Here is a 72089-nt window from a genome sequence, read left to right on the forward strand (position 1 = left end):
CTTAAATGAATTTGAAATGAAAATGTCCACTCAAGTATTTTTAAGGTATAATGAGATCCATGTACCCTGAAACTAGTAAAATACTCTCTGCTTGATCTCATATTGTTGGACAATGCAGTGTATCAAAATAGCAAACTTTCCAGCTAATAAAAGTTTAAGCAAGCGTTTCAGCAAAAAACATTTAAAAATGGATAATTCTTTTGATTATTTTTACAGCATATTTTATAATGATTTTCTATCTTCAAAAGAGAACAATAACCTTAATTTAAGATTTTATGATGACTTGAATTCATATGAAAACCGAAATACAGTCTAAGTATCATCATTGAGGTTTTTACTGATGATTGATATTCTAAAGCTAGAGTCAGACTTCTATGCTTCCTGAATTTTTTCTGCTTATTTTAAACATTTAGTCTTCTGTTTGTTTCAGCTGCTAACTGGAAATTTCTTTCTGTTTTTTGTCTGCCTTCTTAGTCTGTTTCTTCAGAAATATTGAGGTACTGGTAATCGACTTATTAAAATTTTCTATGCATTTAAAACATAAAATTCCCATGACTGTGAAATTGTCAAGCATGATAAACTTGTGACAACTGGGCTTTTAGAACATGGAAAGCTCAAATGATAAGATAAATCATAGAGAAAACTGTATTACTAAGTTCATTGAAGTAATACATGCTTCTACCTATCTTTGGATTTGGTATGACATACATTACCTTTATCAGAAGCAAAAACTAAAATGAAAACAGGTATGTACCCACTTCAATATGCCTGCTTTAACAATTTTAAAAATATGAGTTTTTGTGTGTGTCTTATCAAGTAGATTTCATAATTCTAGTGATGAACTGTTGATTGAAGCATAGTTTCCAAAATTTGCTTTTTCCTTTTCAAAGAATACTTTTCATCATGTCTCTAGTAGTTATACAGTTGAGAATGATTTCTTTAGCATAGCACTTACTTAAATGCAATGATTACAAGTGTTCCACTTAAATTCTTGCCTGACTTTCAGTTGCTCCCATTGTGAGTCCAAAATCTTTAGAACTCCCTGTTATTGCTGCTACTGCTGCTGCTAAGTCACTGCAGTCGTGTCCGACTCTGCGTGACCCCGTAGACGCAGTCCACCAGGCTCCCCCATCCCTGGGATTCTCAAGGCAAGAACACTGGAGTGGGTTGTCATTTCCTTCTCCAATGCATGAAAGTGAAAAGTGAAAGGGAAGTCGCTCAGTCGTGTCCGACTCTTCACGACCCCATGGACTATAGCCTACCAGGCTCCTCCGTCCATGGGATTTTCCAGGCAAGAGTACTGGAGTGGGGTGCCATTGCCTTCTCCGTCCCTGTTATTAGCACTGTTCAAACATTTTAGGGTCCCATATTTAGTAAATATCTACTGCAATCCACAGTTTTTCCTTAACCATTTGAAGTTGCATTTATAACACTTAAAATTGCAAAGTTTAGTTAATAGAAAATGATGAAGTCACAAAATTGCAACTATAAATGTATAGCTAAATTTGTAAAATAAATTCATGGTATTCTTTTAAAAATTATGAACAACACAACTCAAAGGCTAACACAAGTTATGCAAATGCTACAATATCCTTTTGAAAACAACATGAGCAAGTTCTTGTAAAACAGGAAAAAAATAAAAGTTTAGTTGTATCTTATATCTTAACTCAACTTCCGTTCTGTTTTTCCCAGAGATTGCTATCCTAGTATAATATTATCTTAATACTTACTAGTCTTATACTAATCGGCTGAAAAAAGTCTGTATACAGATAAAAAAGAAAGTTTCACTGAATAATTTCTCATGACCATTTCATTAGAAATGTATCTCAACATGAAATTGTGAGTTTGTGATTCTCAGTCATTCAGTGGATTATTATTTCATTCTTTTAGTGTCAAAAAGTGTTATATTTTATTAAGATTTAAGCAGTGTGAAATATTATTGTATTAATAAGAATGTGCAAAGTCACTCAGTTCTTTGTACTCATTTTGAGTTACATGCCAAATATCAAATAATCAGTTTGAAAAATTATCCCAGGCTTGGACATAAGGCAAGAAGGTTGGGGACACACTTTTTGAGTGTCTTTTGGGGCAAAATCTTCACAAAGATTATTAGTGTAAGGTACATAGCTTCTCACGGGGATTCCCAGGTGGCACTAGAGATAAAGAACCTTCATGCCAAGGTAGGAGATGTAAGAGATGCGGGTTAGATCCCTGGGTGGGGAAGATCCTTTGGGGGAGGACGTGGCAACCTACTCCAGTAATTTTGCCTTGAGTTTCCCATGGACAGATGATCCTGGTGGGCTATAGTTCATAGGGTCCCAAAGAGTCAAACATGCCTGAAGCGACTGGGCCAGATGCACCAAGTTTCTCTCACAGTTACTGTTAAATAAATGATTCGGATTGAGTGAAGCTATGACACTTGGTTAATTTGATGAACTTTTCACTAATAATGTAAATAATTTATGCCCAATTGTACAAATAACCCAAAGTTAATGACTCTATAGGGAATTTGTCAGTTTTATATCTAATCAGGAATAATTATTCTAACTTGCTTTTTATGTGACTTATAAATATATATATATATATATATTTTTTTCTCCATATATATATATGGAGAAGGAAATGGAAACCCACTCCAGTACTCTTGCCTGGAAAATCCCATGGATGGAGGAGCCTGGTGTCCATGGGGTCGCAGAGTCAGACACGACTGAGTGACTTCACTTTCACTTCCTCAGTTCCTCTTGGAGTTGGTCATAGTATCTTAACAGCTTTCTCTTTAATAATGAGTTAAATAAATGATTTTTTACAAATTCACTTCATATTTGTCTGATGGTTTAAGAATTTACATTTTGGAAATAATGCTTTAACATTACTGATAGCAAAAGTAGGTTTTGTCATCTATTAGCTGAAACCTCAGTTAAGCTTTCCTTCTCATTTAAACCAAAATTGCAAAGAATTTATTACGTAGTCATTAGGATTAGTTCACTGTCTTGATTTCTCAGGGGTGTATCAATGAGGATTTACTGACAGAAAATGACTTCTATTATGTTTTTTACTCTTTTTATTAATTTAATTTATAGAACCAAAGTCATATGAATATTGAGTAAAAATAAATCTCATGGAATTTGACATTTTGTGTTTTAGGATATTATCAATTGGCTGTGAACAAGATTTACAAATATTTGGGAAATATGTACAAAGAGGTACATATCCACATTTAATAGTTGAAAATAATTGATAGTTTAATTATGCATCTTAGTGGATTAGTAAAACAGAGCAACATCAAAGTCAGCAGAATTAATCCTAACTAAATGCAACTGACTTTTTGAAGTTCAAGACATTAAACTCAAGGTTGCATTTTGCTCTTCACACTTACATAAATACTCCCTCCTCAAGACTGAAGTATGAAATCTTTGTGGAAAATAACATCCACTGCATCAATAGAGAGAAGCATTTAAGGAACACTGGAAAATATAGGGCTTTAGAAAACTATATTAATGATTCTGTTACTGCACTTTTTTCACAGAAACTACAACTTCCAGGTTTATTAATATATGCTAAGTAAATTCCATTAATGAAGAAACAAGTAGAAATGTGGTTTGCTACCAACAATTGTCAACATTGCAGCAATAAAATACTATATTGATTGCATTGTTAAGTTGCTAAGTTGTGTCTGACTCTTGCAACTCTATGGATAGTAGCCCACCAGGCTCCTCTGTCCACAGAATTCCCCAGGCAAGAATACTGGAGTGGGTTGCCATTCCCTTCTCTGGGGGATCTTCCTGACCCAGGGATTGAACCTGCATCCTCCTGCTTAGCAATTGGATTCCTTACCACTGAGCCACTTGAGATTTCTGCATATTGATTACCAGTGTATAAATATCTTTAGATATAAATATCTAAGGAAAATTTTAACAAAACTATTTTTAAGGGGCTGATTTATTGTTTAAGAAAATATAAAGCAAATTTTTCAATATATATTTATTCAAAATATAAGTTTGATTTGTCAAAATTAAACAGGACACTTTCACCCTCTTCTTCCTTGCAATTATGCAAAATACACAACTAAGACATGGAATGTAATAAGGATGAATTAGATTAGTAAGCCCTTTGTAAAATACTGACAAAGAGGAAAATTCAGAGAGCATACTCTTCATATCCCATTAATATCTCCCAGCATGCTTTTTCTTTACAAGGTTTAAGTATTTCAATTTTAATTTAGACAGAGAGAGAGAGATAAGAGAGAAATAGATATATAAGAACATCAAGCCTTGCTATGGGTTTGTGAATTAGAAAAAATATTTATTTGTGGCTTTTCCATATTTCTGCCTATCAATATTTTTGTTTTATCTCAGGAGACACTCCATGTAAACAATGAATAATTTGATGATATTTAAGAATAAAAATGTGATTTCCTTAAATAAAAATTATCCACAGTTATGAGTCCAAAAGCATTAATACATCTGAATTCACAACATGGCAACATGTCTTGAAATATCCAATTTGTAACATGACTCTTCACTCTTAATTTATTTTCAGGGAAAGATATAAACTTCATCATAGGTTCTTGGTCCCTTGGTTTAAAACAAGGTTTAGTAACACCAAGAATGGATTGCCCTTCGTTTGGAACAAAAGAATTTTTTTTTTTACTGTTACATTTCATTCATATGGAAATGCACTTTGTGCTTAATAGGAGTTTAACATATATATGCGGAGGAATCACAAATGTGAAAAATCTGTAGCTCATTTCTCTGGTTTAGAATTTCCCTTTGGGTTCTTTCATCTGAGTTCTGCCAATTGATAGTGAGCAATAATTTCAGATCACATGTATATTTCTCTGTTCTGACCAAGGCCCTAAAAGCTTCAAAATCCAAATGCCGAGTTCCTTACTTGCTTGTATAAAATCGATTATAACCTAGGTCATCTAAAGTATCATCCCTGTCTTTTTCTATAAAGCAGCTTCCCATCCTTAGACTTTCTTATTCTTATTCCTACTTCCTGCTATCTGTTCCCCAGTGACTCAGTTAGCGACAATTGCTTTTGCTTGAGAGCACAGACTTTTAGAATATCGGTGGATCACACCTTCTTGCAGAGGGTTGGAGGTATTGAATTAGTATCAAACATTGTTTTGGCCACTATAGTTGAGAGGAATTGAAGACAGTTCTCCTCTCTCTGTTTCTTAATGCCTTATAACTTTTCAGCCATAGTGAGTCAATTTTCAAAACATACACTAGTCTGTAAAGCAAGTGTCAACTCCAATACTTCCTACAGAATGAATTATTATGCAATAAACTGAGGCACTTTAAACCAATGTTACTTCAATAAAAAATAAATTTTAAAATGTAAACTAAGGCATATTAATTTTTTCAAGAGTATATTTGAGAAAATATTAATTCAAATCAGGCACCCCCAAATTGGAAGTATTTAAGGGTGCTCCACAGTCAGGAGCTCTGGGAGAGATTTTTATAGAGAAAAGGAGGAAGCAAAGTAAGACAATTATTGAGTGGCTATAAGCTTAAGGGCTTCCCTCAAAGCTCAGTCGGTAAAGAATTTGCCTGAAATGCAGGAGACTGGAGTTTGATTCCTGGGTTGGAAAGTCCTTCCCCTGGAGAAGGAAATGGCAACTCACTCCAGTGTTGCCTGGAGAATCTCATGGACAGAGAAGCCTGGCAGGCTACAGTCCATGGGGTCCATAAGAGTCAGACATGACTTAGTGACTAAACCAAAAAACAAAAAAGCTTAAGCCTAGTTGGCTATAAATGTTTCTCTGATTATCATTAGGTTTCAATTTCTTACACTTGAGGGATTTACAGGCTTAAATTTTTGTTCCCTTATATAATCTGTCATGGCATTAGGGCTTCCATTGTTTAATGCCTTCTTTTTTAAACAGTATTTATATTAAGCAAACCTGGAAGAATTGTTCTCACAAGGCATATAAATCACAGGAGAGAAGATGCTGAACATCAAGTTGTTTTTACCTTAGAAAGAAATTTAAAGTTTGAAATGTATTTGACAGTTTGAAGAATTCAAAGTTATAGAAGTAAAATGAGGATAGAATTTATAGAGTAGATTGCTTTTGTGTATTAAAGATCAAATTGCCATCATTTAATATGATATCAAATTTCAGGATAATTATGAGTCAACCTGATTTTCTGGAAATTTTATCTTCAGAGAAATGGAATGATATGGTGCTATTTCATTGTTAGACATTAGGATGATTTGATTGTAGAGACTTTTTTTAGTATTTCCAAAGTATGCATAATAGTATCTTTTGGAAGACTTGAGTTACTCATACTATATAGTATTACCAATTGTTTTCATAATGGGAAACAATTTTTTTAAGTTTTAAAAAAATTCCCTTGAAAATGTTTATAATAACATAATCATCACAATTTTTAAATACTTCTCTATGGCATCTATTTATGATTATTAAAATTAGTGAGTAACATGTTTTATTTCTGTAATGTAATGTCTGTACCTAATTAATAGACATTAATCAAGACAGTTTTTTATCTCTTGATTATATATCCTGCTGCTAGGAAAGACAGGCTGTTACTGCAATGATTCATTATTTACAGAGGCAGACTTGATTTTAGACCACTTCACAATTTACTTTGAAGTTTATCACCAAGGTTTGTATTTAGTCTTTTTGACAACTGGCATACATTGGTGATTGTTTTATGTAACCAATTTAGCCATACCTTTATATGAAATTTAGCATTTTTTTTAGACATTTGCTTACATGAACATAGCCAGGGAAATCATTGAATTTTGATTTGGCAATGCATTTATTTTCCTTAATAAGAAAATAGATATTACAAACCTCTTTTTAGACCTCCTTTACAGAGGTTTTATTTTGAAATACAAGGTTGAAAACATGGTGAGAGATTAAGAAATATTTTGAGTGCCATTTGCTAATAAAACCTACAATAAAACAGGTGGGGCTTGTTTGACTTTCATTTTATAAATGCTTTTTGTCTTCTTCTTTTGTTTGTTTGCTATTCTCTAGCCTATAATTCACCTTTTCTGTTTCATAATAAGAACTCATAATAATGGAATGTTACAAAAAGGAAAACTGTACTAAGTAAATCTTAAGTAATTTGAGATGTCATACAGGCTTTGACTTCCAAAGAAAGCAGGTCTTCTTGACTTCCAAAGAAAGATTATCATGTTAACATAATAAAAAGGCATTGTCGTCACTTCACAAGTATTGGTATTATATTCAAGGGGCCTGAGGTCAAAGGAAAATAAAAGTTCTTAATTTGATCTTTGGTTACATGTTCTTTATTTCACTAATTAAGATTTAAGAAATGAAGTGGTTGAGGAGCTATTCTATCATTATAAACTCAGAAGCAAAATAGAAATTAGAAGTAATAACAATCTTTTAGAATATGCACAGTATGCACAATGGTAATACAATTCCTGGGATATGTATAGGGTTTGCATAAGGTTGGATGTGGATTTAGAATTTTGATACAGGAATACATTTGAAATAAGTAGAAATCTGGATAGTAATTAAAAACATTCAGTCAATAAGTTCAATAAATAGCTATTTAACTATGTATCAAGAACTTATTTAAATATTTGATTCAAGGATATTGGGCTTCCCTGGTGGCTCAGATGGTAAAGAATTTGCCTGACAACGCAGAAAATGTGGGTTCGATCCCTGGGACAGGAAGACTGCCTGGAGGAGGGAATGGCTACCAACTTCAGTGTTCTTGCATGGAGAATTCCATGGACAGAGGAGCCTGGCAGCAGAATACAGCCCATGGGGTAGCAAAGAGTTGGACATGACTGAGCAACTAACACATACACACACACACACACACACATCAAGGATACTAGAAGGCATGACTCATTTCTGGTTTTCATTTTTATTAACTCTGATTACAAAAAGAGAATGGCCCTGGGCTCTCAAGATTGCTCTTCACCAAAAGCTCTTGAAAGTCTCAATATATGTGGACAATTTCTTAAACAAAAAGCTTAACCTGCTTGATGTCATGACTGTAAGAAAAAAAAAATATTCAGTTTCACCACATGCAGCCCATTACATGCATTTTGTTTATATTTTATTGAATACTACTATGTTCAAATATTCTTTTTAATTCACGTTGCTCTTCAATAAAAGGGTAGAATTTTATGTATTATAATTTAGTATCATGCAGGAATGAATTACACTATTACATTATTTATCAGGGCTAGAGAAAAAACAGATGATGTAAGTATTGATAGAGTGAGAAGAGAAAAAGATTATTTGGAAGCATGGGCAAGAGTGTGATCTTTGGGCCCAGGCAGATTTGAATTTGAACACTTTTCATTTCTAGGCTAAGTTACTCTTGATTAACTACTCTTAACTCTTATTAAGTTACTTTTGTTGGCTTCAATTCCATCATGTAAAAGAGGAATTAATTGTTATTAGTGATTTTAGCATCTTGACACTGAATAGACTTGAAAATTAGATTTTTTAAATTCTTATGGGAATACTATTGAAAAATTAAAACAATATAGACAATTTTGAAGGAAAATAAAAGAAGAAATAAGAAAGTAAGTATTTCCAGAAGTTTGGATTAGAAGAGAGCTTGGAAGAGGAAAAATTGTAAAAACCATCAGGGGACTCTTACTACAACATCATTTCTTTTGACATGTATTACGCTGCTTATAAAGCAAACAAACAAAAACCAAAATTGTTCATGATCCAAATAACATCATAGTCTTCTCTTTTAGGCTCAGTGGTAAAAAATCTGCCTGTGGTGCAGAAGATGCAGGAGACTGGGGTTCGATCCCTGGGTGGGAAAGATCCTCTGGAAGAGAGCTGGGCAACCCACTCCAGTATTCTTGCCTGGAGAATTCCAAGGACAGTGAAGCCTGGTGGGCTACAGTGCATAAGAGTCAAACATGACTAAGGCGACTTAGCACATATGCTTCTCTTTTAATATGTGCAATGGTATGCTCTGTGATCTCCCAAAACCTCTGACAGGACTCTTGTGAAGCTAATTTCATTGCTAAAATATGGTCTTCTACCATCTGAATTCTCTTCTTTGTCCTTTCGTTTTCCTGCAAGTGATAAAAAGCCTAACAGAAGAGCAGAGTAAGACAGGTTTGTCTCCTATTTTGGAACACTTGCACTGTTAATCTGTTGGTTTTGTGCTTCAAGTCATCCTCTGGGTTCATCTACAGCTGTGACAGTTTCACCTGAATCCTGCAAAACACAGAGATTTCCTAATGAGGTGCAGTGCAGATTTTGTTTCTGGGCAAGGGTGAAAACTGTTTTTAGTGTTATGTAGACAAGGATTTCAGAATGACCATAATTATTTGTTCTTTCAAATGTTTAGTCAAATAAATCCATTAATAAACATTGGAACCTTTTGAAACATTTATGTTTTTCTTTATTTCATTTTATTTTGCCAAATTGACATTCATCTCTTTGATGTGGTATTTGTAAATTTGAGTTCTATAAGCACACACTTTTATGTCTTTCTTTTTGCTTTTCATAGAGTTTACCTTCTCCCATTTCATCTGTCTTTGTTATTTCCCAGGTGATATTCTGAAGATTGCATTATGTTTATTACTTTAAAGTTTGTATGTCTTACCTAAATTAATGTGATATTTTGAAGTTTTGATCTGCAGTCAATTTGGTTCCTGCTCTAAATCTTTCTCTGAATATTTTATCTTTGTTCTGTAATGCACAGGTGCTAGGTTATTTTCTTCTTAAGGATGATAGAATTAAATACATTAATTCAGGGACTTGTATACATTAGAGTTAGAACAGATGTTCTTCTGTCACCACACCCTCCCAATAATGTTATTAACCCATAATTGGATAAAACTCCACTTCTTATGTAATATCTTTTATTTTCTTTTTTCTATTCTAGGCAACAGATCTCAAAAGAAAGTCTAGTGTTTTCACACAGTATTAAAATATTTTAACAATTTAATAAATTCCCACAATATTTATCTTTAATATGACTACAGATAATTGATAAATTTAAAGTGATAAACATACCTATACTCCATAAAATGTCTGTATTCTTAGAAGTATAATCCTTTTTTCAAGCTTACATAGAAAGACTTACAGAACTTTAATATCTCCATGGTTCTATACATTACAATTTTCTTCTAACTAAAAATATTTTGGGAATGGAGGAAACAAAAAATATTAGGATAAATTATGAAATCAAACCTTCTTTGTAATTATTATTCAGGAGTTCAATTTGTAAAGACTAGGGGTTGTTACTAGAAAAAAATTGTTTATGGGAGACCTAATTACTCCTTTTCATTCTCTTCATTCTCTTCATTATCAAAAATTTGAGAGGATTTAATTAGGAAATGAAGGAAGACATGTTTACTCAGTAATGATCATTAATATGACATTTCAGGATGAATTAGCAACTTCATGATCTTTAGGGAAGGGTAGAATGATTGTAACTTCAACAGATCTTGAGACACTTGTTAGAACCGACTGAAACATACATCCAGTAATACCTATTTAGGTGTTTTGTCCTCTGTGTCAAGTCCTGGGTTGGCTATTAGGAGTGAATGATTATATAATCTTACTGAACATAAACTTTATAATAAATATACATGCAAACACATATATAATAAATATAATTATAAATTTGATTTTATCAATATGGTTTTCAGAATGTCCAGCTTTTAGTCTAACCAATTAACTATTTATTCATGGAAACAGTAGACTCCTCCTGCTTTGTATCTTTTTATATCTTGCTGTGAAAAATGTGGACCCATATCGCACAGAGAGCGCCATGTGTCTCCGGAGGTCATCACATCCTGGAGATCTTAGCGCTACTTTCTCACACCTGGGAATTTAACACCAGGTGTGTTGTAAGCATGTGTGCAAGGACTTTTGCACAAAAAGTTCACCGGAAAGCCTTTGCATCCGTGAGCTCTGGATGTAATCTCTGATATCCACAGCTGAGTGAGAGGAACAAGGAAGTCCAAAGGTGATATTGAACAGGCTTGGAGTTGGAGGATCGGCTGGCATCCTCTGATGATTTCTGAGAACTGTAAATTCTTGCAGCTCTGTTAGCTTATTTCAGGATATCAGGATGAAGTTGCCCTTCCGGCGGCAGCCAAAGTGATAGAAACCACATTTCCCTAAGGGAATGGGCAGTGGCATGAGCTTTGGATTAGATCCCCAGATTATCGGTTTCTGCTGTTTCTTTTCTGGAGCCTACATCTCTTGGTGATCACACGCATTCTTCTGATAAGCCTCTGATAGTATGGACTGAGGCTCTGAGGGAAAGAAATGTAAACTGATAGATAAGGCATCAATCCTGAAGGATGGACTGCTCTCCTGAAGGGGAGTTGGCTTTACTCCAATGGGGTCGATTTACAACTAAATGTCTCGTTGGTCTTTTTGAATATTAATGACATCTGCTGTTGATGTGGTGGAGAGATATCACATACAGAGGCAGCAGAACATAGACTACCCAAATATACTCCCTGCAGTGAGTGATCTGAGAGGAGTATTTTCATGGCAACTGAAGTGGTGTCAGCGTTCACTAGCAATCTCCTTGTACGTGGAGACGCAAGGTTTCCCAATTATGATGACTCCAGAGTTCCCTCTTTCAAATCGTGTAATATTATGCCCCAGGGAAGATTTAATAACGTATAATGTGCAAAGAGTGTTTGGAAAAAGTTTATAGGACAGGTCTCTTTCATTACCATAAGTCTGGGGCACTTTATTCTAGATATTAACAAGGGGCAGCTTTTGCGGTCCAAGGCTTCCTCCCACCCTCCCAATAGGAGATAAAATGGCGGTAGTTGTTCAGTTGCTAAATCATGATCAGTCAGTTCAGTTCAGTTCACTCGCTCAGACATGTCTGACTTTTTGCATCCCCATGAATCGCAGCACGCCAGGCCTCCCTGTCCATCACCAAATCCCGGAGCTTACTCAAACCCATGTCCATCGAGTCGGTGATGCCATCCAGCCATCTCATCCTCTGTCATCCCCTTCTCCTCCTGCCCTCAATCCCTGCCAGCATCAGGGTCTTTTCCAATGAGTCAACTCTTCGCATGAGGTGGCCAAAGTACTGGAGTTTCAGCTTCAGCATCAGTCCTTCCAATGAACACCCTGGACTGATCTCCTTGCAGTTCAAGGGCCTCTAAAGGTAGGCAAATAGCACCAGGGCAGGGACGGGAGATTGAAGTAAAGGCTGCTTGTTTGGCAGGAAGCTCAGGAGATTGTTTTGACTGAAAATAGCAGTGAGTTCCGGAGAAGGCAATGGCACCCCACTCCAGTCCTCTTGCCTGGAAAATCCCATGGGCAGAGGAGCCTGGTAGACTGCAGTCCATGGGGTCACGAAGAGTCGGACAGGACTGAGCGACTTCACTTTCACTTTTCACTTTCATGCATTGGAGAAGGAAATGGCAACCCACTCCAGTGTTCTTGCCTGGAGAATCCCAGGGACAGTGGAGCCTGGTGGGCTGCTGTCTATGGGGTCGCACAGAGTCGGACATGACTGAAGCGATTTAGCAGAGCAGCAGCAGCAGTGAGTTCAGAGTCTCGAAGTTCAGGTAGGACAGCATGGAGGATGCTGAGACCTCTTGGTTCTGATAGAGAATCCAGCTGGCCAATTACTAGGATATCCTGGGAAATCAAGAATGCCGTCGAGGAGGATTCTGGGAAGCGGATGTTGAACTTCCTGAAGGCGCATGCGCGAGGGTTGCTGCTGCCAGGCTGGGAACCAGCGCCATTTTGGCTGTGCGGCCCATGTATGCCTATCGCGGAGTTCCAGCCTAGGCGGTCCAGGCGCTGCTTTTACAGGGCATTTGTTCTGCAATTCTGCATTATTAGTTCTCCGCTTCCTCCTGGAGGAGACTCAGGTAATAGAGGGTAGAGGTGAGAAGAAGAGCTAGAACTCTTGCTGGTGGATAAGGGTGGAGGGTTTCTTCTTCCTGTTTGAGTTTCTGTTTTGCTTGTTGGAGGAACAGACCTTAAATACTAACGACAGCCAGGATTGTTGGGACCTGGCGCCAGAGAGCTTGAGAAATGCTGGCGCTTTGGGCAGGATTCCGGGATGGCCCTGAGGGCCAGCCTATGCAGGGTGTTGTTTAGTCGTTAAGTCCATTCAGAATGTTTTGCGACCCTTACAAGGGACGAAAACTCTTTGCTGGACCAAACTTACTCGCCTCTGAACCTCTTCTTAGGCTAGCTGTGTGTTTCTTTGTAAAACCTGGTTTCCACAAGGACTCTGCTAGGTTATTTTAGCAAGATCAACTGCCCCCAACATCTACCTGAGAGCAGTTTCCTCATCCTCCACCGTTCCCCAGGTGGTGTCTCATTATGCTGGCTTACCTTCAGCAAGAATCCTATTTAGGTCCTTTTAGCCAGCATCCCCCTTAGCACTGCTATTTCTATAGTAATTTTTTGATCCATTGACCCCCAACTTAGTCCTTGGTTGTAAATTCCTACTTAGTTGTGCAGTACTAGGAATTGAGTACAGTCTCACAACCACCGAAATACAACTATTCCCTTGGTTTGTTGTTGTTTGTTTGCTTTTAAGCCTCTTCGCTTTTAGGAGAGACTTCCAGCAATACCAGTGTTCATTAACAGAAAGAAATTTGAAACAAAGTTTTCGTTTTATGAAAAAAGCAGAGTCGTTGTCTTCCAGCCAATCATTTTTATAGCATGCACCCCTAGCAGCCATTTTAGCTCACCCAAGTTTTTACAGGTACGCTGTGTTTTCTGAAACGAAAACTTGTATTCCACCGGAGTGGTCCTCGATTCCTATCAAGTGGTCTTGATAACTCACCAACTTGAATAATGGCTTACTTACCATGATTTAGGAAAATCCTTAAACTTTTTATCCCTTTTAACAGTGGCCATACATTTAAATGAGATTAGATGGCAGGATTTTATTTTCACTTGTTGACTGCTCACTTGAGTGCAAGCCGGTTGCTCTCTGCTGAGAAGCAGCAAGTGGAGATTGATTTTTTTTTTTTTTTTAATTTGTTGCATTGTAGTTGATTCACAATGTTTTGTTGATTTTAGGTGTACTTCAAAGTGATTCAGTTATACATATATTCATTCTTTTTCAGATTCGTTTTTCATAGAGGCTATCACAGAGTGTTGAGTAGAGTTCCCTGTATGATGTTGTAAGTTGTTGTATATTTGTATATATACAAATAGTGGTGTGTGTATATTAATCCCTATACACTCAATAAATTATAGTTTATCATTTAGTTTTATATATGAGGCTTGGTTGTGTTCTTTCAGATGAAAATGACATCTTTTAAGCAGTTATATGTGTCTACTGCAGTGTGGTTCAGAGTTTTCATACTTTTGTAAAGAGTTAAAATGATAAAAAATAATGTCAGTTAAAGCAGAATTTAAGGCAATAGTTTAAAATCACATTGAATTAAAAAAAATAACAAAATTCTAATGAAGGATAAAACCTTGTCTCTGGAAGACAATGTGTAAATAATTAGCCCAGAATCTCTCATATTTCTGAAGAAAAATTGATAGCTTTTGCTGTCTTCTATTTTTGTAATAAAATCCTACCAATGTAATTATACTGTTTTAGTATTCAGACTAATAAAAATGTGTTTTTTGAATAGATTAATGGAATGTTTGTTGGAGCAGTTTCAGGTTTACAGAAAAATTGAGCAGCAAGTGCAAATTCCCACACGACTCCTCCACTTTCTCCACATTGTTTCTACTATTATTTACATCTTGCATTAGTGTGGTACATTTGTGACGGGTGATGCACCAGTATTAATGCTTGACTTAAGTTCATAGTTGATATCAGGATTTATCTTGTTGTAATGTTTTGGTTTGGCCAATTCATTCCATGATGCACCTACTATTATGGTATGATACAGAATAATTTTACTATTCTTTAAAAAAAAAAAGCTTTATTCTCCACTGACTTACCTTTCCTCTTCAACTGAACCACTGGTGATCAGTTAGGGTTAGGGTGATCACTGATGCTTTTTACTGTCACTATAGTCTTGCTTTTTCCAGAATGTCATGTAGTTGAAATTACATTGTATGTAGCCTTTTTGAATTGCTTTCTTTCACTTACAAATATGGGCTTAAAGTTCCTTCATGGCTTTTTGTGACTTGATAATTTATTTCTCTTTATTGCTGAATAACATTTGATGGGAAACAGAGCAGGCCACCTCCCAAATATGCTAAACTGGCATATTCATTATCTTAAGTGAAAATTACTTGGGAAACAACTTATGCAGGAAGGACCCTGTGACCCTCCTCTCTGATCCCTGAAAACTGATAATAAATCTCTCTCGTGTGCCAAATAACTTCCCTGTACTAGGAGGTAGAGAGTCTTCATTATGGCCAAAAAGAAGGAATTTGGGGCCAAGAAGTCTGTGTAAACAAATTAGTTTCTTGACAAGCCCCAAGCCTAAATTTCTTTGTCTTGTTATTTGAAAATTTATTGTTTGTGCAGAACATATATAAAAACCTGCTTTTATCACTTCTTGGGTTCCTTACCTATGGGCCCTTTGTATGTACAAAGTTAGATTTGTTTGTTTTCTCCTGTTAAGTTGCCTTTGCCCATTTATTAGAGCAACCAAAAGAATTAAGAGAAGTAGGGGGTAGTCCACATACCTCAACATACTCCATTGTAAGCAGGTACCAACACAGTGTGTTTATGCCCTTACAAGGACATCTTGGTTTCTTCTGATTTTTGTCAGTTCAGCAATGAGAGAATTGGTTCTTCCTGCTTTATATCTCTTGCAAAGAAAAATACAAATATATGGTCAATATATTATTGTTTATATTTTAAGTCTTTTATCTGTTGTTTTGGTTATGGTCTTTCAGATGGAAGAGATACTGATTTTTTTTTTGAAGCTGTGTGTATGTTGTGGATAAAGCTTCTATAAAAATTCAGATGCTGGCTTATGTGTGGACATAAATTGTCACCTCACTTTAGTAAATATCAAGGAGCATTATTTCTGAATTGTATAGTAAATCTGTGTTTAGCTTTCTATGAAACTGACAAACTGTCTTACAAAGTAGCTGGACCATTCTGCCTTCCCTTCTGCAATGAATGAGAATACCAGGATTTGAGCTTATCAGTGTTTGAGACTTTGGCTATTCTAATAGGTTTATAATAGTGTCTCCATGTTGTTTTAGTTTGTAAATCCATGATAATATATGATGGTAAATACTTTTTCGTGTGCTTATTGCCATCTGTATATCTTCTTTGTTGAATGTTCTGAACTTTGCCCATTTTAATTAATTTTTAAATTTACTTTTAAGAGTTACTTGAATAACATTGTTAATCAGATATGTGTTTTTCAAAGATTGTCTCCCTTTCTTTGGCTTCTCCATTTTTTTTAACAGTGTCCTGTGGAGCATTTATTTATTTAATTTAAATGAAGTCTAATCTGAAGTATCTATTTTTTTCTGGCATGGATTGAGCTTTTTAGGTATTATCTCTCTAAAAAATCATGACCAAAGCACGCTTACTGAGATGTGCTTTTATCTTATTTTCTAGAAGTTTTGTAGTTTTGCTTTTTTACATTTATGTCTATGATCTATTTTGAATTCACTTTTGTGAAAGGTGTAAGGAGTCATTTTATATTTAGTGTCTAGTTGTTCTAGAACTGTTTGTTAAACAGATTATTCTTCCTTTATAAAATGTCCTTTACTCATCTATCAAAAATCAATTGACTTTATTTGTGTGAGTGTGTTTCTGGCATCATTATTACCTTTAATTTATATGTCCATTCTGACCAATACCACACTATTTTAATTATAGTAGCATTATATCAAGTTTTGAAGTTAGGTGTTGTCTACTCTTTTTTTTTTTCTCTTTAGTATTTTGGATATTTTTTATTTTCTCTGTATTTTAGAATCAGTTGATAATTCACAAGATAACCTGCTGGAATTTTGATTTAAGATTGCATTGGATCTATAGATCAGATATGGAAAAAATTGCCATGTTAATATTGTCTTTTATGTGTGAACCTGTTACAGCTGTGCATTTATTTAGATCATCTTTGATTTTTCTCATCAGAGCTTTCTGTTTGCCTCATATAGACCTTACACATATTTTATTAAATTTATACCTAAGTTTTTCTTCCTTTCCACCCTTCCTTTCCTTCTTTCCTTCCTTTTTTGAATTTTTTAATTGGTGGAAAATTGCTTTACAATATCGTGTTGGTTTCCACTTTTTCTCCCTTCCCCACATTTCACTTTATGCTAATGTAAATGATGTTGTGTTTTTTAAATTGTAAATTCCTATTGTTTATTGCTTGTGTATATCTTTATACAGAAGTATTAGCTTCTGTATGTTTATAACCTGAAACCTTGCAATAATTGGTTTTGTTTGGTGTTTGTTTTCTATTATTTAAGATTTTCTAAATAGATAATCATGTAGTCTGTGAAAAAGACAGTTTTACTTATTCCTTCTTCTAGTTGTTCACCATTTAGTATGAGGTTAATTATAGATTTTTTAGTTGTTTTTAAAATCAAGGTGAGGAAGTTGTCCCTTTGCATAATTTTCTGACTTTGTTTATCATGAATGGAATTTGTATTTTTTCAGATGATTCTTTTACATCTAATCCCATGACCATATGTTTTCTTCTTTAGCCAGTTGATGTGATGGATTACCTTAATTGGTTTCTGAACGTTTAACCAGCTGTACATAGCTGAAAAAAATCCCACTTGTAAAGATTGTTTTTATAAAATAATAAATACTGTTATCATTATTTCTCTATTTTACTATTAACTTGTTGTTTTTAATATTTAAAATGTCTCAATTTTCAGTCACCAGATAAATGTGTGCACGTGTGTGTACCCTCTCAACAAGTTTCTGACACTCTAAAATGAAAGAGAAGTAGCTAGAAGTTAATTTGTAGTATGTTAAGTGGAAGGGCAAAGCTTTCATGCTTCCTCTTTTTGAACAGTTATTTTTTAATGTTGAAAACACTTTGAAGAATTACATATGTAGCAGCTCTTTAAAAATGAAAGTTGAAAGTGGTAGAGTTGCTATATCACTGTCTTATGAGAATACTTCTATTTCCTTATGTAAAGAAGTTATTACAAACGTAAAATCTGGGAGTTCTGGGACGTGATGATGTTACATGCTTCCTCTCACATTAGGTATTTGTCAGTCATTTACTTTGTTCTTTGCTCTCTTGAAATTGTGTTCCCTCTGTTTGTGCGCTTCTTGTAATCACAGAGGACCTGCCATCTAAGTGAATAAATAGCCCTTTCTTCCAGTTGATTAATGGAAAGCCAGAAATCCTGTTAGCTGCTGATGAATAGTAACAGATGCTTAGCATCTTGTGGCATCAAGACATTAGAGTAGACCACTAGCTCAAAGAAACTGGACCATTTAACAAATAGGCCTGCACTCAGAAGCATGCACTGTAATATTTATGGATCCTAAAGGAGATGCCTAACTTTGATATTATGCCTATATACTGTTATTCTGCAAAAGTTCTGTATTGATGAAATACCGCCCTGAACACGCCTGATCACGTCTGAAGAAAATTGCACAGATAAAGTCAATAAGAATACATGAATTGTTCACTGTTGTCATATTCAGGCTGTTTCATAGGAAGAAATTAAATGAATTTGAATTTTGGTTTTCTGAAATATCGAGGAAAAAAATAGCAAGAATCTAGCTAGCTAGACTGCTTGGGAGCTGGCAGTCTCGTTCACTGTTCTCCTTCTCCTGCACTTTTAGGATGTTGCTGCTCTGCAGTCGCTAAGTCCTATTGACTCTTTGAGACCCCATGGACTGTAGCCTGCCAGGCTCCTCTGTCCTCCACTATCACCCAGATTTTGCTCAAAGTCATGTCCATTGAGTCAATAATGCTATAACAACTTGCAGGATAGTTATTTATAAATTAATTAGGGTAAAATATGTTCTTAATGGAAGATATTAATCTACCTTTAGATTCAGCTGGTAATCAGCCTGAGTAACTTAGGAAGGGTTACATGTAACTCTCTACAGGCATCTTGTGAACATACTGAGTTTTATGTAATACAAAGAATAGATCCCCTTAACTACCTTACATTATCAAATTCAGTTATAGAGATGACAGTTGATAATACATGGTTAATCCATTTGAGAGTGACAAGCTCTTGAATGCATTTTCGTTTTTACAAAAAGGAAGTGAAAATTGTTATTTTACAATTTTGAAGATAATTCTCAGTGGATTGTGGAATGGGATGTTGATAAGACTATCAAATATGAACACAAACACATCATTAATCCTACTGTTTATGTTAAAATAACCCATAGAATCTTATAAATCAATTTTGATAGAATGCAATTCAAAGTCTCCAAAATTATGTCACTGTTTGCATTTGGCTTAACTGTATTTGCTAAGTGATCCAAGATGATGGCCACTCCCATTGATTACTTCAGATTATTGACACAGTTTTCTGGGTTTTCCTCCCATAGTACCTAGGGCTGACTTATGAAACTGCAAGGATATTGAGGAAATAGCAGTGTGCAGTTTCCAAGGTGAGGTTATAGTAGACATTGCGGTGTACACTTTTCCCTTTTATATCACTTGTTTGGAGGAAGCCAGCTGCCATGGCAGGAGGACCCCTCAGTAACACCATGGAGAAGGCCACATTGCAAAAATCAATGTATTCTGCCAACGTCAACAGGAACAAACTTTGTAGGAAGCAGACCCTCCAGGCACAGACCCTTACAGGACAGCACCCCAGTCAGTATCTTGATGTCACAATGAGGCACACGGAGCCAAAACTGCTTCTGATTTCCTCACCCACAGAAATAGTGAACAATAAGTATCTATTGCTTTAAGCTTCGATTTTAGGGAAAAACTTGTTGAGCAGTAATAGAAACTAATAGCAGTCTGTTAGTGAATAGTTCCATAAGGGTGATAGTAAACTGGGACTTCACTCTGTATTTCATGTGAACTAGCTAATTATTCATTTGTTAAATTTTGTTGACATTTTTCTAAACTGTGTATGCTGACCACGTTCTATGATAATGCGAGGAGCATTTAGTCCATGCTTAGTGCTTTGTCATAGGTGTACTAAGCCTAAAAATGGCCTAAAGACACTGGGGCTCAATCCACTTAACAATATTGCTTTTTCAGTTGCTCATAGTTTACTGAGATACCCTTATTTTCTTACTGTGTGAAGCATTTTGTTTGGTACGTTTCAATACCTGAACAATACTGTTTTACTCTTTTAGAGGAAGCCATATGTGTTATTTATTCATTGTATTCTTTGCTGACTCTCCATGATTAATAGATATATTCTTCTTTCCCTAGAAATGAAGTTATGTGTATTTTACAGTCCCATTCCTATTTATTCATTAAATTGTAACTTCCTTATTAAAGTCAAAAGCAGGCAATCATTATTATCCATGTAACATAGTAGCCAGCCTGTATTGACATTTGATAAGCATTGTGATAATGTTAATAGGTTAACATTATCTATGCAGCAGACATGATGTTTACATTCATTGCTCATGTAACACTCATAGTAGCCTCCTATTCAGCACTGGGTGTGTTTTTTATTCCACTTTTAGAGATAAGGACGCTTGAGTTTCTACCTAGTAACACATTGACCAGAATTTCTTGACCAGTACAGAGGAGACAGGAGTTCCTCTTAGCCATAAATTATGTTCCAGAGCTCTTTTTTCAGAAATGTGAAAACTGGGGATATTAAAAATTCTTTATTTTAAAATTTAGACATCATTTTTTTTGCCAGGTTTCTATGCCTATTGGAATCTGCTTTCTGAAAAATTTTCATTTGTTCCATCATTCTTTACATGTTCATCCAGTGCCTATTATATGGCATATTTTGCATTGGCTTCTGGAAATAGCAAGGAAAGAGATGATCTGACTTTGTGGAGCTCATAGTTTATTAGAGAAGAGATTTTAATCAAGAAAATACACAAGTATAGAAGTGTAATTAAGTATTTTAGTGCTTAAAAAGGGATGTGTAGTCTTAAGTGAGTGTATATACCCAGGAGTTTTGTCCAAGATGGAACATCAGACAAGGATGAACTTAGAATTAATCAATGAGTTAGTGTTGTCCGTTCAAAGGGAAGATGGAAGTATTTTCTGGCAGAGAGAACATTGAGTGTAAAAAGTCTGAAGATCAGATCTGATCAGACTGGGGAAGAAGGGGGGAGCTTTGTTTATTTTGATTTATTAAATCTTGCCAAAAAAAGAAAAAAAAAAACACATCCTTGGAACCACAGTCCTCCAAGGATATTTTTCTGAAGTTCATTATAAATATTGTGCATAACAATAGTGATGTACATAGAGTAGTGGGAAGGCCAGTTTCATAGTACAGGGGAAAAAGAAAAAAAGCTGAGAATAGAGAACACCAGAAATTATACCTTTTGAAAAAAAAAATCTAACTCCAGAAATCTCTCCTGGAGAATGTTTAACAGATTGTGGCCAACTACTAAAGATGTCTTATTTTTAAAGAATTATTGTGTTCAAAAATAAAAGGGAAATGCATTTAATGAAGAACATGTTATATTTTTATACTTAACATCTAAAAACAATTTTTAGGCAAATATATTTAAAAGACATGAAAAGGTATAGATTTTAGAGTTTTAACTGAGAAATTAAAATTTTTACTAGCTCGAAACATCCAGTTAGAGCCAAAATAACTTGGAAATGTCACGTATTGCGTTTAATAGTTTTGTTAACTGCCGCCAGCATCTCAGGTATATTTGACCTATTTAAATCATAAGTGATCACTCATGAATGGTGCCACTAGCAGGTACTAGTAGGGCTAGATGTGAATTGTCAGTTAGCAAGAAAACTAGAAAATATAAAAAGCCAAGCAAATGAAATATAAATCAAACTAAAATTAAGTCAAATAAATCTTGAAAATAGATCCCCTACAAGAAGAAAACAGTTTACAGACAAGGAACTGCTGCTATGAAAATTTAATTTAAAAACCAGAAGATAGCTCTGCTTCTCTTTAGAGCCATTATCACCCATCAGGAGTGTTAATGATATCCTGATATCCATGTGTCAGCATGGATCATAAGCATAACTTATGATGATATGATGAATACAAGGACCATTTCAACCTATAATATCAAGAGTGTTCAGCAGATATGGTGCTTTTACTATGGGATATTTGCTTAAAGAGGGAAATTGAAACAGCTTTAATAGGAAACAAATCAATTGCAGAAAGAGAGGCATCATGCTCAATGAATCCAAAATAATGATCATAATATTTATTCAGTACAATCATTTTTAGCATCTTTCTAGATTCACTGACTGACACGTTTGAAAGGTACAGTCTTTCAATTATGTATTTTAATCCAGGTGACTTTATCAAGTTTTTGTATTTTCTTTCTGAAAACATATCACATTATTTATGATGCTTCTGTAAATAAAAAATCAAATGATTACTAAAAAACTTAAGAACAATCAAACAAAATCAATTGCATTGTGTTCTGCAAAAAATTGAATGAAGATATGTCTTAAGTGCCTATTATAATTTGTCACTTAGAAATATGCAGAATATTTGAACCCAGCTAGAAAATTAAAATAGTAAATGTATTCTAAAGCAAATCAATCCAAAATAACCTTGAAGACATTACACATTAAGAAGACAAACTATAACAAATTTAAGAGATAAATGAAAATATTCTCCAGTCATAGTTTTTAGAACTTTAATGTCAAGTGCAGAATAACTAAATAAAAAGAAGAAACAAAGACATTTATATTGCAATGATTTTTTTATTTAATAGCAAGCAAATTTAATATAGTATTAATATTTTTATAATATCAATTTTTAAGATACAGTGAATTACTTTTGCTTTACATGTATGGCTTAACTATTGTGACTGAAAATTATTAGATTTTCTGTTTACTGCTTGTAGATCACTTGAAAAAATACCTTTCCTACATTTTCTCCAGTCTCTTCCAATTTTTTTTTCTCAGTTTTGTCTCCATAAATTTTGTCAGTAATTGTATGACCTCTCACTAACTCTGATCTTAGCACACTGGTGAATAGTAACTTTAATAGTAACTTTAATAATTTCTGGGATATTTTTCTTTATTTTAAATGTTTTACATCTTTCCATGGAGGGCAGGTGTGCCATCAGAAATATAGAATGCTGAATTAAAGCATCAGTTCAGTTCAGTCGCTCAGTTGTGTCCAACTCTTTGCGACCCCACGAAAAATCGCAGCATGCCAGGCCTCCCTGTCCATCACAAAATCCCAGAATTTACTCAGACTCATGCCGATCGAGTCGGTGATGTCATCCAGCCATCTCATCCTCTGTCATCCCCTTCTCCTCCTGCCCCCAATCCCTCCCAGCATCAGGGTCTTTTCCAACGAGTCAACTCTTCGCATGAGGTGGCCAAAGTATTGGAGTTGATCTGCTTAAACTGCATTTTTCCATTGACTTCTTTGTTCAATTTGGCAAATCCAAATCAAACATTTAACAAGAACTTCAATTAAACTACTTTCCCAACATTTTCTTACTTTGTATCTTTAGATTATTTTGTAGTTTCTACAAAACTAGTTTATAAATAAAACAATCCTGGATGTGATTGCTATCTTCAGAAACACTTTCTATGATCTTTAGCAAGCTCTCATAATAATTTGAAGCTGGTATGCTAATAAATCAAAGCCCTTAATGTTTTTAACATGGGAAGATAAATGCTATAATATGGCCAGAATATAATAGAATAAATTTGATTTCTCAACTTTTTAATAACAAATGTATCACTATTTTTAATCAATTTACCAAATAGACAATTCTATTCTAAAATCTAGACAGTAAGTCACCATCCTCACACAACACAAGAATTTTATGGAAAGGAGTAAAATTATAGGTAATTTTGTTTTCTGGTGTCTTGTGTGTATGTGTATGCTAAGTCACTTCAGTCATGCCCGAGTCTTTGCAAACGTATGGACTGTAGCCCAACAGGCTCCTCTGTCCATGGGATTCTCTGGGCAAGAATACTGGAGTAAGTTGCCATGCCCTCCTCTTGGGGATCTTCCCAACTTAGGAATCAAACCCGTGTCTCTTACATCTCCTATATTGGCAGGTGGGTTCTTTACCATCAGTACCACCTGTTGTCTTCAAGTCAGTCTCTCAGTCGTGCCTGACTCTTTGCGACCCCATGGACTGCACAAATTTAACAGATACAAATTGGTGTATATGTTTGTATCACCAACTCCCAGAGCTTGCTCAAACTCATGTCCATTGATTCGGTGATGCCATCCAACCATCTCATCCTCTGTTGTCCCCTTGTCCTCCTGCCTTCAATCTTTCCCAGCATCAAGGTCTTTTTCAGTGAGTCAGTTCTTCTCATCAGGTAGTCTTAAATCACCATAATCAAGGTACTATAGTTTTTAGGTAAGGTAGCTTAGTTTTCTGTAAATGGCTTTATCATTGTAAATGTCCATCAGTAATGATATGTTTGAATTTCTCAGTGTTTTCACCAACTCTTGTAACCTTTGCTATTTTTTTCTTGTTGATGATTGCCATTCAGACAAGTTTGAGCCGATAGCTCATAGTGGTTTGTAGTTTGCATTTCCTTGCTGATCTGTGATTTTGAGCACACTTTCCTGTATGGGTTGGCCATTTGTACATCTTCTTTGGAGAAATGTGTATCCAAGTCCTTAGCCTATTTTTAAATCAAGTTCTTTCCTTATATAGTTTTGAAATTAACCCCTTATCAGATGTATGATTTGCAACTATTTTCTCCCATTCCATGGGTTGTCTTTGCATTTGTTTCCTTTGCTTGCAGAAGCTTTCTAGTTTGATTAAAAAGGAACTTGTCTATTTTTGCTTTTGTTCCCTGTGTTTTTGGCATTAATACTATGAAATCATTGCAAATACCAATGCATATAGCTTTTATACTACATATTCTTCTAAGAGTCCTACAGTCCCAGGACTTACCTTAATGTTTTTAATTTGTTACACATTGATTTCCTTGTATGACGTAAGATAAAGTGTTCAATTTACATATATATATATATATTTTGAATCTGGATATATAGTATTCCTACCACTAATATACAAGTTTATCAAAAACTAAACATGGAGCTCCCATATATTTCAGAAATCCCACTTTTGGAAGTTTATCCAGAAGTATTGAAATCAGGATTTTGGAAAAAATATTAGTGCCTCCATATTCATTGAAGCACTGTTCATAATGGTCAAGATGTGGAAGCAGCCTAACTGTCCATGACACAAGAAAGGGCAGAAGGAAACACGATACACACGCACAATGGAATATTCTTCAGTTTTTAAAAAAGTAAATCATGCAATGTGCTACAACATGGATGAATCATGAGTATATTATGATAAGTGAAATAAACCAGTCACAGAAAGACAAATGCTCCATGATTACATTTATATGAGGTTTCTGAAACAGTCAAACTAACAGAAACAAAGCAGAGAGCGGAATGGTGGTTGCTAGGGGGTGGAGGGAGGGAAATTGGGAGATGCTAATCAAGAGGTATAGTGTTTTAGTTAAAGAAGATAGATAAGTCCTAGAGATCTGTCATACAATATTTTACTTATAGTTAACAGTATTGTATAATACTTAAAAAATAATCTGTGAAGAGGGTAAATTTCATGTTAAGTGTTCTCTCTATAATAATTTTTAATGAACTAATTAAACATTCCCAGAGAATATTGACAATTGTCCAATAATTAGGTTTTGAAATATAGAATATACATGGTAACAGGAGCAAATTTCTATTCCTATCACTCTTTGCAAAGTGTCAGTGGTAGTATCAAATTAATATTTCCTAGTAAATTAGGAAACGTGGACTCAGTGAATAAAGAATATTTAGATTATAGATTTTCAACAGTGATGATGTTCCAAAGAAAAAAGTTTTCTTAAACAGTTGATGAAGTTTGACAAAGAACAAAAATTACCTAATTATGAATATATATTTGAGTTCCTACCATGTATATACTCCTCTATTAAATGTGGGAACATTGAGAAGTGTAAAATACACCTCTCGACATCAAAGACTTTGCAATCTAGACACACAGACGTTGGATAATGACAAGAAAGATAAACAACTATATAAGGTAATGTATTTTAATGGTGTCTAATGAAGATTATTGAGGGTACTGAGAAGTTAGGTCGTGGGCTGAGAGTTTTAGAAACAGAAGGAATTATATGAACCAAAGATATAATATTAGAATCTGCACCAAATGTTCAGTAAAATTTCTATAGTCCATTTCGGCTAAACAAAAAATGGCAGAGTGGGAGTAATCAGAATATTGAAATTTGAGGGGAATTACCTTCTGAGTTTCTTATAATTTAATGTTATTCATTAATCTGTTTAAATTATTAATTTAAATTTTGAGAAATGTGGAAAAGATTGGATTGACTGCTTAAACATATATATTCTAATTTTCAATCTTCTATTAATGATCAAAAAGTGATTAGGAAGTTTTGGAATCCTGACGTTTTGAAAGACAATAAAGACTAATTGCTCGTGTAAAATTGATCATAGCTAGTTATATATTTTGGATGGTGTACTAAGTCTTTTTTATAAAATGAAATGCTGTTGGAAGAATAAACCTTGTTGTATTGTAAACATTTTATACCTGCTAATGCCTCAACCTATAATTTGCACTCAGTAAAGTGAATAGGACTTGTTGAACTAGTATACTTAAATTACGCTTTTAAATCAGACTGCCATACTCTTGGATATACTTCAATGTCGGTAAATGCCTGTATAAAAATAAATTCTGTTTCATTAAATACTCTTTTGATTTCCAGAATTTTTTTAACTAAGCATATTCTATGATCAACTGGCCTTACTGCTGTGTAAAGACATGTTCCATTTGAAACACTGTTGCATTGCATTTATTATCTCAGTTCAGTCATGATCTGAAGATATATTAGAAGGATCCTAGGTTCTTAATAGAACCCAGATGATTCTAGGTTAAAAGGAATTACTTGAATGTAAGTTGATGTTGAAATCCAGGTCAGGAAGCCCAACTCTTGCTGGGATGATGACTTGGCCATCATTAAGTCTTCCCAGCAGCCTTGCCCAGGCTTTCTTTTCACTCACATTGGATGCATAGAGTTCCAGGTGCCCAGGAGAGAATAGCTTCAATATTATATGTGAGGAATATCTCAAGAAGTGAATAAATGCACAGTCATCCACTTAAATGTTATTACCAGTAGTGGTGCTATAACCATTTGATACCATCCCAAGTACACATTCTAAAGTGCTCAATACCTCAGTCACTGTTGATCAAACAGCATCTTTAATAGTGAAACAGAAATGAAAAATCTTGTCTAGACAAGTATAATAGCAATCTAATAGTGAGTGAGGAAAGTGTCACTTAAGTGAAATGTGAGATAAATTAGTTTGCACTAAATGTATATGTTACTTGAGTTTTGCTTTGATTTCAAAATTAAATAAAGATGTTTTAAATCTTGTTTTTGTTTTTCTTTTCAGGAGATGGTGAGTTTTATTTTGTATTGTCTGGATAGAGGTTTGATTTGCTCTCGAATGTTCCAAGGTGGAGAGAGACTAGGAGAAAGCACAGAATGCAGAGGTCTATTTGGTGTAATCTCCCTCATTTTCATTTTCACCATCAGTGGGGAGAGCAGCATGCTTGCTTGCAGAACTGAACTTTGAGGCTGGATTTTTCTTCAGCTTTCTTTGGCTCAGGTGCAGATCTGGAGTCATGATCCCTTTTGCCATCTTTTCTGTCTGACTCCTTCCAGTGGTGTTTGTTTCCTCCATGTTCCGGACCACGGCTGGAGTTCCCACTTTGGCCTTTTAGGGCACTCACCCTATCTACTTTATTTTCATCTTTCCTTGCTGATCCCTTCTCAGATGGTTGAGCTGGAACTGCTTTCCTTCCACCACTTGTAGGGACTCCTGCTCTGTGTCTGAGCTCTGAGATCAGGCAGGAGGGTTAGAACTTTGCTTCACCCAAGCATTCTCCTTTGGTGGAGGGGCTGGCATTACCTTTAGAGACTGTTCAGGTTTGGGGGGCTTAGAAGTTGGAGACTGATAGTCTTCCTCTTTATTGGGTGTTTCATTTTCTAGAGACTTCTCTCACTCTCTCTTCTTCCTACATCCTGGTCAGACTTATTTCTGCCAGATGTGGCTGAGGTCCCAGTCTGTGATCACTCACTTCCTGTCCTCGATCATTCCCTTTCCTGAGTTTCTTCACTTTGCCAGCTTGGGTGTTTCTCCCAAGGCCGTCGTTCTAGTTTTGCTCATCCAGCTGACGCTGCAGTTTCTGTTGTTCCTTCTGTAGCCTCTCTACTATTTCTCGTTCTCTAGCAGCTTTGCCCCTCCCAAAATAGAGGCTGCAGGACTGGACTGGGAGGTGCTACAGAAGGAATCATCTTCGTTAGGAATACTCCGAGGCTTTAGGTTCAGTTTGGGTCTTTGGGGGGGACCTCTATCATCCCGCCTATAATTATCCTGAGAGTAATCATCTCTGGAGCTCCAGGACGGGTCATCTCATCTGTCGTATCTGTCTTCGTAGCGGTCCCCGCCTCTTCTTTAGTCGTCATCCCTACTGTACCGCTACCGAACGCTCTTCTGCCACTGCCTACCCTGAAATCGTAGCCCCTGTCATAGTCTCTGCCACCTGGGTCATCATAGCGTATCGATCCATGTCCCAGCATGGGCCATCACAGTAATTGTCCCGATAGCCATCACAACATCGGTCTGAATCGTAACGATCTCGATTCTTGTCTCCAAAGCTATCATCACCGCTTCTAGGCAGGTAGTCATCAAAGCTGTCTGCAGCAGGGCGGGCCCTCCAGTTTATATCTGTTTTGTCAGAATCCTGATGTCTATCTCTGCCTGATGAACGATCATCCCAGTATTTAGCCTGTGCTTGATCAGCAACGTCCACTCAAATTCTCCTGTTATCTAGAGACTCTTCGTTGAGGCTCAGGGCACTGAGCAAGGAATCCAGGTCCTCAAACTCAGCATAACCAAAACCTTTTAACCTCTCAGGATTGCTGGGTTCACACGGTAGATGCACGGCACTGATATTTAATCCTCTAAAGAATTCCTTAATGGAGTCTTCTGTCACATCGTAGGGCAGGTTCCCTAGAAAAGCAGTGTAGGGTGGAGATTTGCGAAGACGGCTCCAGTCAATATTGGGTTCCAGAGCAGCCCGTGGAGCAGTGGGCAGGATGGAACGGTCAATTGGAGGTGCTCGATAATCATTATCATTACTATGCCAAGTGGTTGAAACATCCCCTTCCAGATTGTTTCATAAGCCCAGCTGACTGGTTTGGGGCCATAGGTGCTGCCTCCATCAGTCCCTCCATCCTCAGCTAGACAGTCTGTTAAGGAGATAGTCTTCCCCTTCTTATTCTTCTTTTTTGCTGAGGACGCCATGTTGGGAGAGGGAGAGAGAACGCAAAGGCTAAATTTTGTGTTTCTAATCACAGCAGTGGTTATAGTCAAAATGGCAGTTTCTTTATAAGGTATAATTATGAGGTATAATTTTAATATTTTTTAATATTAGATTAGAATGTTCTTTGCTATTTTATGAAAATTTATAATACTATTTTCAGTATAAATTTTATAGGGATACAGTGATTTCTTGTACAAGAAATGTGTTTCTTTGTTTTATAAATATTAATTGTCCTTGGATAAATATACAATTTGCCTTTTACCACTCAGTATTTCTAGATACAGTTTTCTTAAACTAACCAAATATCTTGACAAAACTATTTAGAAAAAGTACGATTCATTTGAAAATCTTCACTGGCTAATTATCTCTATGTTTATACTTTCTTTCTTGCCAACCTTCTTTTATCTTTATTGCATATTCGACTCTGGATAAGAGAAGATCAAACATAACAGTCAATGACAGTTTTATTAGCAGCTAAGTTTTTGTCTTTGTTTAGAAAACTGATGCTGTGCACTAAAATTAAGTTTGAGGAAATAAATTCACTAATGCAAAAATGTTATTTCTTGTCAAAATAATGAAAAATTGATAATTCCTTTTATTCTACTGATCACTTACTATCAATTGTTAGCCTCCTTATATTATACAATTTAAACATCCAGTGAATTACAGTTTTGTTCCAAATAATGATTTTTTGAAAAGATAATTTAAAAATCTCTAGAATTCCATAAAATTGACTGCAAATAATCCTCTCATCATTTTTCCTGAGGCTTTCTGTATAATATAAACAATAAACTGTTGTCTTTTTATTTTATATTTTTAATTTTGTCATCTTTAATTAGTATTGTCATAACAGACAAATGACGTATCATTCAGAATCTGCAGCCTCTTTGAATTACATACATAAGTTTCTTCTCAGCTAAAACTCACACTGTATCCATCTAATCTTTCTAAACAATAATTGTTCTTCAAACAAGAGCTGTACATATCTTCACATATCAGTTAATAACCTCTCTTCTTGTAATTGAGTCACAAAAAGTTGAGTCTTTTACAATTTTTGAGAGCTCGAACAATTAAATGCTTTTATTTTTATTCTGTTTGATGTTTTATTGCTGTAACTATGTGTGACTCATGCACTAGAGGAAAGGGTAACATGCTTTTGAAAGGACTAAATACCCCATAGTGAAACACTGGTCCTATATCAATTCATCTTTCCTTTGACTTTAATACTAATTACACAATTATGTGTCATTGCATCATTATTTTACTAAAGGCCAAAGCAAAAAGACTGATAATCAGAGAAGTTAATTTTCAAGTGAAAAGGTCGAGGTCATTTGTAATTATTTTCCTTTAGAATTCTGTTCCTCTAGGGTTAAAAAAAAAATGTATTACAGAGGAAAAAAATCAGCTAAAGAAACTCAGATATAATGCACCCCTTTAAATCTGGAATTTTGCAGAGAAGAGTAGGAGCAGTAGAGAAAAGACAGTATTAATTTTGACAAAGGCAACAGGAAATGGTTTGGTGAACTGTGACCCTGTAGTAAAACTGAAGTCTAATCACATCCAGATATGTTATGAGATATGGATTTGAACATTACCTCATCCTGACTCCTTTAGGCACCCATGGTAATCTGTTTTTGGATCTGTGAACTGCATAAATAAAATTTTGAAAATTTATTATTTTATATTTTACTTGTCTTTTAACACTTGTAGACCTCCCTTGTAGCTCAGTTGGGAAAGAATCTGCCTGCTATGCAGGAGACCCAGTTTCAATTCCTGGGTCGGGAAGATCCCCTGGAGAAGGAAATGGCAACCCACTCCAGTATTCTTGCTTGGATAATCTCATGGACAGAGTAGCCTGGCGGGCTACAGTCCTTGGGGTCGAAAGAATCGGACATGACTCAGCAACTAAACCACCACCACCATACGTTAATACATACATGCATGTGCATTATTGCTAGTTGCTTCATTTTGTAATAATTCTTTCCTAGAAGTGCTGAAACTTAACATTTTACCCAACACTGGCACTGTGATACTACATTCCTTATTTTGTTGAATTCTTTTTCCATGGTTATGTAACCCATTATGAAAGCTGGGAAGAAAATAATTTTCTGTGGTTTAGAGATTGGTTATGTCCAGGCATTTTGGTATTATGTGCATCAATGGTACACAGCACTAGTGCAGGTACTTTTTCTGTTGGAGAGCACATACCTTCCTAATTAACTACATTTAGCACTCCTGAGATGTGACATGTTTTCTCATACTACTCTCATATATTTCTCATATACCTTCCAAATTGTGAATATATTGCCTGGTTTCTATCTGAATATAGACAAAAGAGATGAATCATAAACATATTTACTGTATGATTCCAGCTGAAACTAAAAGATACAAAATTGTACTTAACACATCATTTAAAAGGTATTCACTAATTTAAATTCATAAGTTGAAAAATTATGTTGTCTTTTCCTTCTGAATAAAAAAGGAAAGACTAATTACATTTTTTTTCAATTTTCCTTCCAAATTTTGTGTATTTTTATGTGTCTGTCAGAATATTGTAAGTAACATACATTTCTTAGAGAGATATTTAATACTGAACCCTGTTGATGCATGGTTGGTGATGGTACAGAATTTTATTTAAATGTGTGTTATTTTAAAATTGTTTACACTGACTCTATATCAGATAATTAATTCAGAAAATGCATAGCTTTTAGAAAGTCATCTGAAAAGTCGGCTCTAGTTCCTTATTCTTCAGTATTTTATTTCAGTGGACTTGGGAGGAAAATTTAAACTTCTAAAATATTTTTTTTCTGTATTTGCAACTCAGAAATTTGTGTTTTCTACTTATATACTTCCTATGTGTCTCAAAGTCAGTGAACCATAGAGAGACAATATTAGGTAAGACTCAAAACTAATTTCTTGCAATATATTATTAAAAACTGAAATTTGAAAGCAACTATGTTGTACTTTTAATGATCCATATGTACAATGCTTTACTCATGTGGTCAACATAATCTTTCCTAGACTGTTGCAGCTTTTGGTGGTGGCCAGCAATCGGTTTTCATGGATAGTAGATGCATGCATCACTGTACTTTCTTGCTTCTGCAGTCACATAGTGTTTTTTTGTGTGTGTGCTCTGTATATCTGTGCACAGCCTTATTGTAAGAAAACTAGTTCCTGGATTTAGAATTTACCCTAAAATTCAGTATGAACTCAACCAATTACCCCAGCAAAAATTCTGTTCCCAAATACAGTCATATTCTGATGTTCTAGGTGGACATGAATTTTGGAGGACACTATTCAGTCTTCCACAATATTCGTGACAGTATTTCTTCACAATGGTAGATATAGTTTTAGTTTAAATTATATGAAAATTATTAAACAAGTAGAATATATTATTATTTACATGTATGTTAAAATACAGTTTGTATGTTATATAAAATATTTCATGTTAAATATGTATGTTAATATATAATATTAATGTTAAATATATGTTTAAATATTATCTATATTAAAATATAAATAAAAATATTTTGCTTTACTTTTTACGATAAGGATATGGAAGCCAAATGACTGCTATTAAAAATACATTTAGTTTGTTCCATTTGAATTCTATTGTTTTATATGATTTGTTGGGGGAAGTTACCCAACTGATCTAAATTATATTTCTTTCTAAGAGCTGTATTACTTTTACCAATTTCTTATTGTTATTTGGAGTTAGTAAACCATTTTCATTTAAGAGCGTAGATTCTGGGCCTCAGAAAATCTCAGGCGAATCTAGGATCTACCAATTTCCAAATGTGTGAGTTTTTGCTTCCATTCCTAGTCTGCAAATGGGAATAGTAACACTTCCTAATTTACAACATTATTATGTAGATCAAGTTATGAAATCAAAAAGAAATCCAAAAGGCATTAGGAGATACATATTACAAATGAAAACCAAGCTTTGCATTCTGAAGTGAGTTTTTTTATTATTAATTACCTATATGGTCAAATTAATAATTAGGCAAATTTTTTTCTGTGTTCTCATCTGTGTCATTAACATGATGTTGAAAGTTTGTATTTGGATAATGTAGATTCATTGTTGAAACACTTTACTAGTGTTTGAATACACATACTTCCCAATACATTTATTTTGAAGTTGAAATGTAAACAAACATATGGAGACTTCAGACCTCAGAAACCAAAGGTTATATTTATATTGATGATAGGCTTATGGTATGATTAGAAGCTAAATAAACATTCAACACTAAAATAATAAGTGTGATGAACGAGTACAATGTTTGCAGCTGTGAACAATGTAGTATTTGCCTCAGCCAACTGAACTGGTAATCACATTTTAAAATGTTTTTATAAATTTATGAGATGAAGCATGATAAGATGGTAGAAGCAGAAATTTTTCAAGTAAGAGAAATCTGAACTTGACCACTACTGTGTGTGTGGTTCTGAGCAATTTAACATTCTGAGGTTCATTGGCTTTATAGGTAAAATAAGGATAATACTGTTACTTGCAGGTTAGATATGAGGATTCAACTGAGTATATATGAGCACCTGCTACGTGGTATAGATGTTTGGTTGGCAAACATTAAACCATAGCTATCTTTATCATTTATGTAAACTCCCAGGTGTAATACAGCCCTTATGAAGGACAGTGCTAAGAAGAGTCTTGCTAAACTCACTTTTTTACATTCATATTGAATACTCTTGTAGCTATAGGAAGTTCAGACCCAGTGATACTATCCTTTAGAATTTGATATTTTTCTCTCATATATTATTTTCTCTTAAACATGAGGTAACATGTCACGTTAATAGCACTCAAGGGTTAAATATAAAGACTAAAATGAATTATAAATAATGCAACAATCCATTTTAAATTTTGTGTGGCATTAAAAACCCAGATATTGTTATTTCAACAAGTGAGCATTTGCGTGCCAAAAAAGAAAAATCTGAATTCAAGCCTTATATCTTTCACAGAAAGTTACTCAAAATGGAAATGAATCGTGGGCCTTAATGTAATGTGTAAAACAAAAACTCTTAGGTAATGTGGGAGAAAATCTAGGTGACCTTGAATATGGTAATGATTTCATAGATACCATGAAGGGCATAATCTGTAAAAGAAATAAGAAGCTGGATTTCATTGAAATTAAAAATGTATTCTCTGTAAACTACACTGTCAAAAGAGTGAGAAAACAAGCCATTGACTAGGAAAACTATTTGCAAAAGATACATTTGATAAGCATCTGTTATCCAAAACACAAAAGAACTCTTAACATTCAATAATGAAACAGACCACATGATTAAAAAAAAAAAGGACCTGAAAAGCTTAAGAAACACCTCATTAAGGAAGATATACAGATGGTAAAATAGCACATGAAAAGGTGGTGCAAATCATATGTTACTCGGAATGTAAATTAAAACAACAGTGAGATACCACTACACATCTATTAGAATTCCTAAAATCTGGAACACTAACAATTTATGCTGGTGAGGATGGGGAGTGACAGAAATTCCTATTCCTTGCTGGAGGGACTCTGAAGTGGTGCAGCCATTTGGAAGACAGTTCAGTATTAGAAAGCTACACACACTCCTATGGTCTGAGATTTATCCTCTTTAGTATTACCCAAATGAGTCAAAGGTGGCACTAGTGGTTAAAGGACCTACATTCCAGTGCAGGAGATGTAAGAGATTCGAGTGTGATCCCTGGGTCGGGAAGATCTAGAGAAGGGAATGGCAATCCATTCCAGTTTTCTTACCTGAAGAATGTTACGGACAGAGGCTACAGTCTGTGGATTTGCAAAGAGTTGGACATAACTGAGCAACTAACAAATGAGTCAGAAAACTTCTGTCTATATGAAACCCTGTGCACAGATGTTTATAACTTTTTTATTCATAGTTTCCCAAACTTGGAAGCAACCATAATGTCCTTCAGTAGGTGAATGGGTAAATAAACTGCAATACGTCCAGACAATTGAGTGTTATTAAGTGCTATAAAGAAATGAGAAGCAGCAGAATTCTGTAAAGCATTCTCCTTCAATAAAAACATCAATTAGAAAAAAAAAGAAATGAGGAATCAAGCCATGAAAAAGTATGAAAGAGTTTTAAATACATATTACTACATGAAAGAAATCCATCTAGAAAGGATACATACTGTATGATTTCAACTATATGAAACTCTGGAAAAGGCAAAATTCTGAAAGTAGTTAAAAGATCAGGTGTTGCCAGAGAGGGATGGACAGACAGAGCCCAGAGGATTTATATGGGAATGAAAACATGCTGTAGGATACCATAGTAGTGACTGTATGTCACTGTACATGTCTCAGAACTCAGAGGATGTACACCATCTACAAGGAACCCTAGTGTAAACTGTGGTGTTTGGGTGATAAAAATGTTTAATGTAGATTAATCAATTATAATAACTGTACCACTCTGATAGAAAATGTTTACAGTGGTGGTGGCTGGCTTTTGTGGGATCAGTGGATATATGGAAACGCTGCATTTTTGGATCTGAACTTAAAACTGCTTTAAGGAAAACTTACTTAAAAAGAAAAGTATAATCCTTAGTATTATAAAGCTATTTTTGTAGGATTCAGATGATGAATTCTTTGAAATAATGATCTTTATCATAAAGTGCTAGTGGTAAAGAACCCGCTTGCCAATGCAGGCGACATAAGAGACACGGGTTCAATCCCTGTGTGGCGAAGATTCCCCTGAGGAAGGCATGGCAACCCCACTCCAGTATTCTTGCCTGGAGAATCCTATGGATAGAAGAGCCTGGGGGTCTATAGTCCATAGGGTTGCTAGTAGTTGAATACAATTGAAGAGACTTAACATTCATGCAGGTAGATGTAGTTAGTTCAGGTAGAGGTCTTAAAAAATGAAATAGTGAAAATATCTGATACCATAATCTCTAACAACACTTAAATTACATACTGTTTGTACAGGACTTAAAGTTTTAAATCAATGAAATATCATGAGAACTATATATTTTGTATTATTCTCTCAATGCTTGATTCTCAGAAATATGACAGAAATTAAATGCTTAATAAATTATATTTGAAAAGATGATGAACATTAGCAGTAATTCTGAATTTAAAAGTAATCTATATAATGAGTTTCTGCCTGCCATATGTTTGTGTTGTCCAGTGAGTAGTGTTGTCCAGTACTCCAATGAATATTCAGTAATTTTCTAGCTGTATCTTCAATGTGCTTTTATAACATTTTTAATAATTCAGAATTATGTAACCCGTGTCTAAAATTACTCAAACTTACATCATTTCTTCCATGAAATGTTAAGTGTACCCTACCTAAACCCAGGAACAAAAAAATGTGCTTAGGGAAGACATACATTTCTGTGATTCTCTAAAGCCTGTAAATGTAAGGCAAAATTTTAATTCCTCTATTTGTAAAATGAAAACATTAGATAAACTATAGATATTTATGATGTGCTAATACATGGAATTGTGTTTCCTGCATCATAATAAAATGTCTTCAAATATATATTTCCTAAACCAAAATACTTTAGAATTCTAGGAATAGGCCCATGACATGTCCATGAAAGCCTTCATTAAGGAAATCGTGTATAGCGTTTAAACTGATCTTATGCTTCTACAGTCATTATTCCTCTGAACTTCATTGTTCCTTTTCAGATACTACCATATGCCAGTATATTAACTTTTAACAGTATGAGTCATGAAAACATAGTAATGGAGACTTATATATCTTTAGAGTAGTCATAATACCAAGTAAAAGGATAGAAATACATTTAACATCCACTCACTAATTATAAAATTATCACTGATAACACCACAAATTTAAAATTGAGCATGTTCATCTTGGCAACAGAATAATTCATTTTGTATATAATACTTGTTCAAGAGCTTTATACCATCAAATATGATGACATGACAATTAAATACCTGGAGATTTTATATGAAAAAATTAACTCAATATACCATACTCATTTACTGGTAATTTTCTTACTGGTAGTGCCTTCATGATGTAAGAGGCAATACTTACTCGTGGAACATCAGATTTTCTGCTTTCCATGTTTCAAATTTCTGAAATAAAAGTTCTCTACTTCAAGTTTGAATTTTAAATCATTTTACTTGGAAATGCATCATGTGTGTATGTGTGTGCAGTTTGTTTTGAATTGTTTCCATTTTTATTCACTAATCTACTGAAGAACATTCACACTAACAGGGCAGTATTTGTCTGTCTGTACTCACAGTGCAGCTACATCTGACCATCTCCTCTTTTCCATATACATAAGAATAGATGTGTGTGCAATAAACAAGTTCAATTTTAAAAAAGATAGGTGTGTTCTATAAAAGAAATAATGGGATTTATTTCTATATAAGACAGAAATTTGTTAAAGAATGTAATTGTAATGATATAGTTATATTTTATAAGTTGATAATAAAGAACAGTTCTATATTTATTGTCATTATAAATCTCAGGGAATAATTGGACAAATATCTGTATCTCAGTTTGTATGGAATTGAAAAGGCACAAAGAGATAACTATATTTTTAATCACTTGTCTTCTCTTCATCAAAGAGGTCATTCTTGACTTGGCTGCCCGGATATAGGGTCATTTCTTGTAATTGGGCTTCCAGGGTAGCTCAAACAGTAAACAATCTCCCTGCAATGCGGGAGACCTGGGTTCGATCTCTGGGTCAGGAAGATCCCCTGGAGAAGGGCATGAACAGAGAAGCCTGGTGGGCTACAGTCCATGGTTGCAAAGAGTTGGACACGATAGGCTGACTAACACTTTCACTTCTTGTAATTGTCTCCTTTCATATTACAAAATAGTGTCCATTTATGATATCCCACCTTCTCAAGAAGAAAATTGTGGCCACTTATATTTGAATCATAAAAGTGTTCAGGGAACAGAAATAGAGAAGAATCCTTAAATTAATTTAAAAACCATTTCCCTATTACCAGGAGATCCAAACTTCTGTTTCTAAATGGTCAGCATTTTCTGCACATGCATAACTCTTTTTATGTAGAGAACAGCTTCTGCCAAAAATAATTATGTGGAAAGTTTTATAAATGAGAAATAGTATAATCTTCCCTTTGATATGTGTTTGCTTATGTTAAAGAAAACAGTTTATTGTCCAACAACTTTGCAATGTATTTACTACTATTCTTTTACAAATACCTTCAATTATACATCTACTAGGTATCATAGAATAATATTATGAATAAATTACATGCATGTTGAGACTATCCATCCATCATCTACCTATTTATCTTTATTAGTTCTCCAAAAATATATGTATGTAGTCATTTATAAAATGTGCTTCCCCTGTGGCTCAGTGATAAAGAATCTGCCTGCAGTGCAGGAGACACAGGTTCTATCCCAGGCAACCCACTCCAATATTGTTGCCTGGGAAATGCCATGGACAGAGGAGCTTGGTGGACTACAGTCCATAGGGTCGCAAAGAGTTGGACATGACTGAAGGGACTTAAACATTCATAGCACGCATATATAAATGTATAATTATTTACATATACATAAATATATACACCAGTATATTAAAATATGCATTTTAATGACCAAGGGATAGCCATATCACTTTTTTCAATCCTGGTTTAAAATTTAAGCTTTTTAAAGTAATTGGATCAGGCAGCTTAAAGGCCACTAAGATGATCCTTCCATTTAGTTATTATTTGATTAGGAAGGAAAAATGTTCCTCTGTGGTTTAAGATTGATTCAAGAGGGAGAATAAGAGTTATTGATATATTCCTTTTTTACATAAGTTATAAGATTATCATCCTAGTATGGAGATCGATGGAAGATATTTGAAGAACACTCTTCAATTCCCAGTAAATAGTTTAATGGTAATTGAGTGAAAATAATTCATTAAATACAGATTCATGCAGTTTGTGTATAACAGATTGACAGAATCAAAAGATTTGATCCAGTATGATTATATATTACTACCATGATACTACAAACATCCAAGATTCAGACATGAGTGAAAAGTTGCCCTCATGTATTGTGAACAGAAAGTAATGTTTGTTTAACTTAAAAAAAAAAAAAAAAAAAACCTCAAGTGATGAAAAGTCTTATTTTAAGAAAGCCCAGGTACTTGTAAATGTCTGAGCATACTGAATTATGATTTGGGATTTTGAATCTAACAATTAATTGCAGAAAGAGACCACTTTAGCCTTGTAGGTAATAAACCAGGCAATATAATAAAAATTATTCTGTAGGTGAGGGGGCAGGGAGAAGAATAGGAAATACAGGTAAAATAACCAAAGTTCTGAGTTATTATCATGAGTCACAAGACCTGTTAAGAATTAAAGATCATGACTGGAGTTTCCACCTCTCAACAACTTGTAGTAGGGAAACAAATTACATAAGAAAGGTTCTATCATGAATGAAACAACTAAGCTTTAAAAATCTGATACTCCTTGGAAACTGTAATGATACTCCTTGGAAACTGTAATTATTTCTGCATCATTGTAAATAATATCCAGACTCCATAGGGTTTTAATTTGGTTGACAGATAAGTTCATTAAGATTTTTTGTAACAGCATACAAGGTTGATGTTACATAATTAGGGGTTGTACCTAATTTGAAAGATATATTTACATAACACCATAGACAGTTTTGTTCTGTCTTTGATTTTTAAGTTGAGTGAATATCATTACTTTTGGCAATTAACAATAAAGATTAAAAAAAAATATTTACCTCACTCAGAAGAATGTTCCTCAGGACATGTCTCTGTCTGCATTCATGGATCCATTCCAAAGATCCTGCAGGCAAGTGAGGTCTGATACTTCTCTGCACTTGATTGGAATCAGGAAATACTTGCAGATACTCTACTGAGCAGAAGTGCAGTAACATGAATGCTCCTCTTGCTTTGTTCTTTTTTTTAGAATGTAACATTTAAATTAATGCTTTGGAGGGTTTACTATTCATTACTGTGCTGAGTACTTTGAGTGGATAAACATAGAAAATATATATGAACCTAGATTTCCCTTTAGTAAGTGTTAGAAAAAATTTCCCCCCAAAAAAATAAATAAATAGAAAAGATTTCTCATTTTTTGATTTCCAACCTTAAAGGTTAATGAAGAAATGTAGATTTTCAATTAATCTCTTAATTATTAATACATAATTTGTTATTGCTTTATATTAGTATATGCAATGATTTTTTAGAAACCTAGTGATATGATGTCATAATAGACCCATAACTGCTCTTCATACCATGCCACACAGGCTCCTACTGCTTTTATTAAAAGGGGAGTCTTCTCATTCATAGTCAAAGAAAGAAAGTATGTTTAGCTAGTCATGCAGACAGTTGAGTGTTGAAAACCAACTCATTTAATAGAACATTCATGAATCACTAAAATGGTATAAAGTAAATTAAATTCCTTCCTAATAGAAAATATATTCCTTCTTAACCCTGTGCATGCATCTGAATGGTGAACACCACAGAACTAAAATACCTTGATTAATTATAGTTTGCCTTGTGAAAATTTTCTGTATAATTTATTCTGTAACCAGAAAGAAGAAAATTAAATTGTTTCTACTTGTATTAAGTAGAAAAATGATTTGCCAGAAAGGGAAAATTATGGGCCATTTAGTTGGGCTCCATGACAGTCACATCGTGACACTGAAAGGCCTTTTCACACATGGGAAAGAAAATGCTCTGTGTGGGTGACAATAAATAGAAATCTTGTTTTGTGTGTTTGTGTCTGAGTGCCTGCATGAATGTGCATGTGTTAATCCTGACTGGACTGATTACAGATCAGACTAATTGAAGAAAGCACATATTAAAAAAGGGTTTTCATTTTAGGTTTATTGTAGTGAGCAGTACTTTTAATTTTCTTGAAAGGCACCCAAGAATAATTACCTTTGTGAACCAAAAATATACAAAACTGTACAGAATAAATAGTTCATAAAAATCTAGCTATACTTTCTTGTAAAATAAAGCTACATTGTCCCACTCTTGAGGCAACTTAAACCACTTACCCTTAGACGTGCCTTTTGCTACTAATTTATGGCATCTATCAGTGTACATCAATAAAAATAAAATAATTTTCCTACTTTTTTACACCAGTGAATTATTACTTGCCACAAGAAACATATTTCTATCTTGGTATTCAAATTTACAAAGGATTAATGCTATGAAAGAATCCAAACTTAATAGATGCACTAATCATATTTACAGTTGAATATCAGTAGCATTTTCAAAATATCCCAAGAGTAAGAATTAAACTTTGAGCACAAATGACATACCTTAGTTCACAGCAGCATTAACAAGAAGATTGTCCACACAAAATGTGCATAAAAACCAAAATGTTTTCTTCCTCATTCCACCTGAACTGTTAATCATTCTTATTTTTAAACTCAGAAAGCAATCAGTGGCATTTTTTAATTCTTGAAGTTTCAGTTTTGAGCCACTCATTATGTAATTCAACTTTCCATTTTTTCTTTTCTATGACTATTTGTTAATTTTAAAGTTCCAGTTCATTTTGCCTTTATTGCAAGAAAAGTTGGTGTATCTAACAATTTACACTTTTGTAAGTACATTTAATGGTTTTATAAACAAACATTTTTTACATATTATAACTATATTTACTGTTATAGTTTTTAAATGACAAAAATCCAATTCTATTTAATCCATGGGTAATATAACTCAAGAAATTAAGGGTTAAATATTGAACCCTTTTAGATGTGCAAGAGGACATCTATGAAATATTTTACTTATATGGGAAAATATTAATGTAATCCTTGAATGATTTGCATGCAAGGATTTATTTTATTGGGGATAGACAAAATTGCCTGAAGACAATGCAATGGCTTCTCCCAGTGATCCCTGAGTTTCTTTTTCTTTTCCCACAGGATTGCTGCTGTGCTTAAGTTCTCTGATTGATGACATATTCATATAAGGCACTTATATACAAGGTCTGGACTTAAGACAGAATCACAGCATTTCTGCAGAAGCCCTCAAACTCTATGTTTGCTGCTCTAGGACTTCTAGGTAATCAGGTTCAGCATGTAAATTAGCTTTCAGCTCAAAATACTCATTTTTAGTCTGTTCCACTAATACCTTCCTGGACCTTGAGTACATTAGTGTCTCCATCAACTTTAACTCTTCTTGGGCTCCTGGATAATGTACCTCCATATCAGGCTGAAGTTGGGCGATGTTTTTCCTTAGGTATTCTGTGATTCCCAGTTGCTGAAGTTCCCTTTCTTTCTCTAATATGTTCCTGTATAATGAACTGGCATCCTGGAAGCTTAAAAATTCAGTGGATTGGTCTGTGGTTTTGTACTTCATATTTGAACCTGTGAGTGGGGAGTGGTTTTCTCGTTCTAAAAGACTTCTTTGGAGATGTTTTGTGTCACTTCCCTCTTTGTCATTCCTTTCTTCTTCTTCTTCCAGATGCTTTGGGCCAAAGGATGGGCTCCTGTAGACATGAACCATGGGGCTCACCATGTGCTGCTCATAGAGCGATGCTGTGGGTCTTTCAGTGGTGTGGTGAGTTGTCTTATGGCCGTACATGCTGTACTGGAGGTGCACAGGGCTGGTGTCTCTCATCTGCTCATCTGCTTGTTTCTTTTTGTATCTTCTCCTGCGGTGGAGAACAAGAACCACTATCCCTGCAGCACAGAACACAATAGTTATGAATACAATCAGCAGACCTAGTATTAAAACAGATAGTGGTACAGCATCAGTAAGTGATTTAAAAATAGTGTCAGCTGTAGTTGCGGTTGTAGGAGTGTTGACAATGATGTAACTAGTCTGCGTTGGCAGGTATGGGTTATTGACCAAACCCGGGCAAAGAAGTTCACTATTGAGTGCCTTCAGTTCCTTTTTGTGTAAGTGCTCTGGGGAGGTGCAGAGTATTTCATCTGTCACTGTGTTCTTACTTAACTTTTGTATCCATTGTTGCAATCCAACCAGGTCACAGGAACAGTCCCAGGGGTTGTCCTCAAGGTCAATCTGGGTCAGTAAATCAAGGTCATCCAAGATATTACTTACAGGTAGATGAGTAAATTGGTTTGTTTTAAGGTTTATCCTCGTAAGAGGAACCCCTGAAAAAATATGTGGTGGTAAAACTTGTAGGAGGTTGTTGTTTAAATAGAGCACTTTCAGTTTAGGCATTGGGTTGAAAGTTCCAGGTAATATTTCCTTAACACCATTGTATTCAAGATATAAGTACTCAAGATTGTGGAGACCAAGAAACATACCTCCACTCAATTTGGTCAGGTGGTTACCATTCAGATAAAGCTTTTGTAATCTTGTTAAATTCATAAATGATCCTTCTTCAAGAACCTCAATACGATTGTTTCCCAAGTGAAGCATTTCCAAAGTGAAGTATTCCACTAAATCAGACTTCAGTAATGTATGAATGATATTCCCTGCAAGAATAAGCTTTCTAGGATTTTGTGGAGGAGGTTTTAGATCTGATAAACTTTCAATATTGCGCTCTTGACAGTGTATTAGAAGTCCTGATGGGGAGAGTACTTTGCAATTACAAGGAATAGGACAGTAGAGTCCCGGAAGTTGAGTGGATGGCTTTGTAATATAAGGTATTAAACCTGGTGCTTTGGTGGGTGGTTTTAAAAGAGACGTGGTCTTGGCTGACGTGCGACTATCGCTTATTGAAGAGGTTACTGCCAGATGTAATGATCCAGAAGGATCCTCGTGTTCTTCGTATACTGGTGGAGTGGGGCAAATCGATTCCTTTTTCAGCCGGCTTAGTATGCTTCCTTTGAAAAATGGAGGGCTGTTGCATACAACATCACCAATTACAGACTGTGGGGGCATGTTTTCCAACCAAAGTTTTAGCTGTAATAAGTCACAATTGCAGGCCCATTTATTGTCCTCCAACTGGAGATCCAATATTCGGCCAATATGTTCTAAAAAACCAACATAAGGCAATGTTTGCAACTGATTTCCACGAAGATCTAGATGTGTTAGAGGAACAAATCGAAATATGTTTGGAGGAAGACTCTCAATAGCATTGTCATTTAAAATTAACACCTTAAGTCTGTTGAGCTTGCTAAAGGCACTTGGTTCAATCACTGTAATGAAATTGTTATCTGCTTGTAGGAATTCCAGGTTTTCCAGTCCATGAAAGGTATCCTCTTTAAGAATTTCTAGAGAATTGTGATTGATATGAAGTTGCTTAAGAAGGCCAAGGCCATTAAATGCACCAGTCTCAATATCTGCAATATTGTTAAATCCAAGGTGTATTGAGATAGCATTGGTAAGCCCAGAAAAGTCATCTGAATGAAGTACTGTCAAGCCATTATTTAATAAACTTAGGTGGAAAGGTCGTGATGGTGGCACACTTATTTGGGATAACTTCTTAATACCTTTCTCTTCACAATTTATTAGCATCGTGCCGTCTTTTTCCTCACAATTGCAAAGAGAGTCACAAGAACCTCTGGCTGAGGCAGAGGACATTGGAGATTGGGACTGTGAAGATATACAGGCAAGGAGAGATGAATACAAGAGATGAATCCAGAGCTTCATGTTGTCATGTGATGGATCTGATTCTGTAAAATAAAATGCAATAATAGCAATGGGCTTTAGTGGCCAGCAGCAGGGAGGAGATGGATGTGACATTTTCAAAATGATAGGTTTTCCCCTAATAGGCAAAATATTGATTATTTTAAATATATAAGTGCATTGCTGAGTCCACATTTTCTTTTATTTTTTACAAATATTATGACCAGGAGATTTGTTTTGCTTTTAACTTGCATTATGATAACAATTTGAAATTTAGGTCAAGGATAACTTCAGTATTTGAATTTGTGTTCATATCATCAACTAATGCATTTTAACAGATATGAGGGGTGTTGGCTAAATGGACCATTGATAACTTGATATGATGCAAAGGTGTATATTTGAGAACACCTTAACTTTTTAATTTTTTTACCTTTAACTAGATGAATCTTTTTTTATATTTATTTTTAATTGGAAGACAGTTGCTTTATAGTATATTGCATTGGTTTCTGCCATACATCAATATGAATCAGTTCCCTCTCTCTTGAACCTCCCTCCCACCTCCCACCCCTCTAGAGATAGCCAGAAGCAGAGAGACCTGTAGGAAATTCAGAAATGATATAAAGACTGTATGTATGCATTTCCTTTAGTTCTATTTATGAACTGGATATCACAGTATAGCATCTAATAACTCTGTGTTTAACCTGATTTGATTTTGGTTTAATATATTAATTCTATTATTTATAAAAAAATTTGGGAAAAATATGTCTATGTAGTAAAGTAAACCTTTATAAAAGAATTTTACCTATGCTCTCTAGGGTAGTTTGTATAAGCCTAAGTATCAGATATATATGCTTAAAGGTGTCCATTCAAATTTCACACTTTAATTTCTAGAGGTGAAATATTCACCATTACTTTTAAATTATTCTGTGGATAAGGTTAACATCATAAAAACTAAAGAAGAAAAACTGACCTGTGACACACATTTCTGGCTCTTACAAAAGAAGGAACAATACCTCATATAAACTTCTAACAAATGATTTCCTAATGAGGTCTTGAACCAGACTTTAGGGCACTGAATATCTCATAATGAAGCAGTTGATCTTTATTGTAAGGCTTAATGATGCAAACAATGAACTCTGAAACAAACTTCACTCTATAAAAATATTTGAAGATCTCGCTAATTAGGTAAATAAAAAGTGACAGTTCAGGATAACACATCACATATTCCAACTCCTTAAAAATTTAATATATGGATCTGAAACAGCAATTTAAGAAATTCTAACTCTAAAATAACAGCAGTGGTGTGGTTAATACTTTGAACTCTAATGTATATAATTTTATTACCCTCTTTCAAATAGTGCATTTTAAATTTAGACTAAATTCGAAGGTAAACAAACACCACACCTTGTAACTATTCAAATTTTGGAAATGATAGGTGCTTTCATTTGTCTGGATAGGATGTAAACAGTAATTTTGAATCTAATTAAAATTCACAATCAGGTAATACATTCTAAAACCCAATCTATAATCTCAAAAGTAAACTTCCATTCCATGAAAATACACAGTCTTATTGAAAACATGTATAGTATGAAGTTTCTGGAAGGTAGAAGACAACCAAAGACATGAACCGACCGAGTAGTGCCTTTCTATATAAAGGGGGAGTTAGCTGACTGAATGTTTCCAAAGGGAAATAGTTTGATTTTAAACAGCTCTGAGGGCTATGCTTAGAATCAAGCAGCTTGGAGTTGGAGTCTTCAACTTGTGGATTAGATTCACAGCTAATCTCCATATTTCCCCATAGATGACCAAGAAAGAATACTCTTTATTTCACCAGGCAATCCATCTTAAGAAAATAGTGAATAACTTCTAGATGAGAATCTCTTGTTATTTTTATCTCAGATGCATTTTATGCTCTTCAAAATGTAGTAGGGAACAGTTTCTAATGTTTTCGGAAGTGCACATAAATATTAAAAGTGGTTCTATATTGATAGTGTAGAGATACTGTGTTAAAGAGGTAAGAAAATCTCCATGCACATATTTTCAAGTCGGGAAAAAGTAAAAGTGGTATGCAGTATACAAAGAATCTTTTGATATTCTGCTTGTATTTGAGATTCAACAGTGGTATTTGGAAGCAATCTCTCCTTCACAGAGCACACATAGGTTAGTCTCCAATAACAAGCTGCATGCTGTAAAGAAGTAGTGGCAGATTATTTTACTTCTTCTCTACAGCCAGCTGTTAGTCTAGATGTCTGCCGCTCACAGAAAAACAGGCATCTGCTACTGCATTAGTTGTGCCAGTGAACAGGAAAGAAACTGGATATCCTTTAATGCAAAGTTATTTTTTTTAGAGAAGCAAACATAAATTCAATCACTTTAGAATAATGCAAAAATAGGTATAAGGAAATCCTGGAAACATTCATCTTACCTGTAAAGCAGAGACTTCCTGACGTTATCTGTAATGCACAGCTGGAAGAGATGTTCAAAGTAAATTCAGTTTCTTTATTAAAAAAGAAAACACCAACCGCTGTCTTCTTTCTTCTCAAATATCACTTTTTGGCAAGTTCCATCGCTTTATAAAGTTAAAACCTCTGGTCCAAGACAAAATGCTGAGCATTTCATTGAAAACATTTCAAGCAGACTGCACACTAGATCATCCTGAAGCAGTTGTCCTTTTATTCCCCAATTAAAATTCACGGCATACTTCACAGCTATGCTGACTTTTTTTGCATATAGTTAACCATTTGCAAGCTGCTGCATGCAGTAAATAAACAAGGTGTTTAACAGAGCTGGGATTGATCACTCTTGCTTTCTTAGGCTGTAGATCCAAGCTGCAGCACTGTTCTCCTTCCTCCCTCTCTAGTCTTTCTTGTTAGCTCAGTTTGTTATTAGTCAGATTGCCAAGGGCTGGGAGGTAGGCGTAAATAGACTTCTTGGCTTTTGACTCAGCCTTTAAGCCCTTCCCCATCAGAGCGCTTTAATCTGCCAGTGTCATTTAACACTAGAGACAGCTCCACCTTGGGACTCAACTCCTCCTCCTGCAAGCGGTCTTCCTCTCCCTTTAAATGCCAAATAGAGTGCAAGTGAATTTTGGTGCAAATAATGACATATGTTTAGTAATATTTTGTTATTACAGCAGACTAAATCATACACTATACTGAAGTCTCATCTAGCACAGTATTGTACTGTGTGCATACATGTTCAGAAAAACTGCAACCTTGCTACCTATAGCTCCAGTTTTATTTTTTAACTGGTACTTAAGATTGAAATTGTGTATTAATTAAATCTTAAAATGTTAACATGAACTGCTCTACTGAAATACTTGTAGTTTTGTATTTACCTTTTGAAAAGCAATTTAAAGCCTCATGTCTGAGACTCTTAACTTTTATACTTCATTATTTCTTTCCCTACAGCTAGTGTTCAATTATGAGACTAGAAATGCAATTCTTTTTTTTTTTCAGGTAGATAGTATTTATTTGGAATGAAAATATGATCATTTAAAAATGCATGCAAGAATCTTCATTGCACATGGTTTTTCTTTAGTTGAAAACAACTTATCAGTCTCAAAAATATGAAATTGTCTTTCCAGATAAAATGAAACAAGCATTTTCATCATGTAGTGATTTCAATATATAGCAATTATAATCAATCGGGTGATTTATTATTTATTTATTTATAATAAATCTGGTGATTTTTATAATACTAACTCTGGGAGCATTTTTTTCCTAAGATATAATATTTAATAAGTTACTTGTTAGTTCAGCTCTTAAGAGTTTCTGAATTATCACCAATGAAACTCTCAAATGTCAGATTCTTTATTTCCCCAAAGGCCTGTGTTTTAAAAATCACTCCTCTTTACCTACATTCCAAGGACCTGAACTTTTTCCACAGCCAAAATGAATATACTAAATGCTGTCATTGATTCATTTTGAAACAGTGTATGTTTAGAAACTCTCTTGCCTATAGGTTCTAGAGGTAACCTATATTTTGTTAGGTTCCATTTCAGCAACAGCTATTCTTTTTAAAAAAGAGATTTTATGCAGTTTTTATTATCGAAATAGGAAAATACAAGATTAGGTTGTTATTTAATGATTGTCTGCAGTTAATGCACTTAGATTCACAAAGTTCTCACATCTGTGAAGTTGTTGTTTTAAAAGCTAAGGATTTTAAGGCAATTTCTAATATTCTCAGTTTCCTATGTTATACAGTTTCTCAAGCATTAAGTTCATCTTTTATTTTAATAGCATTTTGTGCTTTAAGATAGAGATTATAATATGGATGAGAGTGTGGGAAAAGAGTAAAGATAAGGAATGAGATAATAAAGGGAATAAAAGAAGCGAATTACTTTTTGGCACAGTCTACTGCTAGCTGAGGGTCAAGTTAACTTAAATCATTCTAATGCTTTAGATAGGTGGTGACGAAAAATAGAATCAGTGAGAAAGAGGGAACTAGAATAATTTCCCTCCCAACACTATAGACATAATTCTCCAAATGCATTCACTTAGGTTTTAGAGGCAAAATCACAGGAGAAAAGCTCTGAAGTACATTCTGTGGTGGAAAAGCTGTTCAAACAGCCATATGAGAACAACTGGAATGAAGTTTTTTGTAAATTGAATATCTTCTCCAGCTGGATTCATTCATGATGTATACCTAGCATATATTTGATGTTATTTATCTTGAGCCTTTTACCTATATGTAACATGTTATTTTTTTTCATATGTAAGTTACTGGTTAACTACACAATAGTCAGGGGGAAAGAAGTGAATAAAAGCCCTTGAAATAACTCTCTTTGTTGGGAACATAAACATAAACATAAACAATGCTCTTTGTTGGGAGCATTCTGTTTGAGAAGCATTCTGTAGCTTTTAACTTAATTCAAAGGAGTAATATTGATAATGCATTACTTAGTATTACCTCAAACTTAATAATATACAACTTAGCACATTCACAATGAAGTGAAGTGAAGTGAAAGTAGCTCAGCTGTGTCTGACTCTTTGTGACCCCCTGGAATATATGGTCCATGGAATTTCTAGGTTCGAATACTGGAGTGGGTAGCCTCTCCCTTCTCCCAAGGATCTTCCTAACCCAGGGAACAAACCCAGGTCTCCTGCATTGCAGTCGGATTCTTTACCAGCTGAGCCACAAGGAAAGCCCAGGAATACTGGAGTGGGTAGCCTCTCCCTTCTTCAGGGGATCTTCCCTACCCAGGAATCGAACTGGGGTCTCCTGCATTGCAGGCAGATTCTTTACCAAAGCCTAATAGCTAAATCCATGCATTTCTATCTTTTGTTAACTGTAATTCCTCAGTTGTTGCACTCAGTCAATAATGCAGCCATCCTTTCCAAAATGCTCATGGCCAGTGTGTTAATTATTGTTGTATGCATGCATCCTAAGTGGCTTCAATCATGTCCGACTCTTTGTGACCCTGAGGACCAGCCCATAGCCCTCTAAGTTCCTCTGTCCATGGGACTCTCCAGGCAAGAACCCTGAGTGGCTTGCCATGCTCTCCTCCATGGGATTTATTTTAGCAACATTTTTAATTTCCAATGGTTACGTGGAAAAGTACTTTCCCAGTGTAGCTTGCTCCAAGTATTAATGATAAATTTAAGGGATCATAATAAACACTCAGTGTTGGTAATTTTTCCATGTAGTTCACCCCTAGTGACTCCATATTGGAAAATTTTCAGGTATAATCATTTTTAATGACATCTTCTAAGTTATGCTTCTTTAGAATGTGCATCTTAAATAGTAAACAAGAAAGTACTCTAGTCACAGTGAAGAGTACCAAGCAGTCAGACGAAATATACCAGTTTGTGTTAGTTCCTTTAGAGTGACAGCGTATGTAAGGCAGCACAGCTCATTCACTGTCAGGACTGCGGAGAAGGCCTCTCCTTCCCTGCTTAATAGGTAGCGGAGGGGATCATCTTACAAATGCAACGTGACAAACCAGATGAAAGAATATTTTATCAGACTGATAATGTGTATGGAACAAAGAGAATGAAAATCCAAGATTGCTCACCGGAAAAAGGAAAAATAAAAATAACAGTGAGAGATTTTTTAATTCTGTTTAGGTCTGGTTCTACCTCCGAACATCTCCCCACTTTTTTCAGAGCCACATTTAAGTGGTAAAGTGAAGATGTATGTCAAATTTATTTTAACTTAAGAGAATGGAAGGTTTGAAGAGAGTAGTCTTTTGTACCAAGTGTGGTATAGTCTGCACCTGTGTGTTCATTGGTGTCTGACTTTTTGTGATCCCATGGACTGTAACCTTCCCCAGGCTCCTCTACAGGTTTATCCTTCCACGCATACTCGAGTGGGTTGCCATTTCCTCCTTCGGGGGATCTTCCCATCCCAGGGATGGAACCCACGTCTCTTGAGGCTTCTCCATTGACAGGCAGATTATTTACCACTGAGCCACCGAGGAAGCCACTGGTGTAGACTGAGTCATATTTATGTACTCTGAAGTTAGAATGTATAAAATTTGGTGAATCTTTCGGGATGATAATACTACAGACGGACTTTGAATATGTATTGGTGATTTCATACTTTTAAGAAAAAAATGTAAGTTTTGAGGAAAGAATTTAAAGAAATTATTCTAAGCAAACATTTTTAAAGTACCTATATCATTATCATAAAAGAAAAGCGCAATACACATCCTTGAGAAACATATTATTGTGGGCTCTATCTGCTCTGTATTCTCAGGGAATTACAATCAAATTCATGATAATACAATTGAGATTGGATATTACAAATATTTGCAAATGATATCTAAATGTATAGATATATAGAGATCTTGTGCACTAATTATATAAATTTTATAAACATTTATTATTTCAAATTAAGATTTATTTAAAATAATAATGAGGTAAAGTCTACTTGAAAAAATTTTACTTATATACACAAATCTCATTCATAGAAAATAATGATAAAAGAATGTTGTCTATCTTATGCAATGCCATGTTGTACAGTAAACTCTGAATTTGATTCCCAATTATTGAACTTAAGATTCTCTTTCATGTTTCACTGGAAGAGAGGCCCCAAACTCTTTACTGTAATTACTTACTTTTTTGGTTCTGTTAGAGTCAGAACATAATGATTATGGATACCTTCACTTCTGACAATAACATGCAATTTAGCAAAAGGAATATGACCTTTGTATGAGGGAGAATAGATTTTCTCACATTTTAGCAGTAACATCTTGGTATTTGAGGACATTTGCACACATTCATGAAGAATAATGTCTTTTCAGTGAAAAGTCTATACATCTTAGAAAAATTAGTATGATAGATATACTTTATAAATTGACACATGAAGGAGTGTTTAGGAAACACGCCCTTTACATTGAACCTTTAATTAAAAGGTTCATTTGCTATTTAGATCTTAAGTTTCCTTCATGCTCAATTTGATCTGAGAGAAAAGGTGTAAACTAATAATGAAATTGCCTTATTCTAAGACAGGCTTTACAATAAAACTTCCTGTTTTGATTTGAAATCTGTTGGCACAAAGGAACTCTTTGATACCATTGCTTAACCTGGCAAAACTAAAAACCAAACACTTTCTCCTGGAAGCTTGGACTGAAAAGTTGTCTTCTCTTCATTAAAAAAAAAAAAAAAAAAAATCCCCTACTTCAAATGGATGACTAAGAAGACTTTAAAAAAAAAAGGTTACAAAAAACAGCTAAAAATTGCTGATGGATATTTCTTTGATGAATATTGAGGAGTGTGTAAGAGAACAGGTCCAGGGGATATTGGTAGACACTGTGTGTTATTAGATTGATGGTAAAGACTCGTTGAGGGACCACTAGTATCTGCTTCATAGTTTTCCCCAAGTGCAATCAGAATTGCAATTAGAAAACAGTCAAATGAGCAGTTACTCAAGTCAAATAATTTCTTTGTATGTTCTCACTCTCCTGGAATCTTAGGACATTTACCTCCTTGTTCTCAGGAACATATACAGATTTATTTTAAAATTTTTGTCCATATAACAAAATCTAATGCTAAAAATAAAAATTGAAAAAAATAAATAAATAAAGATTGATCCCCATGGATCTTCCCAAATGTTGTCTTACAGGTATTTTAACACAACCTGTATGACTAAATTACTTTGGATTCAGATGATTAGCAGTAATGGTAGGTAAATATCACTGAATTGAATATGCATGATATGCTTAGTGGAGTATCTACAGGGAATTTTAAATTCCTGGGTGTCTTCCTATTGCCAGTCACCATTTGGACCTCACTGTCTCTTACTATCACATATTGCTATGTCACTGAAGGATGCAAACTTAATTTAATACTTTTAAAATTGTAATTGTGATATTCAAGCATTTTTATAAAACATGTCAGTCTCATTTTGTTCATTTTACTTCAGTAAGATAAAGCTATGACTATCATAACCTTGAATATAATGTATATATATAGAGAGAGAGAAATAATTTTTTGTTACAATTGGATCTATGTTCTATAAAGAAAAAATAATTGACAAGGTATACATGTTTGTTGAAAACTCTAAGTATATAGTTCAACAGATGATTCATTTTTTATTTTGCGTTTAACTCAGTAACAGTACTGTTAATATAAAAAAAATCCTGAACTATTAATGTCATGACTGGAATATTAATATTAACCAAGAAAGTGAATGAATTATTAGTGACAGGTTCCACTGAATATCGTTGGCTTATTTTGTTAATGGAAATCATGCTGAATAACTCCAAAACAAAATAAGAAATTTTGCATTTTGCTATGTAGTATTTTTCAAAGTGTTACAGAACTTAAGAGAATTAACTTTTGAGTTGTAAATAATCTACTCAAATACCCAGGGAAAGCTATTCCTTCAGAACCAATCTATATACATGTAAAAGATGCATTGATCATTTACCTACATACCTACATGAAAATAAACATAAATTTTTTATAAATTATCCTTTCAATGCTTTTACTATATACTTTTTCTTATACATCTGGTATATCTTCTGGAATAATTGCAGCTTTCTTATGACATATTTTGCAAGTATACATATCACATATAATACTTCTATGTTTACTTTATGTTCAGGAAAATAAGTGAAGTATTACTTAAAATTTTTATGTATTCCTGTATTGAAACAGGACATGGATAATTTGATACATAGTAAGTAACAAATACCAAACAATAGTAGCACTTAAGAGATTCTGATAAAAATGAAGACCTAAGAATCAGACAACCCATAATAAGTTATAGCTTGTCCAAATTGACAGACAACCTTTTTTTTTTTTTTTTTTAAGGGAAGGACAGAGGGAAGAATCAAGTTAATTTTAGATATATCATACCAGATTTCTAGGGGAAATAAAATCTAATCTTCACAAAACACTCGTTTGAACTAAGAAGGACTTTCAGTTCCTTTAGCATCAAATAGTATTAAATTTGAAGTCACATGACTATAGACAAGCAAATACTCCTTGAAATATTTATAGTTTTTTTTTTTTTTGCTAATTATAGTCAGAGAGGCATTTCTAAAAAGTAGTTTTATTTGTACCTGTAACATATTCAAACTTAAGAGCATTAAATTTTAGAAATTTCACAGCTTTAAACATTTTTTAAGCCTTAAAGCAGTGTTAAAAACAGTTTACCTAGCTTAAGAACAGAAGAAATTCAAAATAGCACTTACCTGCTCTTTCTTCCTATAGACAGGAACACATGCTTTCAGCGAAACATTAAAATCATTGAAATTAGTAGAAATCCTCGATATGGGGGGAGGGATGAAAATAAGGATTTTCAATCTAAAAGTAATCTTGAATATTGGTGTAATATTGATAAGAATTATTAGGAGACTCATTTCTAACACGTCCCTTGGTTTAAAGCTTTTTCTCTCTTTCAGCGCCCTCTAGTGGGCACTTTAAAAAAATGTTAACAACTGAAAAATTGGCAAGTATGCTAACTTGTTCAAATTTTACCCTCTAAACATGCAGTTTTTAACCTTAGTTATTTAATATTAATAACAAGTAACATTTTATACAATTTTGAGCACTCTCCATGTCTGTAACTAATGTGATCACTCTAATTATAGTAACACCTTTACTCTTTAAACAAACCAATTCCACAATTACTATTACAGTAGAAAATTGGAGCAGGAGTATTATTTGTACAATGTTACAGAACTGGTAAGGGCAAAATCTTGATCTTTAATCTACCAAGTTTATTTATGGCTTCAGAATTCATTTTTTCAACAGATAACATTGCAACTTACCACAAATATTTTAATAAGTGGACATAATCTATAATGAGATCAGGTGTTAGTCATCTACATAAGAGGAACAAATTTGAAAAGAACACTTTTGTTTGTCCTTTTGAACAAAAAATTGTTTTCTAAAGCATGTCATTCAATGTGTAAACTTTATTGACAGTTGTGGGCAAATCATTGCATAAGTGGAAAACACAAAGATGAGTTATTTATATTTATTCATGTGTATACATGTATATGGAGGTTTCCCTGGTGGCTCAGATAGTAAATAATCTGTCTGCAATTTTGGAGACCTGGGTTCGATCCCTGGGTAGGAAGATACCCTGCAGAAGGGCATGAGTACCCATTCCAGTATTCTTGACTGGAGAATCCCATGGACAGGGAAGCCTGGAAGGCTTCAGTCCATGGAGTCGCCAAGAGTTGAAAACAACTGAGCGACTAACACATTCATACATATATATATATGGCTCATACATATTTAGATGTATCTGAAAAACTATAAGAGTGGTGAGATGTGTGTATAAATAGATTCTACAGCATATTACATTATGCTAACTATACTCCTAGCTCTATGTCAAAGAGAACTAAGATTAGGTATAAAGATTGGTATTAAAAGGAAATTGGTTTATATCAAGTATTCTCTTCTTACTCTAGCTATGCCTGAGGGAAGAGCCTCTTGTTAAGTATACAATTAGAAGGTCTTTGGATCAGACTCATGTTTCATGTCCTACATCGCAGGAGCTCTGTACTCTTCCTGACTTAGAGTGGACCTCATATATTTCTTAAAGTTCCCCAGGTAGATACATAGTATTTCCTTTATAATATTCATGTCTCCCTCCATCCCACCCACCCCAACCTATAAGAGATACAGGTGTATCTTAGTAATTGAAGGGGTGAGCTTGTGCTAGTGATGTCAGTGGACATCCACCGGACCCCTGGATTCTCGAAATAACAAACACGAGCAGGATTGAGATGTGTGGGAACAAGCCCATCAGGCATGACAAAGCGCTGCGGTGCTATCAGTTTCTTCTTTCTTTCTTTCCTCTTTTTACAAGTTTTGACTGTTCTGGGTCCTCGTTTCTGTGTGGGCTCTCTCTCATTACGGTGTGTGGGCTTCTCACTGCACTGGCTTCTCGTCACAGAGACAGGCTGTAGGATGCGTGAGCCTCAGTAGTGGTGGCACCTGGGCTTAGGTGCCCTGTAGGCTGTGGGATCTTTCAGACCAGGGATCGAACCAGTGTCTCCTGTATTGCAAGCCAGATTCTTAACCACTGGGCCACCAGGGAAGTGCTATTATTGATTTCTGATCACTTAGTTCTTCTTCTCACAACAAACATAATAACTAATTTAATACTGCTTTTCATTGTCCTGAGGATTAATTGGGCTATTCTGTTCTTTGTTTAAGTCCTAAAATATTAAACTCTTAATTTGTTATGGTGGGGTTCCAGCATGCAGTTGTCTGGATTTCCAGCCTGTGATCTTCCATTTCTGACTGCCTGCTTTGTGGACTTTAAGCTGCAGCATTGGATGCAGAGACAATATCAGTGATACGGTGACTACTTGACTAGCACCCACGATTGTGTAAGATCCTTTTGACAAATTCATTGGTCTCTATACTCCTAACTAGAGTTTCTGGTTGAATCTTGACCAATACACTTAATAAAACTTTGGATAACTTGTAGATTTTAGGTTTTTTTTTAATGAATTAGAGAGAGAGGGATATATTTAATTTACTTATGTATTAGTTTATGTATTAAACCATGTAAAATTAAGCAATTACCATTGTACATGGTAGTTTATATCACTTAGTAGGCAGGATCATGTAGATTGGAATATATAGAGAGGTATATTACTTATGTATGATGTATATTGCATTATATTTAATTATTATTTAGGGATTATATATTAATGTATATTGTCACGTGCTGTGCTAAATCGCTTCAGTTGTGTATAACTCTTTGCAGCCCCACGGACTGTAGCCCCACCCCCTCCCGCGCCCCAGGCTCCTCTGTCCGTGGGATTCCCCAGGCTCCTCTGTCCGTGGGATTCCCCAGGCTCCTCTGTCCGTGGGATTCCCCAGGCTCCTCTGTCCGTGGGATTCCCCAGGCTCCTCTGTCCGTGGGATTCCCCAGGCTCCTCTGTCCGTGGGGTTCCCCAGGCTCCTCTGTCCGTGGGATTCCCCAGGCTCCTCTGTCCGTGGGGTTCCCCAGGCTCCTCTGTCCGTGGGATTCCCCAGGCTCCTCTGTCCGTGGGATTCCCCAGGCTCCTCTGTCCGTGGGATTCCCCAGGCTCCTCTGTCCCTGGGATTCCCCAGGCTCCTCTGTCCGTGGGATTCCCCAGGCTCCTCTGTCCGTGGGATTCCCCAGGCTCCTCTGTCCGTGGGATTCCCCAGGCTCCTCTGTCCGTGGGATTCCCCAGGCTCCTCTGTCCGTGGGGTTCTCCAGGCTCCTCTGTCCGTGGGATTCCCCAGGCTCCTCTGTCCGTGGGATTCTCCAGGCTCCTCTGTCCGTGGGGTTCCCCAGGCTCCTCTGTCCCTGGGGTTCCCCAGGCTCCTCTGTCCCTGGGATTCCCCAGGCTCCTCTGTCCGTGGGATTCCCCAGGCTCCTCTGTCCGTGGGGTTCTCCAGGCTCCTCTGTCCGTGGGATTCCCCAGGCTCCTCTGTCCGTGGGATTCCCCAGGCTCCTCTGTCCGTGGGATTCCCCAGGCTCCTCTGTCCGTGGGATTCCCCAGGCTCCTCTGTCCGTGGGATTCCCCAGGCTCCTCTGTCCCTGGGATTCCCCAGGCTCCTCTGTCCCTGGGATTCCCCAGGCTCCTCTGTCCGTGGGATTCTCCAGGCTAGAATCTTACAGTGGGTTGCCATGCTCTCCTCCAGGGGATCTTCCTAACCCAGGGATCAAATGCATGTTTTGTGCACTGCATACAGGTTCTTTAACACTAGTGCCACGTGGGAAGCCCTTATATTATCATGCCTGTTTTTTAAATCTTTAAATATTACATCCAGATAGTTATTACATAAATATTAAGCAGATTCTAGTTGTTTGTTTAAACTTAATATTGTATGAGCAAAGTAGAACAGAGTTTATTTGTATTTATTTAAATACATATAGACTTTATTATCTTTGTATATATAAAGATAGCATCATAAGGTGATAGTAATTTTAGCAATACACTGAATGTAAATGCTTAGTGTTTTAAATTGATCTGAATTCTCTTAACTAGAAAGATTACAGATACCTAATACATTTCTAGTAAATATATTTGAAAACACATCTTCCTTTTGCTATAAGTTTTAATATATAGGAGATATGAAAAGGTGTAAAATTGAAATATTGCCTTTTCCTTTGTAATTAAAATATGCACCCTAATATATAGTGAAGCATATTTTCAGAAAGTAATTCACCATCTTCCAAGGGCTGCTCATTATCTTGTGTTCTGATGTTATCACTGACATCAGTTTATATTCCCAGTGACCTGTGTCAATCCTTCAGATCAGTTCAGTAACTCAGTCATGTCCGACTCTTTGCGACCCTATGAATCGCAGCACGCCAGGCCTACCTGTCCATCACCAGAGTCTACCCAAACCATGTTCATTGAGTCAGTGATGCCATCCAGCCATCTCATCCTCTGTCATTTCCTTCTCCTCCTGCCCCCAATCCTTCCCAGCATTAGGGTCTTTTCTAGTGAGTCAACTCTTTGCATGAGGTGGCCAAAGTATTGGAGTTTCAGCTTCAACATCAGTCCTTCCAATGAGCACCCAGTACTGATCTCATTTAGGATTGACTGGTTGGATCTTTTTATCAGTCCAAGGGACTCTTCAAGAGTCTTCTCCAACACCACAGTTCAAAAGCATCAATTCTTCTGCACTCAGCTCTCCTCACCATCCAACTCTCACATCCATACATGACTACTGGAAAAACCATAGCCTTGACTAGACAGACCTTTGTTGGCAAAGTAACGTCTCTGCTTTTTAATATGCTATCCAGGTTGGTCATAACTTTCCGTCCAAGGGGTAAGTGTCTCTTAGTTTCATGGCTGCAATCACCATCTGCAGTGATTTTGGAGCCCAGAAAAATAAAGTCTGACACTGTTTCCCCATCTATTTGCCATGAAGTGATGGGACCAGATGCCATGAACTTATTTTTCTGAATGTTGAGCTTTAAGCCAAATTTTTCACTCTCTTCCTTCACTTTCATCAAGAGGCTTTTTAGTTCCTCTTCACTTTCTGCCATAAGGGTGGTGCCATCTGCATATCTGAGGTTATTGATACTTCTCCTGGCAATCTTGATTCCAGCTCGTGCTTCCTCCAGCCCAGCGTTTCTCATGATGTACTCTGCATATAAGTTAAATAAGCAGGGTGACAATATACAGCCTTGACGTACTCCTTTTCCTATGTGGAACCAGTCTGTTGTTCCATGTCCAGTTCTAACTGTTGCTTCCTGACCTGCATATATGTTTCTCAAGAGGCAGGTCAGGTGGTCTGGTATTCCCATCTGTTTCAGAATTTTTCACAGTTTATTGTGATCCACACAGTCAAAGATTTTGGCATAGTCAATAAAACAGAAATTGATGTTTTTCTGGAACTCTCTTGCTTTTTCGATGATCCAGCAGATGTTGGCAATTTGATCTCTGGTTCCTCTGCTTTTTCTAAAACCAGCTTGAACATCTGGAAGTTGACAGTTCACATATTGCTGAAGCCTGGCTTGGAGAATTTTGAGCATTACTTTACTAGCTCTCTTTTTTTTACTACTGCAGCATTCAATTTATTTTGAAATTCTGCTGTTTCTCCCTAAATGTTTATTCTTTCTCACATTGGTTTTGTATTTTATCCACACTGTTTATTTAGCAGTCTTAATATTTCTTCTTGCATACACTTAGGATAATTTTTAGTTCTAATTTTTCTTTCCACTAATAGATGCTACACATCGCTGCAATTTTTATTTACTAAGCCTGTTTCCTTACAGCTCACAAATTTTCAATGAAATAATTGAATTTTTTTGTTGTTGTTGTTAGCTTTAACTTTTCTGATAGCTTAGAAATAGACTTTTTGGCACTTAACTCTGTTTCCTTCAATCTTCTCTTTTCTCACCTATTAAAAATACTCCTTCGATACCTAAGAGTTACATATGTGAAGACCTTAGTTAGGGAATACCTCTTTAGCACCTCAAAAAATATTAATTTCTCCTTCTCCTCTGTCCTATAGCTTTTACCAAACACGCTTACTATTTGAGTCTTTTATTTGTTTCTGTCAGTCAGTGACTAACATCTAAGTTGTTTAGAAATTTTTCTTCTAACATTTCCTGCTTGTGTACTAACAGAATTTGAAATATTTTATAGCTCCCTCAGAGATAAAAATATAAAAGAAATCTATTAGACCACTACAAAAAGTAAGACTTAAAAGGAGTATACACTATTTTAAGTAAATGCTTTCAGTACAAGTGAATTCACAACATGTCCTTGTGACTTTAATCTAACATAATTGATTATTATTGGAAAATTAGAGTGTCAGTTGGAATCTTGTACCACATAGAAATAAAAATAGATTTATATTTTCCAATAGGCTTCTGGCAAAAAATAATTAAAATGTTTTATGAATTTTAATATATGTTCAATAACATTCAAAGCATAATTTTAATTCTTATTTTATTAAAATATATCACATTGATCTATCAGTGGTAAAAGTTAAATTTTTTACTTTTTCTTCCTTGAAACCATGCAGTAGAAGCATATGGGTTATAAACTGACTAGAGTACCCTTGAACAGTGTCAGTGGCTAGAGGGAATGACCTGCCCTTATCATCTTCAGACTCATGAGCAAATGGCTGGCAAATAAATTCACGAGTAGGTCATTAAGATTTTCTGTGTGTTAGTTGCTCAGTCATGTCCAACTCTTTGTGACCCCATGGACTGTAGCCCACCAGGCTTCTCTCTTCGTGGAATTTTCTATGCAAGAATACTGGATTGTGTGGCCATTTCCTTCTCCAGGAGATCTTCTTGACCCAGGGATTGAACCCAGGTCTCCTGCACTGCAGGTAGATTGTTTACCATCTGTGCCAGGAGGGAATTTCTACCATTTTATTAATCTAAGGACTCAACCTGACATTAGAAATTCTACATAATTTGACTTCTAAATTCTTACACACTTCTTACATGCCTCCATGTATATCTAGCAGTAGATCATAGTTACAGTTGATTCCCTCATTTCTTCTCTTTACTATTTGCTTAAGCTGTTCCTTCTGACTGAAATATATATTGCTTCCTTTTGCTCATCTTGCCTGTCAAAGTCCTTTCTCTCCCTTAAGACTGATTTTGAATCCAGGATTTAAAGGAATATTTGATTCTTGTTTACTCTGTCATTTGAATTAATGGATAGAAATTAGAGTTGTTGGTTCTGCTAGTAGAGAAAGCATTCTTCTGTAATGGGAGCTTATAAGAAAAATTCTTTGTAAAGTATAATAACATAATAAAACAGTTCAGAAAATGAAGTACTTAACAAGAGTCAAGTTTTAATCTTTCTATATAGAATAATGTTGCATCTAAATGAAAAATACAGCAATCTTTGCAATGAGAATGATATAGTGTGTGCATATTAGTCGTTCAATCGTCTCCAACTCTTTGCAACCCCACAGACTATAGCCCACCAGGCTTCTCTGTCCATGGGATTCTCCAAGCAAGAATATATGGAGTGGATTATTGTTCCCTTCTCCAGAGGATCTTCCCGGCCCAGGGACCCAACCCTAGTCTCCTGCATTGCAGGCAGATTCTTTACCATCTGAGCTACAGGGATGTCCTGAGAATGATATAAACCCAAAGGAAAACTGCAGCCACTAATTTTATTATAATTAAATTCGATCTTATCCTTCCATTTGAAGTCATTAAAGTAACTTTGCTTCAAGATACAGCTGTGTGGTACCAGTATTATCTCATTCTCCACCGTTCATTTCTTAATATCCTTTTTAGGAAATGTATGTGATTGGGATGGTATTTTTTTCCCTCTAATATATGCTTTAATGAAGAGTTGAAAATATGCTTAAAATACCACTATAACAACAGTCATGTATGGGTGTAAGAGGTGGACCATAAAGAAACTGAGTGCTGAAGAATTGATGCTTTCAAACGGTAGTGTTGGGGAAGACTCTTGAGAGTTCCTTGGGCAGTAAGTAGCTCAAACCAGTCAATCCTAAAGGAAATTAGTCCTAAATATTCATTGGAAGGACTGATGCTAAAGCTGAAGCTCCAATACTTGGGCCACCTTATGTGAAGAACTGATTCATTTGAAAAGACGTTGACGCTGGGAAAAATTGAAGGTAGGAGGAGAACGGGACGACAGAGGATGAGATGGTTGGATGGCATCACTGACTCAATGGACATGAGTCTGAGTAAGCTTGGGGAGATGGTGAGGGACAAGGAAGCCTGGCGTGCTGCAGTCCATGGGTTGAAAAGAGATGGTTGTATATCATCACCAACTTGATGGATATGAGTTTGAGTAAGCTCCAAGAGTTGGTGATGGATAAGGAAGCCTGGTGTGCTGCAGTTCTTGGCGTTGCAAAGAGTCGGACACAACTTTGCGACTGAATTGAACAGTTAACTATTTACAATTAAATTTCATGAAGACAAAATAAAAGACTTTATATCAGAGTAATGCCTTATTATATGAATTTTAACATATTGGATTATACTTTAGACTCCTAAATCCAAAAAGCCTATTATAAAAATAATTCTCTCATACTTTAGAAGTTCTCCCCAAATATTTTATTTTCTTATTATGCACTGGATATTTCCATAGAAGATCAGGTCACACACCTGGTAGTTCTTGAAGTCTGCTATTATATACCTACTTATTGGCATAAAGGAACATGAATTTTGGAAAAAAGAGCATTTTGTTAGTTAATATGTGTATGTGTGTTTTAGGTCTATTATGATTTTTGTCAGAGAAGGCAATGGCACCCCACTCCAGTACTCTTGCCTGGAAAATCCCATGGATGGAGGAGCCTGGTGGGCTGCAGTCCATGGGGTTGCTAGGAGTTGGACACGACTGAGCGACTTCACTTTGAATTTTCACTTTCATGCATTAGAGAAGGAAATGGCAACCCACTCCAGTATTCTTGTCTGGAGAATCCCAGGGATGGGGGAGCCTGGTGGGCTGCTGTCTATGGGGTCGCACCGAGTCGGACATGACTGAAATGACGCAGCAGCAGCAGCAGCAGCAGCAGCATGACTTTTGTTTCCTAACAGTGACCAGGCTAATACAAGATAACTTACAAATTAGTTAAAATTATAATTTCATTTTGGTCACACTTACTGAAATCTTTAAATGAATAATTAGCTATTATAATAAAACCCCAAACACAGAGAAATGTTATACTAGAATGACTATACTGTACAGGACACAAACATGTAAATTGCATGCTTAGTATTCAAGTCATATCAGACACATTTGTGTTTATCATATACAAGTTATTATACAGTATAAATGCAGAGTTTCAGAAATGTTTTAGGTAATCTAGTTTCATATGATGATTGCATAATTGCATATTTTTCATGTATTCGTTACTTCAATAAATATTTCTCAAACTCTAAAAATAGTAGTGATAATAATTTAATAAATATATATTGACAGTTTTTAATGGGAGATTACTACTGGGCACTTATTGTATTTAAATTTAAAAAAAATTGTCACAGCAGCACTACAAATGACAGTATTTTTATTCTCATTCTAAAGATAATGAAAATGATATTAAGAAAGAAAAATAACTTGCTGAGGGTCTCACAGCTAGTAAATAACAGAGACAGCCATTCCAGTCTGACTCAGGGTAAAAAAGCCATTTTCTACTCCACCAACCAGTTCTGATAACATATAACATGCTTAAGATGGGTATTTAATGTTTTACTGTGAGTTACTTAAGTAAAACATCAGTGATATTCCTATTGGCATAATGGATATTCAGGTTTTCTAAAGGACTTTGTTGGTTTTGAAACAGATTCTGGGGAAAAGACGTCATAATAAAATAAAGACTGTATTTTCTCAGGAAAATTAAGTTCAAAATAGGAGTCTAATTGCCTACAAATCATTCTGCAAAAGATGTGTATTGAAAAACATTTAATTTGTAGTTCAATATCTCCCTCTGCTGTTAGAAAACACTAATGAAAATTGTTTAAGCATATGTTTACTTAGATGTTTGACTGTCTTTATACACTTAAACAGAGAAGGCAATGGCAACCCACTCCAGTACTCTTGCCTGGAAAACCCCATGGATGGAGGAGCCTGGTAGGCTACAGTCCATGGAGTGGCGAAGAGTTGGACACGACCGAGCGACTTCACTTTCACTTTTTCCTTTCATGCACTGGAGAAGGAAATGGCAACCCACTCCAGTGTTTTTGCCTGGAGTATCCCAGGGACGGGGGAGCCTGGTGGGCTGCCGTCTATGGGGTTGCACAGAGTCAGACATGACTGAAGTGACTTAGCAGCAGCAGCAGCATACACTTAAAACATCAGAATACATTAAAATTTTCATAAGCTTTCTTTTATTCTGTGTTGAAATTGTGATTGTTATATTAAAAATTCCATTCCTAACTCTTAGACATTAAACTGATAATACTAATAATTTATATCATTAATTTGCTCTCCTGAAAGTTTATGTCTATCATAAAGTTGTTTTAGGTATTCATTCTATCTAGCAAGTGTTACAAATAAAAGAATGCAAACTTTTTCTGTTATCCCAAACGATAAATGTTTGCATCCATTCTAATTTGAATTGGAATACTGATTTTCTTCCATTATAAAATTAAAATTTAGGGGAAAATTTCCAATTTCAAAGATTTACAGGATAAGGAATTACTGTAACTAAACATATAATTTTTAAGTAGCTACATAAATAAGTTGACAGACTCTAAATACAATTTAAATAAAATTTCCTAATAGTAAAGAATAAGAATCACAAACAAAAAACCATAGATCATATAAATATATTACATGATTACAAGCATTTTTCTTTCTGAAAATATAACATAGATATTAAGAGGAATATAATGTTTTTTTTTTATTTTCTGTTAAGTGTTTTATAAGCTATTTCCTAAAATTATGTTTGCGGTAGGTAGTTGAATGGATAACATTTAATACTCTCTATGTTTATGACAAATCAAATAACCTAGAAATTTGAAGATTAAATAAGTAGAAAATCTAAGTACTTTTATCAAAGGACAGAGATATATAGCAATTAAATTAATCCAGATTAATCTAGGTAGGGGAAAATGCATAAAAGTATTTGTAATTTGATGAAATGTATTTCATAATGAAATTAATATGTTATTTATAGAAATATATGTAGAGAAATATATAATATAATGGTTTAACATGCCCCCATTTTACATCTGGTCATGTAATCCTTGACCTCTTTGTAACAGTTTTTGTTCCTTTGAGCCCAAGGGTCAAAATCTTTACCCACTCTTCCTTAGCTCCTTCCAGCAATCTAACTATCTGCCAGGGATTCATCGTGCCTTCCTTTGAAAGAAATAACTGCCTCTCCATTTTCTTTTCCACTTAAATCTTCATTGTGATGGTATAGCTATCATTCTACCATGCAGACCTCTAATAAATTTTTCTAATTTCTTTTTCAGCTATTCACTTCCTCAGTCACATACTGTTCCTTGTCATAGTCATCAAATACCTCATCTTTAATACATGAATTTAATTAAGTATGAAACACTCTTTAGTGATTTGATAGTTTAACACCCAGCATCCTGGGAAATAACCATAGAAATCCAAAAACAAAAACAAAAAACCAACAACAACAAAAATAATGAGAAAAAACTTGGTACATGCTGTTTGCCAAATTGTCTGGCATAAATATTCCCAGACCATCTAATTAAAAGATAATATTTTGAAATTATTGGGTGTAGAGTTATGAAAAGAAACACAAAATCACACAGTCAAGCCAATTCCAGCACACAACTAATCTCTCTGACTACAGTCTGCATTCCAGTCTCCCTGTTTGTTTAAATATTCCCATTACAGCTTATTTTAAACCCCATATGAATTTCTAGTTAATTTTTACAGTCCAGTTTATCTTAATTTCCTATAATAAAAATAAATGTCTTGCTTGCATGCACTCCAGTGCAGTTATTTCTAGCCAGGAATCTGTCCTCTTCACAGTGATTAAAAGGTCCTATCTCTGTACACTGTGGTGGTTACAAATTTTAAAGCCTTCAAGTCCCTCACTTCTAGTTATGGAAATAGGGAAAAAGAGAGAGAATGGGAAAGATTGCCAGAGAATTATAAGGCAGACCCAGAAGTGGTATATATCATTTTCACAACATTACATTGGAGGTCTGGATGAACTAGATATTTGGTAGAAACTATATGTCACTAGTTAGAGAAGAAAAGGACAACCCACTCCAGTATTCTTGCCTGAAGAATCCCATGCACAAAGAAGCCTGGTGGGCTACAGACCATGGGGTCGCAGAGTCGGACACCGCTGAGTGGCTATACAGCGACAGCAGTCACTAGTACATTTTGCTTATTGCAACTGACTGGTTGATTTTTGAAAGTTGTTGTTCTTCAATCGCTAAGTCATGTCCGACTTGTTGCAACCCCATGGACTGCAGCACGCCAGGCTTCCCTGTCCTTCACTATCTCCCAGAGTTTGCTCAACTTCACGGCCATTGACTTGGAGATGCTATCTAACCATCTCATCCTCTGCTGCCCTCTTCTTTTGTGTTCAATCTTTCCCAACAACTGGTTCTTCGCCAGTGAGGTGGCTCTTTGCTTCAGGTGGCCAAAGTATTGGAGCTTTAGTTTTTAAATAACAGTGGCACTATCTCGTATTCTCTTTGATTAATAATCACAGAACAGTTGTTACTTTTTTTTTTTTCCTGATGAAACATGCCATGCTCCTATTTTACTTCAAGCCGAGAGACTGTATGATTAAATTCCCTTCGAGACCAGGGAAAAAAAATAAGCTATGGAAAACTGTGTCTGCTATGAAGGATGATGAGAAATATAAAAGGTAAAACGTTAGGACCATAAATCTTTGCTGCTTTACCCCTCTTTTCTCAACTCATTGCTTAACCTTGAAGAAAGGCATATACAATAATCCAAATAAATACCAAATAACAGAACATGAAATCAACTAGTGATACTTTTCTCTGGATATGATGTGGAGGGAGTCATAGTCCTTAAGACTCACATCCATCTATGTAACTATATTCATAACTGTGGAAGGGTGATATAAACCTAAAGTAAATACTCATGTCTTAACTCTTTCTTGTGATTTTTAAGATATAATGAAGTTCTCATGTACTTTTAGGAGATGATTTATAGAAAATAGAAATTTAAAAAATGGTTGATTTGTAATTTGGGGACATAGTTTGGTTTGAGAATTTAATAGTCCACATAGAATTGATTTTTATGCTGGCATTTATGGGAAAATGAGTCATAATAGGGCTTGATTGTGTGTATGTATTTGTGATAATGGGGTGCTTTTTGTGAAAAAAAAAATAAGAAATATGAGATTCTGATAATTGCAGTTGTCATTGCTAAACATTTCAAAGGAAACTAAGCTTGTGATCTATACCCAGTGAAGATTAGCTGCTCTTGTATATTCCATATGCTGACAGCACCATGGCCAAGTGTGTATGTAACTGAAGATCTCTTTTCAATTTTCTTCTAGAGCTGAAGTACCTGAAAACACATAATGAATCAGGCTACAAAACCTGTATGGTAAGCTTTTTCTTTTTCTATTTTTTTTAAGGTTAGCCTGTGTTGCACAATCCAAGAAGAGATTTAAGATCCTGAGGACCTTCCACCCCTCAGGTTAGTGTTTTCCTTTATGGTAAAGTTTTAAAATTAGAGGCACATGAAAGGAATTTTAGCAATAGAAATACATAGAGAAGGCTGTCTACTCCCAAGTTGACTCTGGAGAAACTATGCACATGGTGTGTAAGTGTGGATCTTGTAACCCCCAAAACCCTGAGTAATGCCTAAGGTAACATGGGTTTCCCCAATTTGTGTCCAGGAGAAGACATCTTAGGATGAAAAAATTTGGGCATAGCAGACTAATTTGAGTGAAAGCTTTGAAATTTTGTTCTTGCTTTATTTTCATTTTCACTTAAGAGTTTTGCTTGCTCATTTCCCCAAGATGCAGAAATTGGCAGCCTTAGCTGAGGGTGTTAGGTCTGGGTGGACATCAGATAACAGGTAAGCTGTTGAAAGTACAAATTGACTGGCCAGCTGTCATCCATCCCTCTGCACTCCCTGTCTTGTGTCTCCCAGGGAGTAGACAGTACCTCCAATACCAGAAAAGTTGACCTGTGCACTGGCCACACAAGATTACTGATGGTGGTTTTATGGTTCCTGGGACTCTTCTGTCTGTGTATAAAACCTCTTCTCTCTCTAGATGAGTCACTAAATAGCTTAAATTTTATTTAAAGTTATTTATTCTTATTTAGTTGGGACTGCTTCACGTTTAGGAACCCAAATTGGAAAAAAGGATGTTGAGCTTCTTTATCTCTACTTTATATCTCGATAGAACCCCGCTTACTCTGCCACCATTGGCATGCACCCAGAAACAGCGGCGTCTCTGTGTGTGTCTGTGCGCCACCCCATTCACACACGGAGACCATGTTGTTTTTGGATGCATGCCAGTTGGGGTCAACCTGGTAAAGACAGGTCACTTCCCTGGTGGCTCAGATGGTAAAGAATCTGCCTATGATGCAGGAAACCTGGGTTCAGTCCCTGGTTTGGGAAGATCCCCTGGAGAAGGAAAGAGGAATCCACTCCAGGATTCTTGCATGGAGAATCCCATGGACAGAAGAGCCTGGTGGGCTACAGTCCATAGGGTCACAAAGAGTTGGACACAATTGAGCAACTAACATTTTCATTTTTACTTTCACTGGTAGGAAAGGCAGGACTTCATTGATGCTAAGTGATCTGTTATTCCTCTGGCATTTTCAGATGCTTAAAGCTGACCCTTTAACTTGAGGTGCAAATTGTGACATATTTTATGTTCCTGCTCTACTACACTCTCTGTGATATGGAAAATTGTGTTTCTCCAGCTTCATACTTTTGTTTCTTCCTCTTGCAGTTTCTTTCTGAGGTCTCTTCTGGTCTTTTGCTTCCAAGAAGTTTTTAAGGACAAAGAACTTTTAAAATGGCTACAGACCTCCTAGTTCCTGCTTAGAAAAACATTTGGTTCATGGCAACTCTTGGAGAGATTTCCTTGAAAGACTGTGGACATTCTAGTCATTGTTCATGTAGTTATCTTCTCTTACTCTGTCATTAGACACCTGTTTTTTATAGTCTTCAACTTGCATTTCTAGGTTTGTGTTTGGCCCATATCCATGTCCATCACTTCAAAATCGGGGGGACACGTTATGTGTGGTCTCCTTGAGCCCCTTCTCAGCACAAATTAGAAAAACGTAGATTGTTTTCCATGGAATTAAGAAATTGTTTTCCATGGAAATTAAGAAAGTGCTGCAGAATTACAACATTTTTCAAAGAAGTTATCTCTCCCTTCAGAATGTACGCTTATACCTGAAGGCTTATGATGACTGTGGTCTCAAAACAGATTTCTGCACCTTTATTGTTTGTCTTATGTATGTTAAGTACCACCTTTTTTTGGGAATGGGGATCCTAGCCAAATATTTACTTATCATGGTGTTCTGATACCTCAGTCAAAAGTGATTTGGAACAAGTCACATTTTAACAGTGTGTTACAATATTAAAATTAAATGATAATGTGATATCATCTAAGAACTTTAACTCAATTTTTACACCTGAGTTCCAATTAAATATCAGTTTGATTTGATGTGCACTCTTTTGTCAAGTAAATACTTGTCTGTGTTATTTATTATGTCATTTTAGCTCCAGAAGGTATAGAAGAAATTCTACAGCAGAAATAAGTGTGATAGAATGTATAGGAGATACAGAGTGGGGAAAAAAAAGACTTAAAACCGAAATAATATCTGACAAGTAAAAAAGAGACTATAGGACTGGTGCACTGGGAAGACCCAGAGGGATGGGATGGGGAGGGAGGCGGGAGGCGGGATCGGGATGGGGAACACATGTAAATCCATGGCTGATTCATGTCAATGTATGGCAAAAACCACTGCAATATTGTAAAGTAGTTAGCCACCAAATAATAAAAATAAATGAAACAAACAAAACAAAAAAAAAAAAGAGAGAGAATATAGGGAAGGACATGTCCTAGTTAAATCTGTCATGACCTTCTTCTGAGCATAGAGGGATGTATTAGAAAATTTAAATGGAAATTCAAAGGCCAGGGTCTTTTACTTCAATCTCTGTTGGGGGCTATAGGAAAAGATTATATTTCTATTAAAATCACATGACTGCAAGAGTAAATTCCTGCATGATGCCTTCTAAAAAGCTAAATAGAACCAACTATGTCATTAAAAGTCAATGTAGAAATGGAATAGGTGAGATAATCCATGACAAGAATCAAAGGGAATTCGGAGGATTAATCATATATTTAAGTCTTACTCTCCCCATTGGCACAGATTGCATAACCCTTTTCCTATATAGATAGATGCCCTCTTGGAAAGGAAGAGGTAGAGAAAATCTATAAGATTGAGCTTTTATCTCTGTTATAAATAAAGAAAGAAACTTAGGTGATACAATTTTATTTAACACTTCTTGATATGAACGGTCTTCTTTTGGGAAACTGCAAAATTTGGCATAAGGCAGGAAATTTTTATAGAACAAAGAATAAAGACGAAGAAAGGGAAAATAGAAAATACCTGATTGGCTGAGGGTACACAGTCAGTCTTGTTTGCAGTGAGAAAGCCTAGATTTGGCTTGGTGTTTGGGGATTGGCACCCTGGATATACTATACTTCTGATCAAGCAGAGCATTTAGAGGGACACTTTGATTATATATTTAAATCAATGCTTAATATTCTTTAAGCCAATGAAGTGGTCCTCTTTATAAATTCATTTTGGTAATACTAACTGAAGGTAGAGAAATATACATCTATAACACAGGAATGTAGACATATATAAACACACAGACATGAACAGAAGTCTTACAGCTTTCCTTTTAATATTTTAGCCATGGAAAAAATCCAATAATGCAAAAGTCACCAGGTTACAAAAGAACAGTTGTATTTAAATTGAGTCTCTGTCAGGTAGAATAAGTAATGGTTACCTGTCCAGATGATATAAACTTTTTTTCTGATATTTGTGGAGAAGACTTCAAAGATTTTTCATTTGCTTAGTTTCTGAATAGATTTCTCTCTGGATTTTTTTCTTCTGAAGTTTGTTCTTTGAAGAAATGTCTCTTAGTTCCTAGAGAAGACTTGCATCTCAGAGACACAAAGAAAGAATGAAAGTTCCTCTAAGAAGGATCTTTGTTTCTGGAGCACAGAATTTTTACAGTACATTCAAGGGGAGGTTTTAGGACTGAGAAAAAAAATAGGCAGGTTTTTTTCTGTTCTTCCAGTCTCAATTTTTCAGATAAGTTATACAAGTTGTCTGCAATTTGTAGGACTGATGATTTTAACTCCTCAAAGAATTGCGTTGCAACCTGAATTGCATTTTCTTCAATTTGCGTCTTTATTTCGGAGAGAAGTCCTTCAACTAAGATAGAAATCAGGTAATACCTACATTCTAGATTAAGAGTTGCTTGCCATTGGAATGTTTCCCTCTGGGTTAATAGTTTCATTTTTTTCTTAGAGAAGAAGACCTAAAAAAAAAATCAGCTTTTTGTATTAGCTCCTAATTTGGCCAGCTTTAGCTGGAACAGCCAACAAATATTCCTGGCAGTACTGAATGACCCAATAAGTGAGAGATGTCCTTAAAGAGGATGCAACAGATACTACCCTTCCAAGATGTACAGGCACTTCCAAAGAGCCAAAAAGACTTAAACCTGAGAACTGACAGGAGTCCATGGGACCCACACTGCAAATAAAGCAAATTCACATTCCTGTCAGGCCATACCTGATTACAGTTAGTGCCAAACCCACATTTCTTTCCTTGGCATGTCTTTGGATCCACAGCCAGAAGGTTGAGGTGCCTGCATTTGTAAGAACTGACAGTCTGAGTGTCCCAGGTTA

The 72089-nt window shown here is 35.3% G+C and overlaps 1 protein-coding gene and 1 pseudogene across 1 annotated transcript; both read right to left on the reverse strand.

Annotated features, from left to right (window-relative positions):
• Window positions 1-27508: 27508 nt before the first annotated feature.
• LOC136144379 (eukaryotic translation initiation factor 4B pseudogene) lies at window positions 27509-29323 on the reverse strand (annotated as a pseudogene).
• Window positions 29324-41136: 11813 nt separating this feature from the next.
• Window positions 41137-47696, reverse strand: SLITRK6 (SLIT and NTRK like family member 6). The gene is made up of 2 exons (XM_065902035.1): window positions 47237-47696; window positions 41137-44858 (listed from the first exon to the last, which is right to left on the reverse strand). The coding sequence occupies exon 2, from the start codon at window positions 44833-44835 to the stop codon at window positions 42307-42309; it is 2529 nt and encodes an 842-aa protein (XP_065758107.1). The 5' UTR covers window positions 44836-44858; window positions 47237-47696; the 3' UTR covers window positions 41137-42306.
• Window positions 47697-72089: the final 24393 nt, after the last annotated feature.

Source organism: Muntiacus reevesi, chromosome 11, assembly GCF_963930625.1.
Source record: "Muntiacus reevesi chromosome 11, mMunRee1.1, whole genome shotgun sequence".
NCBI lineage: Eukaryota > Metazoa > Chordata > Mammalia > Artiodactyla > Cervidae > Muntiacus > Muntiacus reevesi.

Excerpts from the sequence above, each read along its gene's own strand:
- SLITRK6 (XM_065902035.1), bottom strand. The coding sequence starts at position 44,835 with ATGAAGCTCTGGATTCATCTCTTGTATTCATCTCTCCTTGCCTGTATA.